General features: G+C 42.0%; 2 protein-coding genes and 4 long non-coding RNA genes across 13 annotated transcripts in view; 5 read left to right on the plus strand and 1 right to left on the minus strand.

The window, feature by feature from the left end:
* Positions 1-7,847: 7,847 nt before the first annotated feature.
* On the plus strand, positions 7,848-60,018 carry mogat3a (monoacylglycerol O-acyltransferase 3a). Of its 2 annotated transcripts, XM_078936928.1 has the most exons (9): positions 7,867-8,210; positions 41,437-41,615; positions 41,707-41,767; positions 52,872-53,015; positions 54,976-55,106; positions 57,781-57,824; positions 57,895-57,985; positions 59,212-59,320; positions 59,415-60,018. In XM_078936928.1, the coding sequence occupies exons 1-9, from the start codon at positions 8,117-8,119 to the stop codon at positions 59,567-59,569; spliced, it is 1,008 nt and encodes a 335-aa protein (XP_078793054.1). In that variant the 5' UTR covers positions 7,867-8,116; the 3' UTR covers positions 59,570-60,018. The 2 variants fall into 2 exon arrangements, with proteins under 2 accessions (XP_078793056.1, XP_078793054.1); XM_078936930.1 differs by lacking the exons at positions 59,212-59,320; positions 59,415-60,018 and adding an exon at positions 58,063-59,205 and having other exon boundaries at positions 7,848-8,210.
* On the plus strand, positions 14,090-22,949 carry LOC144987478 (uncharacterized). Of its 3 annotated transcripts, none has more exons than XR_013651368.1 (4): positions 14,090-15,622; positions 15,713-21,930; positions 22,205-22,264; positions 22,355-22,949. It is a non-coding gene; the product is annotated as an uncharacterized LOC144987478 (long non-coding RNA). The 3 variants fall into 3 exon arrangements; XR_013651369.1 differs by having other exon boundaries at positions 14,090-15,288; positions 15,563-15,622; positions 15,713-22,264; XR_013651367.1 differs by having other exon boundaries at positions 15,713-22,264.
* LOC144987480 (uncharacterized) lies at positions 25,158-29,630 on the plus strand. 2 transcript variants are annotated; one of them, XR_013651374.1, is made up of 3 exons: positions 27,448-28,611; positions 28,886-28,945; positions 29,036-29,630. It is a non-coding gene; the product is annotated as an uncharacterized LOC144987480 (long non-coding RNA). The 2 variants fall into 2 exon arrangements; XR_013651373.1 differs by having other exon boundaries at positions 25,158-28,945.
* On the minus strand, positions 33,664-38,379 carry LOC144987476 (uncharacterized). 2 transcript variants are annotated; one of them, XR_013651366.1, is made up of 3 exons: positions 38,100-38,379; positions 37,655-37,716; positions 33,664-33,859 (listed from the first exon to the last, which is right to left on the minus strand). XR_013651366.1 is itself a non-coding variant. In XM_078936927.1 (2 exons), the coding sequence occupies exon 2, from the start codon at positions 37,416-37,418 to the stop codon at positions 34,425-34,427; it is 2,994 nt and encodes a 997-aa protein (XP_078793053.1). In that variant the 5' UTR covers positions 37,419-37,716; positions 38,100-38,374; the 3' UTR covers positions 33,664-34,424. The 2 variants fall into 2 exon arrangements, 1 of the variants encoding a protein (XP_078793053.1); XM_078936927.1 differs by having other exon boundaries at positions 33,664-37,716; positions 38,100-38,374.
* On the plus strand, positions 53,053-54,875 carry LOC144987481 (uncharacterized). The gene is made up of 2 exons (XR_013651375.1): positions 53,053-54,228; positions 54,305-54,875. It is a non-coding gene; the product is annotated as an uncharacterized LOC144987481 (long non-coding RNA).
* A 5,663-nt stretch (positions 60,019-65,681) lies between the features above and the next one.
* Positions 65,682-71,350, plus strand: part of LOC144987479 (uncharacterized) — a 10,763-nt gene continuing 5,094 nt past the window's right edge. Inside the window, exons 1-2 of one of the 3 annotated variants that reach the window (XR_013651372.1) lie at positions 65,682-69,723; positions 69,838-71,350. The exon at positions 69,838-71,350 is cut by the window's right edge and continues 1,528 nt beyond it. This is a non-coding gene — a long non-coding RNA (uncharacterized LOC144987479). The other 2 variants (XR_013651371.1, XR_013651370.1) reach the window with 2 other exon arrangements.

A 71,350-nucleotide genomic window follows, 5' to 3' on the forward strand; every position in this document is an offset into this window, starting at 1 on the left:
TTTGGCTGTCAGTCATCAGACAAGACGAAAAGATTCTTCTGACAGATGATGGATGAAGACTTTCCAGTGTGTGTGTGTGTGTGTGTGTGTGTGTGTGTTTTCCAGCAAAGTACAAAACACAACAAGGATGATCAGCAGCAAAAATCAATGTCATCATTCCAAACTTTATCAACCACATCAAGTAATAAACGCAGCAGAAATATGTCAAAAGTAGAATTTGCTGATAAGAAAATAAAGTATCTTAAAATATATAAAGAGAATACAAAAAAATAATGTTTAAAATACAAAGGATTTAGAGAAGGATATTAAATGTCAAACAAAAAAGCACAAATTGTTTAAGTATTACTTGCTTTGGGTGTGTTAAATATTTTTATTGTATTCATAAAATTGAAGCATCTCTATCTTAAATACAGTAAATAATGGAGTTGTTTTTATAATTCTGGACTTATTTATATAAAATTTAGATTGGAGAAGTAACAAATTAATACTATTTCTACTTTTTTATCTTCAGAATTGAACTATGTGAGGATTTGTTTAAATGTGATGTTTACAAAGCGTTCTAAGTGTGTCTAAGGTGTAGAAGTGTTATGATCAGTGTGGAGCAGGGGGGCGTGGCTGGCCTTTTCCCAGGTGCCTCTCTACTCTGCACACCTGATTCTCATCACATCACCATGTCTTTAAAAACCTGCACCTTTCTCTTTCTCCCTGCGGATTATTACTATTCAGTGGCTCTTAGCATCTGTCCTGTTTATCGCTCTAGCTCTGTGAATTCAGCATCCTGTCTGATTTCGTTTTTGTTCCTGAGGAAGAAATTGTCAAACTGCCATCGGCTTCAGTCTCTGCTTTGGGATCCTTCCACTCAACCTAACAAGAAGAGATTCAGGGAAATCAATACAAAAACTACAAATATTTTCTATATTTGAGAATTTGGATATAAACATATTTGAGGGGTAAACGTTATGTAGAATTTTTTAAGCATTTCTTTAATTTTGTTATTTATACAAAATGTATCTGGCAGTAGACATGCTTTTTTTTCAATTTATATCATTTAAAGATTGTTCCAAAAGATTTCTCCTTTTGGTGTAATGTTTCTTTTTTCACTTAAAGTATTACTAATATATTTTTTCTTGCACTTTTTATTGAGAATATCAATGCCATTAATTATTAAAGGAGAGTCAATTTACAGGCGTCTTGATACTTAAGGTGAGCGGTCATCAGCTGAATTAACCCTAAAGGGGTTTAGCTTTCATTACATGTTAAATTCTTTGCTTGTTACTGGAAAACATGTTTTATTTAAATCGTATTTAAATCGTATTAAAATCGTTCCATTCTCATCAAAAAGATCCGAAACATAAATAATTTTTTTGTTAATACAGTTTTGTTTAAATAAAGATTTATTCTGTATTGTTATGTCTTCATTGTTCCAAATTATACTTCTGTGTGGTGAAAAATTGTGATTATAACATAACTTCCAAGCAAGAAGAGCCTGCTGATAAAAATGAGAGAGATTGACGGGAATCTTTTGATATTATAATTACATTTTAATAGAAATTGTTTTGGGTATTAAAGTAATTAAACCCTGTTTCATTGTAGATGAGATGAGATGATGAGATATTCTTTATTGATCCCATATTGGGGAAATTCAGTTGTTACAGCAGTTCAAAAAGAATGACAGCAATGTGCAAAAGAATGAGGGGTGTTCAAACTGTGCAAAAATAGGAAAAGTAAAAAAGTAAGTAATAACTTATGTGCACTGTTACGACATAACGTATGTTATGTCGTAATAGTAAAATTAAATAAATAAAGTAAAAACACAGAATATCCAGATGGGCTATGGATGTGTGATAACCGGTTTGTACATGCATATTCAAACTGTGGCATTGTTCAGTCTCACAGCTGTTGGGATGAATGACCTGCGGAACCGTTCCATACTGCATGGGGGGTGTAACAGTCTGCCACTGAAGGAGCTGTTCAGTGCCTCCACTGTCTGATGTAGTGGGTGAGAGGAGTGGTCCATGATGGAGGTTAATTTGGCCAACATCCTCCTTTCACCCACTTCCTCCACAGAGTCCAGTGGACAGCCCAGGACAGAACTGGCCCTCCTGACCAGCTTGTTAAGTCTCTTCCTGTCCCGGTCTGTGCTGCCTGATCCCCAACAGGCCACGGCGTGGTGGATAACAGAGGCTACCACAGAGTCATAAAATGTCCTTAAGAGAGGCCTGCACACTCCAAAGGACCTCAGTCTCCTCAGAAGGTGGAGGCCACTTTGGCCCTTCTTATACAGGGCATCGGTGTTGTGAGTCCAGTCCAGTTTCTTGTTGAGGTGAACACCCAGGTACTTAAAACTGTCCACTACCATGTCTGAGCCCTGGATGCTCACCGGTGTGTATTGTGGTGTTCTCCTCCGGAAGTCAATCACCATCTCCTTCGTTTTACTGGTGTTCAAGCACAGGTGATAACGCTCACACCAGTCCACAAAGTCCTTGATGACTGACCTGTACTCCAGCTCGTTCCCCCCCGAGCTGTCATTTCTTGTTGTACAATGCACTCTTTGTACATCTCCATGAAATGAGAGTTGATAAAATCCCAAAAGTGACAATAAAATTCTTTGGAAAGACCATCATTTCCTGGAGATTTCCCATTGTTCATCTTTTTTAAGTTACTAAGCAGCTCCTCTTTAGTTAAAGGATCGTCACAGATAGATTTGAATGTGTCTGAAATAGAATGGATGTGATCTTTTAGGTTATCTAAAATGTTTTGACTGTATTCTTCATTAAATTTGGATATATACAATTCTTCATACATTTTTTAAAAATGTTTCGTGATTTCTGGGGGGTCACTACAAATATTATTATTAAGTTTCAACTTAGTAATTGTATTTTTTTTATAATTTCGTTTTTCTAAAGCAAAAAGGTAGCTGGTATTTTTTTCTCCATTTTCTAGCCATTTTGCTCTAGATCTAATGAAGGTGCCTTTTGCATCTTCAGTGTATAATTTATCTATTTCATTTGGAAGTTGGGTTAAATGTGTCTTTTCATCCTCAGAAAGACACGTTTTGTGTAATAAAGACTGTATAGCTTCCATTATCGTATTTTCTTTGGCCTGTTTGTTTATTTTAAGAGTTTGACTACGTTCAATTGCTATTGATCTGACTTTAAATTTAAAGAACTCCCATTTCTGCTTAGCATTCATGTTTTTATTTCCAAATATATGTTTTGCTTCTTGTCTAATGGAATTTTCAAAATGTTCATCTTCAAGTAATTTGTTATTAAATTTCCAATGTCCTCTTTATTTGTTGTTGGCGTATGGCGTATACTTATATGGCGCTTTTCTACCTCCAAGCCCCAAAGCGCTTTACAGTAACACACACAGTCACACACACATTCACACACTCATTCACACACTGGTGGCGGCTCCGCTGCCAAACACAGGCGCCTGCCTACCACCAGAAGCAAGGTGGGGTTCAGTGTCTTGCCCAAGGACACTCATGGGCGTGCAAGGCGGGAATCGTCCCTACACTCCTATGATCATGGGTCGACCACTGCACCACGGCCGCCCCAAATATGTTAATTTGTAATTAATTTGTTGTTATTTTTGTGTTTTGAACTATTTAGTTGGATAGATATCATTTTGGGATTAGAAAAGGGGGCATAACAATGTGAAATATTAGTTATGTATTGTAGACAATTACAGGATGTTAACCATAAATCTATTCTTGATTGCAGAGTTTTACGAGTTACTCCAGGTAAACTCTTTGCTATTAGGATAGAAAAAACGCCATGTATCAATAAGGGAAAGTTTATCAATTAAGTAATCAGTCAATTTAAACAGAGTTTTGAGCTCTTACTGGAAATCTGTCCACATAATCATTGGGGGCATCGTTAAAGTCTCCCCCAATAATCAGATTTGCATCTTTATATTTATTCATAAAGGTCTGTATAATATTGTAAACTTCTGTAGCCAATTGTTTTGCTTGTGCTATTATATTGTGACCATGTATATTAAGGGTAATAAAAATGGAATTATCCAGCTTTGACACCATTACTATCCATCTACCATCTTCAGAACATTTATTTTCTAAAATATCCCAGTAAATTTGTTATTAAAACACCTGCAGAATGATGAGAGAGAAAAAATACTGATCACCCCACTGAGATCTCCAAAATGTTTCATCCGATTCTCAAGAGGGAGTTTCTGCAACAGAACAATATTTCTGCCAGCTCTTCTAAGAAAAAGAAATAATGCTTTTCTCTTGGTTGTATCACGTTGTCCCCTAACATTTAAAGAGTTAAACTTCAAATCCGTCATAGCTTGTAAAACACAGAACTTGAAAATGAGAAACTAAGAACAAATACCAATTCTATACCAACTTACCTAACTTTAGGGATAAGTTGGAAACAAAAACGTATCGAAAGTTTGACATGCCCTCCAAATTTTCTGCCTGAAGACGTACATTGTGAATTGAATGATGATGGTCCAGACCGTCTTTCATCTTTACGCTGTCCCACGCGATGCACTGTGTCAATGAGAAAACCACTTTCTGTCTTTCTTCTGGAGAAATCTGGGCAAAAACTTTTCCTCTTGTTTCCTCCGTCGTTTCATTTGTGGGTTCAGGAAGGTTGAACATCTTCAGATTCCACCTGCGACTGTAACGTTCCATCTCATCGGTCTCATCTCCAGATCTGAAAATCTGTCATTCACCTCTTGCATCCTTTTTGAGCCTCCCACCACTTCTTTGATAATAATAATAATCCACTTTATTTAAAGCGCCTTTCATGAAACCCAAGGACACTTTACAAAACAATGGTTAAAATAATCATTAAAAGCACAATTAATACAAAAGAAAAGAATCAAAAGTGAATCAGGATGGGAAGGCAGAAATAAACAGATGAGTTTTGAGTTTAGATCTGAAAGTTGGTGGAGAGTCTATGTTACGGAGATCAGGAGGGAAGTCCAGAGTTTGGGAGCAGAGCAGCTGAATGCTCTGTTTCCATGGTGACGAGTCGGGCTGGAGGAACAGAGAGCTGAACAGACGAGGAGGACCGAAGAGAACGAGAGGGGGTTTTGACATGGATGAGGTCGGAGAGATTAGGAGGGGCCAGGTTATGGAGGGCCTTAAAGGTGAACAGGAGGAGTTTGATTCTGGAGGTTCTGGTGCAGCTGGTGGAGAACCGAGGTGATGTGACTGAAGGAGGGGGTTCTGGAGACGATGCGGGCCGCTGAGTTCTGGACCCGTTTGGAGCTTATTGAGGGTTTTTGGGGGAGACCAAAGAGGAGGGAATTACAGTAATCTAGACAGGAAGTGACCAGACTGTGGACCAGGATAGAAGCAGAGGGGACAGTGAGGGAGGGGCGTAGACGATTAATGTTACGTAGATGGAAATGGGCTGACCGAGTAATGTTATTGATGTGGGACTGAAAAGATAGTGAGCTATCTAGGATGACACCCAGACTCTTCACCTGAGGGACCGCTGGATGGTTCACATGTTATACTATGCAGTGATGAAAGTCAGGCATGGAAAAAATCCCTGAACTTTTCTTTGAGCGATATGGCGGGCACAGAGCGAAATTTTGGAAAAATACGTGGTCTTAGATGCATTCTGGTGCATTCTAGCAGCTAGTTATTCACTTCTTCATCAAGAAACTAAGACTAATTAGAGCATCATGATTTGTCATTCAAACCCCTAGTTTGACTCTCCATTAAGGACTTGCTGGTCCTAAAAAAGAATTTGGAAAATTGCTCAAAGTAACACAATCCTACAATCTACGCTTTTCCTTAAAGCTGCAAAACATACAATTGCTAAAATATAGTAACATCAAAGCCCGAAATGGCAAAAAGAACACCAGTAACTATGATATTCTATGAAAATACCTCAGTTATTTATACATTATTTCTGCTTTAGAAATGACTGATGTACAACATCCACTTGCACTGTTTTCTCAAACTATAATTACATCAAAATATGGGATCTGCTTTAAACTATAATTCTATAACATAATACATCAATTCTTTAACACCAATACTAAGTAATCTGGGAAATATCAAAACAAACATACAAACTAAGCTAAACATTGTAAACATTATTTTTTAAGGGAGTGCGGGTCCAAACCATCAAATACTTATAATTAATGTCAACTATACTGAACTAAATCATGGTAATTAGGAAATACAAATAAATTAGATAAAGAAATGTATTCAAAATAAAAACTGAAACTCAAAACTAAAATTGAAATTATTTCAAAATGTGGTTTTGAGATTATTTTACACAAAAAAGTATTTGACCTACACTACCTTAAAAATCTTTTTTTTCCAGCCAAGACCACTTCAATTTGTTTTTTATCGTCTTCTCACAACTGAGGTCGTGACCACGCTCAATAATGACGATGCCCGCCATTATTTTAACACAAATTTGATCGCAAACTCTTCAGATGTGTTTGTGAAAGTTTAGCGTGGGTCCGCCAGTTTTGGTCTCTAGGGAAGCAAGTCACGCTGACCACGTGGGGCAGACAGAGCCAATCAGACCCGTCGACGCATCCGAAAGCAACTAAAACGTCCCGTCATTGGTCAATTAGGCCGGGAAGACGAGAGATGGCCACGACCATAGAGGAAGCGATCTGCGGAGAAATATAGAAAATAAAGCTAAAATTAGCTGATTTCAGACCATTTTTTAATCCGGAAAGCGATTTGTCCGTAGAGATCAGGTCTTTATTTCCCGGAAAGTACGTTCGGTTTGCTCAAAAACCCGGATTTCCGGGAATTCCCGGAAGACTTTCATCACTGACTATGACTATGAGGGAGCCTGAATTAGACTGTAATGACAATATCTGTAATATTGACCAGTCAATCTTCTTTAAACCTGCTGAGATGATCATGAACATCATTACCAACCATAATCCAGTGAAAGTTTTACATCACCTTCACTGAAGCAACTTTAAAGAGTTGACATGACCAGATGTTCCCTTTTACGTTTGATTCCATGTCAAGGTCAACAACACAAAACACTCTGTCAGTGTTAAATCTCACTTTTAGAATCTGTCTGATTGATTATATTTCAGACAAACATGTTATTTCTGGTAGTTTATGATAGAATGAACAGAAATGTAATCTAAATGAATACATTTTTACATCAAATAACAATATAGTGCTTCCAATAACTCATTGATTTCAGAGTATAGTCCATGTTCATTGATGATGGGTAACTGTGACATGATGGGTGATATTAGCACCTTATACGTCTATTCAGCTCGCTGGGCGTGTGGACCGTAAACTAGGATGTAAACGCGCACGCAGAAAGTCAGTGTCGGTTAGCGAGACCGCACTAACACAGATGTGGCTCACTGGACCGCGGTCCTGAGGGGAGACAGAAGACAAATCGATGGAAAGAGTGAGACTTGCTGCTCACTGTGTCTGCAGCGTTCCTGCAGATCTTCTCTTCAAGGGAAGCAAATCTGCACTTAATTCACGGATTGCGTGTAGAATTTCAGCGTTTGACACATGTTCTTCTTTTTTTCCTGAACACTGTTTCTTTGAAAGAGGACTTGAAACCAGAGATTCAAGCAGAACCGAACCCTCTTCATCCGTGTCCATTAACATGTTCCCTTTGGTCTTATGTCGTTAGCATGGCGTTAGCAATAGCTAGCTAGCTAGCAGTGGTTCTTCCTCAGCAGGAACTCCCAGATCAAGTAATGCAGAGTTCCTTTATTTTGGTATTATTATTATTTTAATTGAGCTCTATTACCAGCTGTCAGTCAGTGTTTCATTTGTTCTCTTGCTGTTTTTAGACAGGGTTTGGTGCGCAAACCTTTGCCGAACCCCCTATTGTGGTGTGTGTGTGTGTTTGAGAGAAGGTTGGGTTGTGGTGACGTCAGGAGCCTTCTGTGATTGGAGAGCAGGTGTGCGCACGCGCAGAGGCAGTGTATCTCCAGCAATGTTGAACTTTACTCAGTTTGTCTTCTGTCGCGGAGCTGCAGTTTGGTGAGAGCAGACAGTCAGTCAGTTCAATACGTTGATAGAGTCTGTGCCAACAACTAGTCAGTAAACCAGTCAGACAGACAGACAGCCGGTAAATCAGTCATTCAGCCCCGCCATCACATCAGCGGCGCTCCGTACGGCGGCATGAGGATCGAGTTCGCCCCGCTCAGCGTGCCTCTTCCCCGGCGGCTGCAGACCGCCGCTGTGCTGCAGTGGATCTTCTCCTTTCTGGCTCTCGGTAAGAACCCGAACCGGTGATATGCGTCCCGTCAGAACACCGGAACCTCCCGGGCTCGGGTTCGGCTGTGGACGAACTAAAGGGTCACGCGCAAAGTAGATGCTTGAAGTGCACGTGAGCAGCTGAATCCACAGTTCTGATTCTAGCGTGCGCGCGCATGCGGTGCTTCAGGGAACATTAGTGGGAGAATCCTGCTTCTGCAGGTCTGCTGGACCTCAGACCCAGATTCTGTTCCAGACCAGACCTGGATCCAGCGTCCTGAGTCCAGCAGGTTCTCCTCAGAGGTCCTCAGTTACATCTGAAGACCAGATTCCTGGACTGATCCAGACCCAACAGTCCCACCAGGACTGTCTGTCTTCTGTCAGTCCGTCTTCTACTCTCTGAGGATCACCTGGACAGGTGGGTTAATCAATCAATCAATCAATCAATCAATCAATCAATCAATCAATAGAACTATATTTATAAAGCCCTTCTCATATAAAAACATAACACACATTACTTTACATTAAAACACAACAAAATATAAAAACAAGCATGACAATTAAAATAAACTAGCAAGAAAATTAAAAAATAGGGCCCCCTCCCCGTACCTAGCCCCCCCACTCCTTTCACCCCCCCCCCCCCCCCCCTAACTGATGGGGGCAGACAATGAGAAACAGGCTGAGCACCAAAACAAGATGATAACTGGAACCTCCCTCTCTGTGAACCGCTGCATAACCAGCCAAATGCAGCATCACAGGTGAGGACCGCTCCACCACAGCTGAGTGGTGATGCAGGTTCCCATCCAGAGCCAGCGGCTGAACAGCAGCCGACCCAGAGGGGGGGTCCCGACTGAGGAAGCACCGGAAAATAAATAAATAAAAATGAGAATCAAAAAGTGAACAAATATATAAAAACAATAAGACATTGAAATAAGGTAAATTAAAATAATGCTTCAAAAATCACGTTTAAGTTAATAAAACAAGATAGAATGGATAAAAAACTAAATGAATAACTAAATAAATAATTAAAAGTAGTAACACATCAGCTAAAAGCCAGGTTAAATAGATGGGTCTTTGGCCTTTTCTTGAAAGCATTAATGCTCTCTGCGGCCCTCAGGTCCTCTGGCAGACTGTTCCACAAACGGGGGCCATAGTGCTGAAATGCAGCTTCTCCATAGGTTTTGGTTTTTACAGTCAGAGTGGTTAACAGACTAGAGCCAGAGGATCTCAGGGTCCGTCAGGGTTCATACTTCACTAAAAGATCTGATAGATAAGGAGGCGCAAGACCGTTAAGACATTTAAAAACAGTTGAAAGTATCTTAAAATCAATCCTGAAGCATACGGGGAGCCAATGCAGGGATTTTAAAGTGGGGGGATGTGACCCCCCCTCCTGGTCTTTGTAAGAACTCGTGCAGCAGAGTTCTGGAGAAGCTGAAGGTTCCTAATGTTGGATTTTGGAAGACCAGCAAGCAGGGCGTTACAGTAATCAATGTTACCCATGATGAAGCATTAGCCTCTCCATATTAGCAGCATGTATCCGATTAAGGGGCTTTAATGTCAGGTTAGTTAGAAAACGGGGAAGACGCTGACCCTCCAGTAAGCCTGACCCTCCAGTAAGCCTGACCCTCCAGTCCTAGAGTTTGACACAAGACCTAGAAGATGAAACTCTTCCATCACCGTTAACCAGCTTCTGACCTCAGTGACCCTCTTCAGGTGGACCATCATGGAGGTCAGGACTGTCCGTCTGTGGGAGGAGACTTAATGCAGGATCAGGTGTGTCAGAAACTGGAACACTGGGGTGAAGGTCGTCTGCAGATGAGATATTGCAGTCGTCTGCAGAGACGTCTGAGGTCAGGAGGACACATTTCCTCATCCAGTTTCATGACTGATGTCCCAACCAGAACCAGCAGATGAAGAACTTTCATCAGAACCGAGTTTAGCAAGTCCCTGCTCCATCGGGACCAGACCCTGCTGAGTCATGAGGCTCTGGTTCCTCTGAGAAGCTTGTTTCCATAGTGACAGCAGACTGGGAGGAGTGTGTGTGTGTGTGTGGGGGGGGGGGGGGGGGGGGGGGTTTACACCTGCAGAAGAACATGGTTCTGTCCAATCAGAGCAGCAGATTGAGTACAGAGGTTAGAACCTGCTGATGGATGGATCGATGATCTCTGACGTCAATCATTACGTCCAAAACGAAACCTGAAGTGAGACCAGAGTTTGCCCCATAATAATGAACAATTATAATAATTAAGTAACAATAACTGCATAATAATTGTGATTTATTCCAGTCTGCCATGTGAACTGTTCTTTACAGTAAAGATGATTTTCCACAGAACAGATGGATCTACAGCAGGAAGCAGCAACCTTTATGACATGAAGGACCAATTCTAATCGTTCTCTAACAACTGTGACGTCACCGACTAGAATGAACTCTGATACAAAATATAGAAACATTTCCAATAGAGATGAAATGTTATTAACAAACAGCAGGTCAAATCACTTTTTAAACATATTTTAGCAGTAACTCAAAAAAGTTCTTTCAGAACAAAATTGCACAAAAAAATCGGTCTAAGTTGAAATAGTCTTGAAACTGTTGAAATCAAAAGTCCTGCATTTGGGGTTTTTCATGCCAACAGCAAGAGGATCCATCAGAACAAAATACCATCAATATTTTAAGAACTTTACAACCATAACATGAAAACAATAAATATATTCTGGTTTATTCATCTTTAGTTCCATTATGAGGCAGGACCTGAGGAACTTCACTGCTTTATGGCATTTAGAATTCAATTTTAACTTTTTCCTTAGTTTGCTAATTACAATAAATACATTTTCCATACAATTGAACAGCATTATGCTTCATTTGTTCACCTCATTTAATTGTGGTGATCAGCTGTAGTTTTATTCAAAACTTGTTCAAACATCATATTAACATTTGTCAGAACAGAAAGTCTGAGTTTAATCCGACCTTGATTGGTTTTTACTCAATAAATTGATCTTATAACTTTCTGAATGTCAGCCGCTGTGACGCCAAAAACACGACAAACACCAGCTGTGCAGTCATACACGTGTGCAGCAGCTCATAGGTCAGCTTGGCGCTTTCCCTCTCAGCACGCCGTGCTGTGTTTCCGTCCACAGACACGCATTTCACCCCCGTCATCTCACCTGCAGCACTTTCAAAATATTCATTACTGCAACATTTTCATCTCAGCGTGACAAGCTACAGTCTTCTTCCTACGGCGCACGGTGACTTAAATCACCCGTTCATGAAGGCTGACGCAGAAAAGTGGTTGGCTTTAGGTGGGCGGGGTCACAGTAAGAGCGCTGCGTGAATGGCGGTCTAATCACGCTTTGACATGGAGAAGTCAGACAGAGCCCTTTTCACAGGCAGACACTTAACAGACATGCTGCCATCTTGGTCTTCTCAGGTGATGGAAGGAAGGAGTTCTGGTGATGATGCAGCAGCTGAATGCTGGACCAACTGAAGTTTATTCAGAGTTTTCTTAGGAAGACCAGAGAGAAGTGCATTGCAGTAGTCCAGTGTTTTTCAACCAGTGTGCCGTGGGAGATGGTCAAGTGTGCCGTGAGAAATTGCCCTCATTAACTGATCTAAAAACATTTTCCATCTCTAGGATCTCAGCTCTTTGTTCATCCAAACAGGCCCTGATAAAACACTGAGTAGTTAGGTATATAAAATGTCATAAAATACTTTTTCTTTGTGTTTATTTAATTCTATTAAAGACATTTTGATAAGAATGACGGTACCGTGATTTAGCTGCAGCTATAACTGTGTAAGGAAAAGTCCCGCCCCTTTAACCATCTCCGCCAATCATTCTTGAAGACTTAATCACACGTCATCAGTCTGACCAATCAGAAGTGCTTAAAGTCTTCACTTCTTTGTTCTTAATTCTGCTGATAAAGTCGCTCAGTTCTTACAAAAATAGCTAAAGCTCGTCTTTAGCTGGTGGTTCATCTCTTAGAAAAAAACAGCCGCAACTTCCTGCTTTTTCTGCAACAATTATCACAAAAATCCACGTGAGATTGCGCGGGGGGGGGGCCATGAACCAGACCATGAATTTCTGCTTCTTTTTTTGGATGCTGGTGTGCCGCGGGATTTTTGTCAGGGTTAAAGTGTGCGGTGGCTCAAAAAAGGTTGAAAAACTGCAGTAGTCAATGCGACAAGTGACCAGACTATGAACTAAAACAGAAGTGGAGTGGACGGTGAGGGAGGAGCGGAGACGATTAATATTGCGTAGATGAACATATGCAGACCGCGTTATGTTATTGATGTGAGACTGAAAGGATAATGCACTGATGACACCCAGACTCTTTACCTGAGGGGAGGGGAAAACTGGAGAAGAATCAATGGAAACTTTGGAAAGGGTGGATTTGGAACCAACAAGGAGTACTTCAGTTTATCACTGTTGATGAGGTGAACCAGGTTTTTATTTCAGACAGACAGGTGGAAGAGAAGAGTTGTGTTTACTGGACAGACAGAGCTTAATGTCATCCACAAAACAATAAATATCAATGTTGAATTTACGGAATATATTCCCAAGGGGTAGTAGGTAGGTTATGAAAAGGAGGGGACAGAGAACAGAACCTTGAGGAACACCAGAGAAAATGAGAGAGGGTTGAGATTTAAAAGAATTCAGTTGGATAAACTGAGTGCAGCTTGTGAAATATGAGTGAATCCAGTGGAGGGGGGTGGACTCGATACAGAGAGCTAAAAGTCTGTGGAGGAGGATGGAGTGAGATATGGTGTCAGATACTGCTCAACTCAAGGATGATGAGGATGGAGATGAGTCCAGAATCAGCTGCTAGGAGAAGGTCATTAGTGATTTTATTAGGACAGTTTCAGTGCTATGAAGGGAACGAAAACCAGATTTAAAGCGTTCAAAGAGATCATTTTGATTGAGATGATGGTAACGTTGGGAGGCGACTGTTTTTTAGAGAATTTTGGAGATGAAGGGGAGGTTAGAAATAGAACGGAGATTATGAAAGGAATTTTTTTATTATGCGTTTGTCAGCAGTGGCCTGAGGAGTGAGGGAACGATACCGGATGTCAATGAGGAGTGGATGATAGCAGAGATGAATGGGAGAAGAGAAGGAAGGCCGGATTTAAGCTGGGATGCTGGGAGTGGATCAAGCAGACATGTCGATGGTTTGGATTTATGAGTGAGGCAGGAAATTTCACTGGGATCGGGGAGCTGAAAGGAAGAAAATATATGAGAAATACATAAAAAAAAGAGTCCAAGGATGGGAGTAGAGGTGGAGGAGTGGAGATGCTGATGAATATCATGAATTTCCTGGTCAAAGAATGACTGAAGAGAATTACAGTTGTCAACTGAATAGAAATGAGGAGGAAAACTGTCACTGGGTTGAAAGATGTTATTCATCGGGGAAAAACAATTTTAGAATTTCCCTTATTTGCCTCATTAAGTTCAGTGAAGTAATTATTTTTAGTGTTAGAAACCAAGTCCTTGATTGTAGAATATGATCTTTGTAAATTTCCTTTGAATGGGAGAGCCAGTGCTCCTGCAAAGCCGTTCTAACATTTGGCTTTCATTTTGTGGAGGTCTGGAGTGAACCAAGAAGACTTAGTAAAGGAGACAGACCTTTGACAGGAGCAACATTGTTAAGAGCATCTAAAAGGCTGTTATTATAAAAAGTAACCAGTTCATCAGAGTTGGAAGAATTGGAGAGGGGAATGCGTTCTAAGTGAGAGGAAAAAATATCCACATTTACATTCTTAATGTTTCTGAAGGAGATGAGGTGAGTGGGTTTAATCCAGTTCTTCTCAATTATTTTTTGCCAGGCCCCCCCAGGAAAAAAAAAAGTTTTGCGCCCCCCCCTAACCCCCCACCATAACCCCCCCACCCCACACACACACTCGTGAGGTGACAATATATTAAGTTAGTATCTATACAAATTGTGTAAGTATACCTAAAATTGTATCTTTTAACATTAACAATAGATAACATCAAAATAAATCCACTTTCAACAAATATTAACTTTATTTAACCACAGAAACTGTTCTAGTCTAAAACAGAAAAGAAGCTGAAAGTCCCTGAAATAAAATAATCTGTCATTCCTTATTTAAACTAGAAACATTTTGACCAACTGAACCATTTGATGCTGAAAAAAATAATTCAATCAATAAATAATATTAAATCTAAATTGATCTGAAACATGAACACAGCAGCACCAATATATTTAACGTTTTTAGTCTGAAGAAATAGATAAAAAACATTGTTCTGATTTTTTTCTAAATGATGGATTGTTTATGTCTGATCTCATAAAGTGCAGCTGTTTTCCTGCATTACCTGCTGTCTTTATGTCTGTCTGACACCAACTAAACCACAGGCAGACAGAAAACATTATTGGAAAATAAAGACGTCATCGAAATGTCTACAATGGTTCATAAAGAATGACATTATTAGCATGAGCTGAGGAATTTAAAGGCAGCGGTGATCCTGGTGTTGGGCAACAGGCAGCGCCCCTCCGTGTGCCCCGTTTCACCTGGCAGTCAGAGCCCACACCACCCCTCCCCTTTCCTTCTCACACACGCACACGCGTGTGTCAGTAGACAGCAGCAGCTGCAGGGACGGGGATTCAAAGGTTTCAGGCTGTTACAAACTCTGTGATACAGAACAGACAATAGTACCAAAGAGGATTAGGGCCATGGACAAAGAAAAAAAAAGCGCATAGAAAATTCTGACTTTAATCTCAGAATTCTGACTTTAAACTCAGAATTCTGACTTTAAACTCAGAATTCTGACTTTAATCTCAGAATTCTGACTTTAAACTCAGAATTCTGACTTTAATCTCAGAATTCTGACTTTAAACTCAGAATTCTGACTTTAATCTCAGAATTCTGACTTTAAACTCAGAATTCTGACTTTAATCTAAGAATTCTGACTTTAATCTCAGAATTCTGACTTTAATCTCAGAACTACGGAGGCCTGTGAGCTACTTCCTTCAGTTAGGTTTAGCAGCACTGTGGAGTCAGACATGCTGAGTGGAACTAACGAAAATGTCCTCTTTAAGTTTCTCGTTGCGTGCTGAAGTTTACCAGGAGGCCAGTGTGTTAACAGAAGGTGAGTAAAAAGAGATTAATTTAGAATTGTTTAATGAAACGGCGACAGACTATGCTAGCATTTTGTAACTGTAAAACGTCTTTTAAAACTACGTATGCTGTTATCGACATCTGTGACAGTCTCATGGACGGAGTTTCAAGTTGTGCATTTCTGCACACTGCAGTTGTTTGCATTCACCTACCTTTTTGACTTTTTTACATTTTGACTTTATTACAATATTTAGCTCTCATGCCTCCCTCCACGTCATTTTATATCTTTTTTATCGTCTTATTAGCCGACATGCAGAAAGATGGAACTCCACATGCCAAGACTTAATTTGGAGAAAAAGAAGATGGTTATTTTCTTATATTTTTACTGTGACATCAAGTAAAACTCATACTTTTTTTTAAAATTATTATTATTAATTAATTTTTCTTTTGTGCAGATTGACCGTGATGTCATCGCTTTGGAGGATGATGCAGCTCTGGGACAGACACAACACACACAATCACCATTCACACACTTTACATTAATCAACTATAATGCTTTTTGGACTGATGGAAGAAGCTGCCAGAAGGTCATGTATGCAGGAGAACATGCTAACTCCACACAGGACGCTTTTGGGATTTGAAGCCCTCTTGCTATGAGGCACGCCTGCTGACCAGTACGTCATTGTGCAGCTGAGAGAAGTTTATTTTGAAAATAAGACCATTCTAAGTTGGAAGCAGTTATTAGAAACAACATTAATTTGAGTTTATTGTTTCAATCATGGTCAATTGGAACATACTTCCTTCAACACAGGAACAGCACATATATAAAGAAACAAAAATAAGTCACAATCTAAGTATACATCCTTGTATCTTACTTTTCATTATACAAACTAAACAGTTAATGCTTGAAATGGGAAGAGAAAAAGCAAATTTATTTAACACTTTTCCTATTATAATATGCATAACTTAATGAAAAATTGTTGCTATGTAATAAATTATAAACTGTAATGTTTCTATAAAAATGTATGAATAAAGGTCTTTCTTCTGAAATGTTTTTGTATGAATTTATAGGAACCATAACACCTTTTTTACCACGTGTGAGTTAAACAGGAGTTGCCAACATTATTTACAAGGTCAGAACAAACACATGTAATGCAAGTGGCTGAATATTTCAAAAGGAAACAAATAAATCATATAATGGAAATACAGTTGATTTAATACTTTTGATCTTAGGTTACTATTATTTGATGCATCTGTTATGGAAATACTGAAAATTAAAAGTAAATAATAAAATGAGAAAAAATGTGTTTAGTTATACATATTTCTTTAAATTTCACAGAAGAAATAAGAGGCCGGGATAGGCTCCAGCAGCCCCGTGATCCCAAAAGGGACAAAATGGGTTCAGAAAATGAATCAGAAATAAATTCAAATTAAAAGGAAAAGGTATGTCAGTTATCTGCAGGTATTCTCAGATATGTACTATCGCACATATAAATAAGAAAAAACGACAAAACAGTTAAATTACTTTGTTACCATAGCTCCATTAAAAACGACAGATAAATAAATAAATGTGCTTAAAAATAATAACAAGAACAAGTTTCCAGTGTCTAATGTAGAGTCTAGCATCTGATGGGAAGTAATCTCAGCAAAAGAACTTCTTTCTGCAATGACATGTTGCAGACTCCACAGGAAGGGATGTGAAGTGTCATTTCGGGATCCTCCACAGCAATGACATCACTGTCATTCTGCACAAAAGAAAAACATATTAGTTATAAAAGAAATGAGTTTTATTTGATGTCACAGGGAACATATAGGAAAAAAAACAAGTCCAGTAGTATTTTCAGAAGCATAAATAAAAAAGTGATAAATGGAGCTTTTTTTTTTCTTGCTGTGTGCAAACATTTGACATAAATGTACTTGTTGGCCATTTATATGGCCACTAAAACTGGACAAATGTGGTTAATCAGATGAATCCGAACGGACTATGAAAATGCAGCTGAGAGAAAATAGTAGACTACAGAAGAGTCAATCATCAGATTCTGCAGAACTACGTACATAATGACGTAACGATCAAGCTTCCCGGTGTTTAAAAACCCCCCGCCCAATAAAAATAAAATAAAAAAAGCCCGCCCTGTAAAAAAAATAGTAAACTGTACCCTGTGAAGTTTGCAGCGGTGCCGATAGCTTAATGTGGGTGCTAATGTGCTAAATAGTAAACACATTGCTACGGTTCAACGAAGAAGAAACGGCGGTTGCCGTGGATACGCAACGCTACTCTGAGGTGTCACGTGACTTCCACCACCTGAACTTTATTTAAACTTGTGCAGATACAGAATAACAAAAACTATAATATTGTATTAAGTGTTATGAAAGGGTATGATTCTGTGACGGGGGACCGTCGTTTGCAGAGTGTTTGTTTAACAATGAGATAATAAAACGAGAGAACGTGTCTGTCACGTGAAGAGAAGGCTGAAAACCGAACGTTAAAGTTATTGTGTTGGACATGTAAACTAAAAGATCAGTGGGCATGCTGCATAGTAAAACACGACAATCTGTTAGACATACGCAGAGAGTATTTTCTGAAGGGTATAAAAAACGAAATTATAAGGTAGTTGTTGATATAAACGGGCACGACAATGGGTGCTATCACAAAGCATTTTTTGCACCAGGTATGTAAAGCCCTGCATGACCGATGCAAAATGCTAGCATAGCCTGCTGCCCGTTCATACAAGATTCAGTTTAAAACGATTTCTTTTTACTTACCCTCTGTTCTTCCATTAGCGAAATGACCTCCTCTGGTCAACCCTCAGCGTGCAAAAAGACACGTACAGACGTCAATTTTGTTGGTACTCCGGCAGCTCCTTGGACTCTGCAGTGCTGAAGAATGTGGCTCACATGCGACTGTAGCGCACTATTCTGACTTTAAAGTCAGAATTCTGAGAATAAAGTCAGAATTCTGAGATTAAAGTCAGAATTCTGAGAATAAAGTCAGAATTCTGAGATTAAAGTCAGAATTCTGAGATTAAAGTCAGAATTCTGAGTTTAAAGTCAGAATTCTGAGAATAAAGTCAGAATTCTGAGATTAAAGTCAGAATTCTGAGAATAAAGTCAAAATTCTTAGATTAAAGTAAGAATTCTGAGATTAAAGTCAGAATTCTGAGTTTAAAGTCAGAATTCTGAGAATAAAGTCAGAATTCTGAGATTAAAGTCAGAATTCTGAGATTAAAGTCAGAATTTTGACTTTAAAGTCAGAATTCTGAGATTAAAGTCAGAATTCTGAGATTAAAGTCAGAATTTTGACTTTAAAGTCAGAATTGTCTATGACCTTTTTTTTTATTTCTCCATGGCCCTAATCCTCTTCCGTACAATAGGAACCCAATAGTGGACCAGATATTTTTCTGGGGGGCCTGAACTAGAACATCAATGGGGACCTTTCTGTGTGGAGTTAGCATGTTCTCCCTGTGTATGCGTGGGTTCTCTCCGGGTTCTCCGGCTTCCTCCCGCTGTTCAAAAGCATGCTTCATAGGTTCATTGGTCAATCTAAATCGTCCCTAGGTGTGAGTGAGAGAGTGAATGGGTGTGTGATTGAGGACATTCTACCCTGAGACAGACTGGCAACCTGTCCAGGTTGTCCCCTGCCTTCACTCACAAGTGCCCGGGATAGGCTCCAGCAGCCCCGTGACCCCGAAAGGGAAAAAACGGAATAGAAAATGAATGAAATTTAGCCTTTAACACCTTGTTGAATCAGATCCACGTGTTACTAGTTGTGTGTGGTGTTCCAACCACTGAAAATTTGTGTTCATTCTGGTCTAGGTTCTGTTTGAGTGACTGACTTTGGGCCAGAGTAGAGAAATATAGCAAATTTGCAGGAAGATCCAGTCAGTCAGTCTGACACTGAACACTCACACCTTTCTGAAGATAAGGAAGAAAATCTCCACATCTGGAGCTTAGGTTGTCTCTTTTTGTGTTCAAAATCTTTTTATTTGACTTTCCTTGGACATAAAGACACACATAGTGCAAAGTCACAATAGCAAACAGCAGGACTTGACAGAACTAAAACTAATAAAAATAAAAAATAGGAATAAAAATGTAAGAAAATTAAAAATACAGCCAACAGCACCAAAACAAAAACATGAAACAACCCTTACCCTCGCCCTCCCATTCTGACACTGCCAGCTCTTTCTGGCTGCACACTGGCAGTTTGAAGCCGGTCTATGTTGGACACGGTAATGCACCCTGGTTTGGCTCGTTCCCAAATCTTCTGAAATGTCTCCAGAAAAGGGCCCCACATCTCTTAAAAGTTCCGGTAATGCTTTCTTTTACAGTACAGTACTTACAGTGTACTTAAGTGGTATTTACATGGTACTTATAGTGTAACTACTGGGTACTTTCAGGGTACTTACATGGTACTTTTTATGGAATTTACCGGGTACTTAAAGTGTGTTTACATGGTACTTTCTATGGGACTTTACTGGGTACTTACATGGTACTTTTTGTGTCTACTCTGTACTTACATGGTACTTACTGTATATTTATATGGTACTATTATGTTCATACCTATGTGGTACATACTGGGTATTTATAATATTCTTACTGGGTATTTACATGTTGTGCAAAGGTGTCTTTTATGGTACTTACCACATGTAAGAACAAGGTAATACAAATAAAGTACCTTGACCTTTAGGTCTGCACTCCCTGCATGTTTCATGGTATTTACCACCAATTTACCACAGAAACTACCCCTTAAGTACACTGAAACTGTAACTGTAAAAGAAAGTCAGCCCTATTTCCACTCAACTACATGGTACTTTCATTACTAAATACCGGGTATGTTCACTTGAATAGTACTTGGTACTTACCCCTTAAGTACACTGAAACTGTAACTGTAAAAGAAAGTCAGCCCTATTTCCACTCTATTACATGGTACTTTCAGTAGTAAATGCTGGGTATGTACACGTATTACCTTCCCGTACAGTGTACATGAACACACTTGGTCTTCTGACCTCATCACATGAGACAATGCTAACCTGTTGGTAAGGGTAAAGTAACTACATTGTAAAAAACCAAGTCCTTGATTGTAGAATAGGATCTTTGTAAATTTCCTTTGAATGGGAGAGCCAGTTCTTCTGCAAAGCCGTTCTAACTAACATTTGGCTTTCATTTTGTGGAGGTCTGGAGTGAACCAAGGAGAAGATTTAGTAAAGGAGACAGACCTTTGACAGGAGCAACATTGTTAAGAGCATCTAAAAGGCTGTTATTATAAAAAGTAACCAGTTCATCAGAGTTGGAAGAGTTGGAGAGGGGAATGCGTTCTAAGTGAGAGGAAAACATCTCCACATTTACATTCTTAATGTTTCTGAAGGAGATGAGGTGAGTGGGTTTAATCCAGTTCTTCTCAATTATTTTTTGCCAGGCCCCCCCAGGAAAAAAAAAAGTTTTGCGCCCCCCTAACCCCCCACCATAACCCCCCCACCCCACACACACACTCGTGAGGTGACAATATATTAGGTTAGTATCTATACAAATTGTGTAAGTATACCTAAAATTGTATCTTTTAACATTAACAATAGATAACATCAAAATAAATCCACTTTCAACAAATATTAACTTTATTTAACCACAGAAACTGTTCTAGTCTAAAACAGAAAAGAAGCTGAAAGTCCCTGAAATAAAATAATCTGTCATTCCTTATTTAAACTAGAAACATTTTGACCAACTGAACCATTTGATGCTGAAAAAAATAATTCAATCAATAAATAATATTAAATCTAAATAGATCTGAAACATGAACACAGCAGCACCAATATATTTAACGTTTTTAGTCTGAAGAAATAGATAAAAAACATTGTTCTGATTTTTTTCTAAATGATGGATTGTTTATGTCTGATCTCATAAAGTGCAGCTGTTTTCCTGCATTACCTGCTGTCTTTATGTCTGTCTGACACCAACTAAACCACAGGCAGACAGAAAACATTATTGGAAAATAAAGACGTCATCGAAATGTCTACAATGGTTCATAAAGAATGACATTATTAGCATGAGCTGAGGAATTTAAAGGCAGCGGTGATCCTGGTGTTGGGCAACAGGCAGCGCCCCTCCGTGTGCCCCGTTTCACCTGGCAGTCAGAGCCCACACCACCCCTCCCCTTTCCTTCTCACACACGCACACGCGTGTGTCAGTAGACAGCAGCAGCTGCAGGGACGGGGATTCAAAGGTTTCAGGCTGTTACAAACTCTGTGATACAGAACAGACAATAGTACCAAAGAGGATTAGGGCCATGGACAAAGAAAAAAAAAGCGCATAGAAAATTCTGACTTTAATCTCAGAATTCTGACTTTAAACTCAGAATTCTGACTTTAATCTCAGAATTCTGACTTTAAACTCAGAATTCTGACTTTAATCTCAGAATTCTGACTTTAAACTCAGAATTCTGACTTTAATCTCAGAATTCTGACTTTAAACTCAGAATTCTGACTTTAATCTAAGAATTCTGACTTTAATCTCAGAATTCTGACTTTAATCTCAGAACTACGGAGGCCTGTGAGCTACTTCCTTCAGTTAGGTTTAGCAGCACTGTGGAGTCAGACATGCTGAGTGGAACTAACGAAAATGTCCTCTTTAAGTTTCTCGTTGCGTGCTGAAGTTTACCAGGAGGCCAGTGTGTTAACAGAAGGTGAGTAAAAAGAGATTAATTTAGAATTGTTTAATGAAACGGCGACAGACTATGCTAGCATTTTGTAACTGTAAAACGTCTTTTAAAACTACGTATGCTGTTATCGACATCTGTGACAGTCTCATGGACGGAGTTTCAAGTTGTGCATTTCTGCACACTGCAGTTGTTTGCATTCACCTACCTTTTTGACTTTTTTACATTTTGACTTTATTACAATATTTAGCTCTCATGCCTCCCTCCACGTCATTTTATATCTTTTTTATCGTCTTATTAGCCGACATGCAGAAAGATGGAACTCCACATGCCAAGACTTAATTTGGAGAAAAAGAAGATGGTTATTTTCTTATATTTTTACTGTGACATCAAGTAAAACTCATACTTTTTTTTAAAATTATTATTATTAATTAATTTTTCTTTTGTGCAGATTGACCGTGATGTCATCGCTTTGGAGGATGATGCAGCTCTGGGACAGACACAACACACACAATCACCATTCACACACTTTACATTAATCAACTATAATGCTTTTTGGACTGATGGAAGAAGCTGCCAGAAGGTCATGTATGCAGGAGAACATGCTAACTCCACACAGGACGCTTTTGGGATTTGAAGCCCTCTTGCTATGAGGCACGCCTGCTGACCAGTACGTCATTGTGCAGCTGAGAGAAGTTTATTTTGAAAATAAGACCATTCTAAGTTGGAAGCAGTTATTAGAAACAACATTAATTTGAGTTTATTGTTTCAATCATGGTCAATTGGAACATACTTCCTTCAACACAGGAACAGCACATATATAAAGAAACAAAAATAAGTCACAATCTAAGTATACATCCTTGTATCTTACTTTTCATTATACAAACTAAACAGTTAATGCTTGAAATGGGAAGAGAAAAAGCAAATTTATTTAACACTTTTCCTATTATAATATGCATAACTTAATGAAAAATTGTTGCTATGTAATAAATTATAAACTGTAATGTTTCTATAAAAATGTATGAATAAAGGTCTTTCTTCTGAAATGTTTTTGTATGAATTTATAGGAACCATAACACCTTTTTTACCACGTGTGAGTTAAACAGGAGTTGCCAACATTATTTACAAGGTCAGAACAAACACATGTAATGCAAGTGGCTGAATATTTCAAAAGGAAACAAATAAATCATATAATGGAAATTCAGTTTATTTAATACTTTTGATCTTAGGTTACTATTATTTGATGCATCTGTTATGGAAATACTGAAAATTAAAAGTAAATAATAAAATGAGAAAAAATGTGTTTAGTTATACATATTTCTTTAAATTTCACAGAAGAAATAAGAGGCCGGGATAGGCTCCAGCAGCCCCGTGATCCCAAAAGGGACAAAATGGGTTCAGAAAATGAATCAGAAATAAATTCAAATTAAAAGGAAAAGGTATGTCAGTTATCTGCAGGTATTCTCAGATATGTACTATCGCACATATAAATAAGAAAAAACGACAAAACAGTTAAATTACTTTGTTACCATAGCTCCATTAAAAACGACAGATAAATAAATAAATGTGCTTAAAAATAATAACAAGAACAAGTTTCCAGTGTCTAATGTAGAGTCTAGCATCTGATGGGAAGTAATCTCAGCAAAAGAACTTCTTTCTGCAATGACATGTTGCAGACTCCACAGGAAGGGATGTGAAGTGTCATTTCGGGATCCTCCACAGCAATGACATCACTGTCATTCTGCACAAAAGAAAAACATATTAGTTATAAAAGAAATGAGTTTTATTTGATGTCACAGGGAACATATAGGAAAAAAAACAAGTCCAGTAGTATTTTCAGAAGCATAAATAAAAAAGTGATAAATGGAGCTTTTTTTTTCTTGCTGTGTGCAAACATTTGACATAAATGTACTTGTTGGCCATTTATATGGCCACTAAAACTGGACAAATGTGGTTAATCAGATGAATCCGAACGGACTATGAAAATGCAGCTGAGAGAAAATAGTAGACTACAGAAGAGTCAATCATCAGATTCTGCAGAACTACGTACATAATGACGTAACGATCAAGCTTCCCGGTGTTTAAAAACCCCCCGCCCAATAAAAATAAAATAAAAAAAGCCCGCCCTGTAAAAAAAATAGTAAACTGTACCCTGTGAAGTTTGCAGCGGTGCCGATAGCTTAATGTGGGTGCTAATGTGCTAAATAGTAAACACATTGCTACGGTTCAACGAAGAAGAAACGGCGGTTGCCGTGGATACGCAACGCTACTCTGAGGTGTCACGTGACTTCCACCACCTGAACTTTATTTAAACTTGTGCAGATACAGAATAACAAAAACTATAATATTGTATTAAGTGTTATGAAAGGGTATGATTCTGTGACGGGGGACCGTCGTTTGCAGAGTGTTTGTTTAACAATGAGATAATAAAACGAGAGAACGTGTCTGTCACGTGAAGAGAAGGCTGAAAACCGAACGTTAAAGTTATTGTGTTGGACATGTAAACTAAAAGATCAGTGGGCATGCTGCATAGTAAAACACGACAATCTGTTAGACATACGCAGAGAGTATTTTCTGAAGGGTATAAAAAACGAAATTATAAGGTAGTTGTTGATATAAACGGGCACGACAATGGGTGCTATCACAAAGCATTTTTTGCACCAGGTATGTAAAGCCCTGCATGACCGATGCAAAATGCTAGCATAGCCTGCTGCCCGTTCATACAAGATTCAGTTTAAAACGATTTCTTTTTACTTACCCTCTGTTCTTCCATTAGCGAAATGACCTCCTCTGGTCAACCCTCAGCGTGCAAAAAGACACGTACAGACGTCAATTTTGTTGGTACTCCGGCAGCTCCTTGGACTCTGCAGTGCTGAAGAATGTGGCTCACATGCGACTGTAGCGCACTATTCTGACTTTAAAGTCAGAATTCTGAGAATAAAGTCAGAATTCTGAGATTAAAGTCAGAATTCTGAGATTAAAGTCAGAATTCTGAGATTAAAGTCAGAATTCTGAGAATAAAGTCAGAATTCTGAGATTAAAGTCAGAATTCTGAGATTAAAGTCAGAATTCTGAGTTTAAAGTCAGAATTCTGAGAATAAAGTCAGAATTCTGAGATTAAAGTCAGAATTCTGAGAATAAAGTCAAAATTCTTAGATTAAAGTAAGAATTCTGAGATTAAAGTCAGAATTCTGAGTTTAAAGTCAGAATTCTGAGAATAAAGTCAGAATTCTGAGATTAAAGTCAGAATTCTGAGATTAAAGTCAGAATTTTGACTTTAAAGTCAGAATTCTGAGATTAAAGTCAGAATTCTGAGATTAAAGTCAGAATTTTGACTTTAAAGTCAGAATTGTCTATGACCTTTTTTTTTATTTCTCCATGGCCCTAATCCTCTTCCGTACAATAGGAACCCAATAGTGGACCAGATATTTTTCTGGGGGGCCTGAACTAGAACATCAATGGGGACCTTTCTGTGTGGAGTTAGCATGTTCTCCCTGTGTATGCGTGGGTTCTCTCCGGGTTCTCCGGCTTCCTCCCGCTGTTCAAAAGCATGCTTCATAGGTTCATTGGTCAATCTAAATCGTCCCTAGGTGTGAGTGAGAGAGTGAATGGGTGTGTGATTGAGGACATTCTACCCTGAGACAGACTGGCAACCTGTCCAGGTTGTCCCCTGCCTTCACTCACAAGTGCCCGGGATAGGCTCCAGCAGCCCCGTGACCCCGAAAGGGAAAAAACGGAATAGAAAATGAATGAAATTTAGCCTTTAACACCTTGTTGAATCAGATCCACGTGTTACTAGTTGTGTGTGGTGTTCCAACCACTGAAAATTTGTGTTCATTCTGGTCTAGGTTCTGTTTGAGTGACTGACTTTGGGCCAGAGTAGAGAAATATAGCAAATTTGCAGGAAGATCCAGTCAGTCAGTCTGACACTGAACACTCACACCTTTCTGAAGATAAGGAAGAAAATCTCCACATCTGGAGCTTAGGTTGTCTCTTTTTGTGTTCAAAATCTTTTTATTTGACTTTCCTTGGACATAAAGACACACATAGTGCAAAGTCACAATAGCAAACAGCAGGACTTGACAGAACTAAAACTAATAAAAATAAAAAATAGGAATAAAAATGTAAGAAAATTAAAAATACAGCCAACAGCACCAAAACAAAAACATGAAACAACCCTTACCCTCGCCCTCCCATTCTGACACTGCCAGCTCTTTCTGGCTGCACACTGGCAGTTTGAAGCCGGTCTATGTTGGACACGGTAATGCACCCTGGTTTGGCTCGTTCCCAAATCTTCTGAAATGTCTCCAGAAAAGGGCCCCACATCTCTTAAAAGTTCCGGTAATGCTTTCTTTTACAGTACAGTACTTACAGTGTACTTAAGTGGTATTTACATGGTACTTATAGTGTAACTACTGGGTACTTTCAGGGTACTTACATGGTACTTTTTATGGAATTTACCGGGTACTTAAAGTGTGTTTACATGGTACTTTCTATGGGACTTTACTGGGTACTTACATGGTACTTTTTGTGTCTACTCTGTACTTACATGGTACTTACTGTATATTTATATGGTACTATTATGTTCATACCTATGTGGTACATACTGGGTATTTATAATATTCTTACTGGGTATTTACATGTTGTGCAAAGGTGTCTTTTATGGTACTTACCACATGTAAGAACAAGGTAATACAAATAAAGTACCTTGACCTTTAGGTCTGCACTCCCTGCATGTTTCATGGTATTTACCACCAATTTACCACAGAAACTACCCCTTAAGTACACTGAAACTGTAACTGTAAAAGAAAGTCAGCCCTATTTCCACTCAACTACATGGTACTTTCATTACTAAATACCGGGTATGTTCACTTGAATAGTACTTGGTACTTACCCCTTAAGTACACTGAAACTGTAACTGTAAAAGAAAGTCAGCCCTATTTCCACTCTATTACATGGTACTTTCAGTAGTAAATGCTGGGTATGTACACGTATTACCTTCCCGTACAGTGTACATGAACACACTTGGTCTTCTGACCTCATCACATGAGACAATGCTAACCTGTTGGTAAGGGTAAAGTAACTACATTGTAAAAAACCAAGTCCTTGATTGTAGAATAGGATCTTTGTAAATTTCCTTTGAATGGGAGAGCCAGTTCTTCTGCAAAGCCGTTCTAACTAACATTTGGCTTTCATTTTGTGGAGGTCTGGAGTGAACCAAGGAGAAGATTTAGTAAAGGAGACAGACCTTTGACAGGAGCAACATTGTTAAGAGCATCTAAAAGGCTGTTATTATAAAAAGTAACCAGTTCATCAGAGTTGGAAGAGTTGGAGAGGGGAATGCGTTCTAAGTGAGAGGAAAACATCTCCACATTTACATTCTTAATGTTTCTGAAGGAGATGAGGTGAGTGGGTTTAATCCAGTTCTTCTCAATTATTTTTTGCCAGGCCCCCCCAGGAAAAAAAAAAGTTTTGCGCCCCCCTAACCCCCCACCATAACCCCCCCACCCCACACACACACTCGTGAGGTGACAATATATTAAGTTAGTATCTATACAAATTGTGTAAGTATACCTAAAATTGTATCTTTTAACATTAACAATAGATAACATCAAAATAAATCCACTTTCAACAAATATTAACTTTATTTAACCACAGAAACTGTTCTAGTCTAAAACAGAAAAGAAGCTGAAAGTCCCTGAAATAAAATAATCTGTCATTCCTTATTTAAACTAGAAACATTTTGACCAACTGAACCATTTGATGCTGAAAAAAATAATTCAATCAATAAATAATATTAAATCTAAATTGATCTGAAACATGAACACAGCAGCACCAATATATTTAACGTTTTTAGTCTGAAGAAATAGATAAAAAACATTGTTCTGATTTTTTTCTAAATGATGGATTGTTTATGTCTGATCTCATAAAGTGCAGCTGTTTTCCTGCATTACCTGCTGTCTTTATGTCTGTCTGACACCAACTAAACCACAGGCAGACAGAAAACATTATTGGAAAATAAAGACGTCATCGAAATGTCTACAATGGTTCATAAAGAATGACATTATTAGCATGAGCTGAGGAATTTAAAGGCAGCGGTGATCCTGGTGTTGGGCAACAGGCAGCGCCCCTCCGTGTGCCCCGTTTCACCTGGCAGTCAGAGCCCACACCACCCCTCCCCTTTCCTTCTCACACACGCACACGCGTGTGTCAGTAGACAGCAGCAGCTGCAGGGACGGGGATTCAAAGGTTTCAGGCTGTTACAAACTCTGTGATACAGAACAGACAATAGTACCAAAGAGGATTAGGGCCATGGACAAAGAAAAAAAAAGCGCATAGAAAATTCTGACTTTAATCTCAGAATTCTGACTTTAAACTCAGAATTCTGACTTTAATCTCAGAATTCTGACTTTAAACTCAGAATTCTGACTTTAATCTCAGAATTCTGACTTTAAACTCAGAATTCTGACTTTAATCTCAGAATTCTGACTTTAAACTCAGAATTCTGACTTTAATCTAAGAATTCTGACTTTAATCTCAGAATTCTGACTTTAATCTCAGAACTACGGAGGCCTGTGAGCTACTTCCTTCAGTTAGGTTTAGCAGCACTGTGGAGTCAGACATGCTGAGTGGAACTAACGAAAATGTCCTCTTTAAGTTTCTCGTTGCGTGCTGAAGTTTACCAGGAGGCCAGTGTGTTAACAGAAGGTGAGTAAAAAGAGATTAATTTAGAATTGTTTAATGAAACGGCGACAGACTATGCTAGCATTTTGTAACTGTAAAACGTCTTTTAAAACTACGTATGCTGTTATCGACATCTGTGACAGTCTCATGGACGGAGTTTCAAGTTGTGCATTTCTGCACACTGCAGTTGTTTGCATTCACCTACCTTTTTGACTTTTTTACATTTTGACTTTATTACAATATTTAGCTCTCATGCCTCCCTCCACGTCATTTTATATCTTTTTTATCGTCTTATTAGCCGACATGCAGAAAGATGGAACTCCACATGCCAAGACTTAATTTGGAGAAAAAGAAGATGGTTATTTTCTTATATTTTTACTGTGACATCAAGTAAAACTCATACTTTTTTTTAAAATTATTATTATTAATTAATTTTTCTTTTGTGCAGATTGACCGTGATGTCATCGCTTTGGAGGATGATGCAGCTCTGGGACAGACACAACACACACAATCACCATTCACACACTTTACATTAATCAACTATAATGCTTTTTGGACTGATGGAAGAAGCTGCCAGAAGGTCATGTATGCAGGAGAACATGCTAACTCCACACAGGACGCTTTTGGGATTTGAAGCCCTCTTGCTATGAGGCACGCCTGCTGACCAGTACGTCATTGTGCAGCTGAGAGAAGTTTATTTTGAAAATAAGACCATTCTAAGTTGGAAGCAGTTATTAGAAACAACATTAATTTGAGTTTATTGTTTCAATCATGGTCAATTGGAACATACTTCCTTCAACACAGGAACAGCACATATATAAAGAAACAAAAATAAGTCACAATCTAAGTATACATCCTTGTATCTTACTTTTCATTATACAAACTAAACAGTTAATGCTTGAAATGGGAAGAGAAAAAGCAAATTTATTTAACACTTTTCCTATTATAATATGCATAACTTAATGAAAAATTGTTGCTATGTAATAAATTATAAACTGTAATGTTTCTATAAAAATGTATGAATAAAGGTCTTTCTTCTGAAATGTTTTTGTATGAATTTATAGGAACCATAACACCTTTTTTACCACGTGTGAGTTAAACAGGAGTTGCCAACATTATTTACAAGGTCAGAACAAACACATGTAATGCAAGTGGCTGAATATTTCAAAAGGAAACAAATAAATCATATAATGGAAATTCAGTTTATTTAATACTTTTGATCTTAGGTTACTATTATTTGATGCATCTGTTATGGAAATACTGAAAATTAAAAGTAAATAATAAAATGAGAAAAAATGTGTTTAGTTATACATATTTCTTTAAATTTCACAGAAGAAATAAGAGGCCGGGATAGGCTCCAGCAGCCCCGTGATCCCAAAAGGGACAAAATGGGTTCAGAAAATGAATCAGAAATAAATTCAAATTAAAAGGAAAAGGTATGTCAGTTATCTGCAGGTATTCTCAGATATGTACTATCGCACATATAAATAAGAAAAAACGACAAAACAGTTAAATTACTTTGTTACCATAGCTCCATTAAAAACGACAGATAAATAAATAAATGTGCTTAAAAATAATAACAAGAACAAGTTTCCAGTGTCTAATGTAGAGTCTAGCATCTGATGGGAAGTAATCTCAGCAAAAGAACTTCTTTCTGCAATGACATGTTGCAGACTCCACAGGAAGGGATGTGAAGTGTCATTTCGGGATCCTCCACAGCAATGACATCACTGTCATTCTGCACAAAAGAAAAACATATTAGTTATAAAAGAAATGAGTTTTATTTGATGTCACAGGGAACATATAGGAAAAAAAACAAGTCCAGTAGTATTTTCAGAAGCATAAATAAAAAAGTGATAAATGGAGCTTTTTTTTTCTTGCTGTGTGCAAACATTTGACATAAATGTACTTGTTGGCCATTTATATGGCCACTAAAACTGGACAAATGTGGTTAATCAGATGAATCCGAACGGACTATGAAAATGCAGCTGAGAGAAAATAGTAGACTACAGAAGAGTCAATCATCAGATTCTGCAGAACTACGTACATAATGACGTAACGATCAAGCTTCCCGGTGTTTAAAAACCCCCCGCCCAATAAAAATAAAATAAAAAAAGCCCGCCCTGTAAAAAAAATAGTAAACTGTACCCTGTGAAGTTTGCAGCGGTGCCGATAGCTTAATGTGGGTGCTAATGTGCTAAATAGTAAACACATTGCTACGGTTCAACGAAGAAGAAACGGCGGTTGCCGTGGATACGCAACGCTACTCTGAGGTGTCACGTGACTTCCACCACCTGAACTTTATTTAAACTTGTGCAGATACAGAATAACAAAAACTATAATATTGTATTAAGTGTTATGAAAGGGTATGATTCTGTGACGGGGGACCGTCATTTGCAGAGTGTTTGTTTAACAATGAGATAATAAAACGAGAGAACGTGTCTGTCACGTGAAGAGAAGGCTGAAAACCGAACGTTAAAGTTATTGTGTTGGACATGTAAACTAAAAGATCAGTGGGCATGCTGCATAGTAAAACACGACAATCTGTTAGACATACGCAGAGAGTATTTTCTGAAGGGTATAAAAAACGAAATTATAAGGTAGTTGTTGATATAAACGGGCACGACAATGGGTGCTATCACAAAGCATTTTTTGCACCAGGTATGTAAAGCCCTGCATGACCGATGCAAAATGCTAGCATAGCCTGCTGCCCGTTCATACAAGATTCAGTTTAAAACGATTTCTTTTTACTTACCCTCTGTTCTTCCATTAGCGAAATGACCTCCTCTGGTCAACCCTCAGCGTGCAAAAAGACACGTACAGACGTCAATTTTGTTGGTACTCCGGCAGCTCCTTGGACTCTGCAGTGCTGAAGAATGTGGCTCACATGCGACTGTAGCGCACTATTCTGACTTTAAAGTCAGAATTCTGAGAATAAAGTCAGAATTCTGAGATTAAAGTCAGAATTCTGAGATTAAAGTCAGAATTCTGAGTTTAAAGTCAGAATTCTGAGAATAAAGTCAGAATTCTGAGATTAAAGTCAGAATTCTGAGAATAAAGTCAAAATTCTTAGATTAAAGTAAGAATTCTGAGATTAAAGTCAGAATTCTGAGTTTAAAGTCAGAATTCTGAGAATAAAGTCAGAATTCTGAGATTAAAGTCAGAATTCTGAGATTAAAGTCAGAATTTTGACTTTAAAGTCAGAATTCTGAGATTAAAGTCAGAATTCTGAGATTAAAGTCAGAATTTTGACTTTAAAGTCAGAATTGTCTATGACCTTTTTTTTTATTTCTCCATGGCCCTAATCCTCTTCCGTACAATAGGAACCCAATAGTGGACCAGATATTTTTCTGGGGGGCCTGAACTAGAACATCAATGGGGACCTTTCTGTGTGGAGTTAGCATGTTCTCCCTGTGTATGCGTGGGTTCTCTCCGGGTTCTCCGGCTTCCTCCCGCTGTTCAAAAGCATGCTTCATAGGTTCATTGGTCAATCTAAATCGTCCCTAGGTGTGAGTGAGAGAGTGAATGGGTGTGTGATTGAGGACATTCTACCCTGAGACAGACTGGCAACCTGTCCAGGTTGTCCCCTGCCTTCACTCACAAGTGCCCGGGATAGGCTCCAGCAGCCCCGTGACCCCGAAAGGGAAAAAACGGAATAGAAAATGAATGAAATTTAGCCTTTAACACCTTGTTGAATCAGATCCACGTGTTACTAGTTGTGTGTGGTGTTCCAACCACTGAAAATTTGTGTTCATTCTGGTCTAGGTTCTGTTTGAGTGACTGACTTTGGGCCAGAGTAGAGAAATATAGCAAATTTGCAGGAAGATCCAGTCAGTCAGTCTGACACTGAACACTCACACCTTTCTGAAGATAAGGAAGAAAATCTCCACATCTGGAGCTTAGGTTGTCTCTTTTTGTGTTCAAAATCTTTTTATTTGACTTTCCTTGGACATAAAGACACACATAGTGCAAAGTCACAATAGCAAACAGCAGGACTTGACAGAACTAAAACTAATAAAAATAAAAAATAGGAATAAAAATGTAAGAAAATTAAAAATACAGCCAACAGCACCAAAACAAAAACATGAAACAACCCTTACCCTCGCCCTCCCATTCTGACACTGCCAGCTCTTTCTGGCTGCACACTGGCAGTTTGAAGCCGGTCTATGTTGGACACGGTAATGCACCCTGGTTTGGCTCGTTCCCAAATCTTCTGAAATGTCTCCAGAAAAGGGCCCCACATCTCTTAAAAGTTCCGGTAATGCTTTCTTTTACAGTACAGTACTTACAGTGTACTTAAGTGGTATTTACATGGTACTTATAGTGTAACTACTGGGTACTTTCAGGGTACTTACATGGTACTTTTTATGGAATTTACCGGGTACTTAAAGTGTGTTTACATGGTACTTTCTATGGGACTTTACTGGGTACTTACATGGTACTTTTTGTGTCTACTCTGTACTTACATGGTACTTACTGTATATTTATATGGTACTATTATGTTCATACCTATGTGGTACATACTGGGTATTTATAATATTCTTACTGGGTATTTACATGTTGTGCAAAGGTGTCTTTTATGGTACTTACCACATGTAAGAACAAGGTAATACAAATAAAGTACCTTGACCTTTAGGTCTGCACTCCCTGCATGTTTCATGGTATTTACCACCAATTTACCACAGAAACTACCCCTTAAGTACACTGAAACTGTAACTGTAAAAGAAAGTCAGCCCTATTTCCACTCAACTACATGGTACTTTCATTACTAAATACCGGGTATGTTCACTTGAATAGTACTTGGTACTTACCCCTTAAGTACACTGAAACTGTAACTGTAAAAGAAAGTCAGCCCTATTTCCACTCTATTACATGGTACTTTCAGTAGTAAATGCTGGGTATGTACACGTATTACCTTCCCGTACAGTGTACATGAACACACTTGGTCTTCTGACCTCATCACATGAGACAATGCTAACCTGTTGGTAAGGGTAAAGTAACTACATTGTAAAAAAATATACTGGCCTGATTACTTCTTGTAACATGAGGCAAGTTTAAAGAGAAACAAGACAGCAGTGAAATCAACAATCTTTAATATGATACATGTCTGCAGCATACAAAGTGTCATCACAATGAAATAGGTTTTACGTACAAAACAGTACAAAGGAGCATTCCAAAAAACACATTATTGGCCTGAAGGTCGTGCTTTTTGTCCATCCAAATTCCTTCAGCAGAGTTTGGTAACGGTGCAGGACTTCTTCAGGGTTTGTAACTGCAAGAAAATTCACAATATGAGCTCAAGTGAACATAAAAAGCATAAAGACTTTGATGAAGTACAAAATATATTTTACTTATTTGATCATTTCTGTAATGAGTTTGATAAATCTCTATGAATTTTTTTATCGCTTTGACTGTAATGCTTGAAATTAATCAATTATCCTCATTTATGAACATGACAATAAATTATTCACAACTTTATATTTTAGTTACATAAACAAGAACAACAAAAAAGAAATCAAAGAAAAAAAAATCAAAATTGCCATAAAAAATCTAATTTGTTTAGACAAAGAATGACAAAAGCAATGTTTTAATTGGCAATTACTGTGTGTATTTCTTCTTTATAAATATTATTCGCACCTACAATTTGCATTAGCATGAAAAACATTGCAGTGTAAAAGAAAAGGAAAAAATAAATAAATAGGCAATTTCAAATTCAACACAGTTATTCACAAAAATATGTTTTAATTTTCAAACAGTTACATTCACTGTTGGGTGGTATTATTGTCTCTATCATATTTGAAAATAAATAAATCTTCTTTCTCTTTCGGCTTTTCCCATCAGGGGTCGCCACAGCGAATCATCCTTTTCCACCTCACTCTATCATGAACATCTTCTACCCTAACGTTAGCCAACTTCATGTCCTCTGTTAAGACATCCATATATCTCCTCTTTGGCCGTCCTCTTGCCCTCCTGCCAGGCAGCTCCATCTCCAACATCCTTCTACCAATATATCCACTATCCCTCCTCTGAACATGTCCAAACCATCTCAGTCTGGCTTCTCTGACTTTGTCGCTAACACAGGCAACATGGGCCGTCCCTCTGATGTACTCGTTCCTTATCCTGTCTAACCTGGTCACTCCTAAGGAGAACCTCAACATCTTCATCTCTGCTACCTCCATCTCAGCCTCTTGTCTTTGTCTCACTGCTACCGTCTCTAACCCATAGAGCAGAGCTGGTCTCACCACTGTCTTGTACACCTTTCCTTTGAGTCTTGCTGGCACTTTTCTGTCACACAACACTCCTGACACTTTCCTCCAACCGCTCCAACCTGCCTGCACTCGCCTCTTCACCTCTTTTCCACAATCCCCATCACACTGAACTGTTGACCCCAAGTACTTAAACTCCTGCACCTTCTTCACCTCAGTCCCCTGTAACCTAACGCTTCTACCTTGATCCCTCTCGTTCAGACACATGTATTCTGTCTTACTACGACTGACCTTCATACCTCTTCTTTCCAGAGCAAACCTCCACCTCTCTAGCTGTTCCTCCACCTGCTCTCTACTCTCACTGCAAATTACAATGTCATCCGCAAACATCATTGTCCAGGGAGATTCCTGTCTTACCTCGTCTGCCAGCCTGTCCATCAGCATAGCAAACAAAAAAGGACTCAAAGCTGATCCTTGGTGTAGTCCCACTTCCACCTTGAACTCCTCTGTCTGACCTACAGCACATCTCACCACCGTCATACTTCTCTCATACATGTCCTGAACTACTCTGACATACTTCTCTGCCACTCCAGACGACCTCATACAGTACCACAGCTCCTCCCTCGGCACCCTGTCATACGCCTTCTCTAAATCTACGAACACACAATGCAGCTCCTTCTGACCTTCTCTGTACTTTTCCATCAACATTCTCAAAGCAAAAATGGCATCAGTGGTGCTCTTACGGGGCATGAAACCATACTGCTGCTCACAGATCTCCACCTTCTTCCTAAGCCTGGCTTCCACTACTCTTTCCCACAGCTTCATTGTGTGGCTCATCAACTTTATTCCTCTATAGTTGCTGCAGTTCTGCATGTCACCCTTGTTCTTAAAGATCGGGACCAGAACGCTTCTCCTCCATTCCTCAGGCATCTTCTCACTCTCTAAAATCCTATTGAACAACCTTGTTAGAAATTCCACTGCTGCCTCTCCTAAGCACTTCCATACCTCCACAGGTAGGTCATCAGGACCGACGGCCTTTCCGCTCTTCATCCTTTTCAGAGCCTTCCTAACCTCATCCTTTCCAATCTCTGCTACTTCCTGCTCCACAACAACCACATCTTCCTCCCTTCTTTCCCTGTCATTTTCTTCGTTCATCAGCTCCTCAAAATACTCCTTCCATCTTTTCTGTACACTCTCCTGGGTTGTTAGCACCTTTCCATCTCTGTCCTTAATCACCCTTATCTGTTGCACGTCCTTCCCATCTCTGTCTCTCTGTCTGGCTAGCCTGTACAAGTCCTTCTCTCCTTCCTTTGTGTCTAACCTGTCATAAAGCTCATCGTAAGCTTTCTGTTTGGCCTTTGCCACCTCTCTCTTCACTCTACGCTGCGCTTCCTTGTACTCCTGTCTACCTTCCTCAGTCCTTTCTACATCCCACTTCCTTTTAGCCAACCTCTTCCTCTGGACGCATTCCTGTACTTCCTCATTCCACCACCAAGTCTCTTTACCGTCTTTCCTCTTTCCAGATGACACACCTAGCACCTTCCTACCTGTTTCCCTGATAATCTCTGCTGTAGTTTCCCAGTCCTCTGGAAGCTCATCCTGACCACCCAGGACCTGTCTCAACTTCTGCCTAAATTCCTCACAAGTTTCTTCATTCTGTAGCTTCCACCACTTGGTCTTCTTTTCTGTTTTCCCTCTCTTCTTCTTCCTGACCTCCAGAGTCATCTTACACACCACCATGCGGTGCTGTCTGGCTACACTCTCTCCTACCACCACTTTGCAGTCATTAACCTCTCTCAAATGACCTCGTCTACACAGGATGTAGTCCACCTGAGTACTCCTACCTCCACTTCTGTATGTCACTCTATGTTCCTCTCTCTTCTGGAAGTAAGTGTTGACTACAGCCATTTCCATCCTCTTTGCAAAGTCCACCACCATCTGTCCCTCCAGATTCCTTTCCTTCACACCAAACCTGCCCATCACCTCCTCATCACCTCTATTGCCCTCACCAACATGCCCATTAAAGTCTGCTCCAATAACAACTCTCTCTCCTCTGGGAAAACTCTCTATGACCTCATCCAGCTCACTCCAGAATCTCTCCTTCACTTCTAACTCACAGCCAACCTGTGGCGCATACCCACTGACTACATTCACCATCACCCCTTCAATTTCTAACTTTAAGCTCATCATCCTGTCTGAGACTCTTTTCACCTCTAGAACACTGTTTACAAACTCCCCCTTCAGAATCACACCTACCCCATTTCTCTTCCTATCAACACCATGATAGAACAGTTTGTATCCTCCTCCAATACTACGTGCCTTGCTGCCCTTCCACCTTGTCTCCTGCACACACAGTACATCTACCTTCCTTCTCTCCATCATGTCTGCCAGCTCTCTGCCTTTCCCTGTCATTGTGCCAACGTTAAGAGTCCCTATTCTCAAACCTATGTTCCTGCCTTTTCCCTTCTCTCTCTGGCCAAGGACCCTTCTGCCTCCCCTCTTTCTTCCACCAACAGTAGTCAAATTTCCACCGACACCCTGTTGGTTAACAGCATCGGTGGCGGTCGTTGTTAACCCGGGCCTCGACCGATCCGGTATGTCTAAAGTGTTGTGGATGATTCGCATGGTTATTTTGGCAATTTTTACGCCGGATGCCCTTCCTGACGCAACCCTCTCTATTTATCCGGGCTTGGGACCGGCACAGAAGTTACTGGCTTGCAACCCCTGTGGCTAGATTTGAAAATAAATAAATAAATAAAAATAAAATAAAATAAAAACGGCGAAAGAAAAGAAAATGGGGAAAAGGCAGTTAAACTCTTCATTAATGTAAATAATATGTCCACTTGGATGATTTAACTTACTTTAGCTTACTCTCCTGTGGCTTCACAGATTCGTCTGGAATGTCTTCTTCACCATAGCTGATCTAAAGCGGTAAAAAGACGGAAGTACGTCATCATTATTTTAAATAAACAAACGCCTTTCTTTGATTTTCCCAGAAAGACGTGCGCTCAGTCAAACGAGCACAGAAGAACAGACTTTATCATTTAGTCTACGTGCTTGTTTTACAGGTGCCACTCTCCTGGTAAGTAAAAACAATGTTTGTAGATTTTCATTACAAACTTTGAAAATGTATACATGAAATAACTGAAATTATTGCAGTAAGGTAGACATGCTCTTACGTCACGTTTCAAACACAGAGATAGTGGCTTGAAATCACGATGTTAGCTTCTTTATAAAGTTTGATCAGTTTAAATATTTACATTTAATTTATCCAATATTTAAAAAAAAACAAAAACACTGGCTTACCTGCCAGATGAAGAGAAATTCAAACTGTTGCCCGCGCCTCGAGGCTCTCCGGATTAATCTGCACGTTCACTTTGGGGGTAGTTGTGCTGCATTCAAGTGCGCTGGGAATTTGCAACTTTACTTGCCCCGACCTACTTAACAAAAACACACACTCGGGGTGTTTTTAGTATTAAAAGTAAATATTTAGCCTTGTTGTTTTACATATTTTCCTGACATTATATAATATATATTAAAACAAGTTCATTTTTAGAACAATATTTAAAAAAAGTTAAGTTTGGAATAATTTATTATCTTTTTTTTAAATGAGAATAGTACTTGATTAATTTCAAGCATTACAGTCAAAGCGATAAAAAAATTCATAGAGATTTATCAAAATCATTACAGAAATGATTAAATAAGTAAAATTTATTTTGTATTTCATCAAAGTCGTTATGCTTTTTATGTTCACTTGAGCTCATATTGTGAATTTTCTTGCAGTTACAAACCCTGAAGAAGTCCTGCACCGTTACCAAACTCTGCTGAAAGAATTTTGATGGACAAAAAGCACGACTCTCAGGCCAATAATGTGTTTTTTAGAATTCTCCTTTGTACTGTTTTGTACGTAAAACCTATTTCATTGTGATGACACTTTGTATGCTGCAGACATGTATCATATTAAAGATTGTTGTTTTCACTGCTGTCTTGTTTCTCTTTAAACTTGCCTCATGTTACAAGAAGTAATCAGGCCAGTATATTTTTTTACAATGTAGTTACTTTACCCTTACCAACAGGTTAGCATTGTCTCATGTGGTGAGGTCAGAAGACCAAGTGTGTTCATGTACACTGTACGGGAAGGTAATACGTGTACATACCCAGCATTTACTACTGAAAGTACCATGTAATAGAGTGGAAATAGGGCTGACTTTCTTTTACAGTTACAGTTTCATTGTACTTAAGGGGTAAGTACCAAGTACTATTCAAGTGAACATACCCGGTATTTAGTAATGAAAGTACCATGTAATAGAGTGGAAATAGGGCTGACTTTCTTTTACAGTTACAGTTTCAGTGTACTTAAGGGGTAGTTTCTGTGGTAAATTGGTGGTAAATACCATGAAACATGCAGGGAGTGCAGACCTAAAGGTCAAGGTACTTTATTTGTACTTACCTTGTTCTTACATGTGGTAAGTACCATAAAAGACACCTTTGCACAACATGTAAATACCCAGTAAGAATATTATAAATACCCAGTATGTACCACATAGGTATGAACATAATAGTACCATATAAATATACAGTAAGTACCATGTAAGTACAGAGTAGACACAAAAAGTACCATGTAAGTACCCAGTAAAGTCCCATAGAAAGTACCATGTAAACACACTGTAAGTACCCGGTAAATTCCATAAAAAGTACCATGTAAGTACCCTGAAAGTACCCAGTAGTTACACTATAAGTACCATGTATATACCACTTAAGTACACTGTAAGTACTGTACTGTAAAAGAAAGCGTTACCAAAGTTCCTGCTCTGATGATTGAGTGAGAACCTGATCTTCTCGAGTTGCAAACTAGACATGGGATCCGCCAACTATTGCTTGTGAGTTGGGGGGCAGCATCCTTCCACCTAACTAGGACTGCACGTCCGGCCAAGAGGGAGGCAAAAGACAGAGTTTGTCGTTTTTCTCGGGTTAGAGTCACCCCCCCCCCCCCCCCTCCAGTGATCCCAAACAGAGCAGTCAGAGGGTTTGGCTGCAGCGAGACTTTGAGTATCCAGGATAAAGTTTGAAACACCTCCACCCAGAACCCGCTGAGGGATGGACAAGACCAGTACATGTGAATGAGTGTGGCTACCCCAGTTTTGCATTTATCACAGTAGGGACTGATATTTGGGTAGATGTGAGATAGTTCAGACTTAGAGATGTGTGACCTGTGTACAACTTTAAATTGGATTAGACAGTGGCGACCACAGAGAGACGAAGAGTTCACTTGTCTTAGTATTAAATTCCAGGTTTCTGGATATATGGACATGTTCAGATCCCCTCCCACGCTGTTCTAAACTGGGCCACACAATGAATTTTTAGGTTTGCCAGCCAGTTGTATAGAACTGAAATGAGTCTTTTGTGGGACCGGTTCAACGAAAGGACGGTTTCAACACCTGTTTCATCTGGGACAGTGGCGATGCCAAGCCTGATAGAGAGAAGATGCTGTCTAATTTGCAGGTACCAGACCAAATGTTCTGCTTAGCTGCTCAAATGAGGGCAGGGTGTTATCCAAAAACAGATCTTTAAATCTTCTAATGCCCTTCTTGTGCCACTCCCGAAAACCCCTGTCATGAAGGGAAGGTATGAAAAGAGGATTTGAAGTAATAGGGCTCAAGAGTGAGAAATCACAGAGACCATAATGATTCCTAAACTGAACCCATATCCTTAAAGATAATTTAACCACTGGGTTGTAAATATCTGTAATGGAGGGGAGAGGGCGAGAAGAACCCATCAATGCAGGAAGAGAGGTGTTTCCACTCAAGTGTAGTTCCAACTCCACCCAGTCGGGGAGGTCAGATCGGTCAATTCAATTCGATTTAATTTTATTTGTATAGCCCAAAATCACAACAACAGTCGTCTCGATGGGCTTCGAAGTAAAACATGAACTCAAAAGGATCACGAATACAAAGAGTTCAATAGAAAAATACTAAAATGAACTAACAAACTGACTAAGCTATACTGGCATCTCTGCCCTTAGACCCCCCTTCAGCGTAAAATGACCAGAATGCCATAGGTTGTCTCTTTTTGACTTAGTCTTTGAAAGAAGCAGATGTCATTGGCAGGATCAGGTATCCCCGGATCTACAGAGCACGTAGGATTCAGGCTTTCCACATGGGTAATATGGGCTGTAAATACTCAAACGCTGGCAGAACACAGGCAGGTCTTTGGGCTGGGCTGGAGAAGTGCGTGCTTCAGGACCCCCCAGTTGGGAATTGCACCGCGGCAGGGCTGGGTCAGACGGGGCGTCTGTCTCACTTTTGCCAGCCCGGGCTCCCATAACCGCTCCTGGGGGCCGGAGTGACCCTCCCCTGGGAACCTGACCCACAGCCGGGCGTATAGAGAATTGCAGGCAGATATAGTTAGATGTTGTAGTTTAACAATCAGTGACGGATGTCCCACAGGATGTTTGATTGGCCGTTCTGCTTGTCAATCAAGTGACATACTTCAAGGCAAGGATGGTTATTTATTTATTTATTGTTGATAGATCATGATTTACCGTCACATCCTGTCAGTCGTGATTGCCGTTATGAGCCCCCCTGGTTTAAGACAAAGTCTTTCTCCGTGGAGTCTGAAACTGTTTTACCTGTCTGTCTCTCAGCTCAGTTCTGTCTGGCTGCCTTCATTCTGCTGTTGGTCTCTGATTGGTGGATGGTGTCCTTGCTCTATGCTGGTTGGCTGTGGCTGGACTGGGACACGCCCTCCAATGGGGGCAGGAGGTCTCAATGGGTCAGGAGCTGGGCCGTTTGGGGGCATTTCAGGGACTACTTCCCCCTGAAGGTGAGACAAACAATAGTCACTCCATTTATTGATAATTGGTGAATAAATAATTGATTGATTGATAATCAATAACCACCAATTGTGTCTACAGCTCATCAAAACTGTTGATCTGGATCCAACCAAAAATTATATCTTTGGTTTCCATCCACACGGTGAGAAACTCCTGTCTATTAACCTGTCAGACAGGTGTGTTTCTGTCTTTAGCCTGTCGCACAGGTGTGTTACTGTCTGTCTTTAACCTGTTCCACAGGTGTGTTACTTTCTGTCTTTAACCTGTCCTACAGGTGTGTTACTGTCTGTCTTTAACCTGTTCCACAGGTGTGTTACTGTCTGTCTTTAACCTGTTCCACAGGTGTGTTATTGTCTGTCTTTAACCTGTCGCACAGGTGTGTTTCTGTCTTTAACCTGTCGCACAGGTGTGTTTCTGTCTTTAACCTGTCACACAGGTGTGTTTCTGTCTTTAACCTGTCCTACAGGTGTGTTACTGCCTGTCTTTAACCTGTTCCACAGGTGTGTTACTGTCTGTCTTTAACCTGTTCCACAAGTGTGTTACTGTCTGTCTTTAACCTGTTCCACAGGTGTGTTACTGTCTTTAACCTGTCGCACAGGTGTGTTTCTGTCTTTAACCTGTCGCACAGGTGTGTTTCTGTCTTTAACCTGTCACACAGGTGTGTTTCTGTCTTTAACCTGTCGCACAGGGGTGTTACTGCCTGTCTTTAATCTGTCCTACAGGTGTGTTACTGCCTGTCTTTAACCTGTCCTACAGGTGTGTTACTGTCTGTCTTTAACCTGTCCTACAGGTGTGTTACTGTCTGTCTTTAACCTGTCCTACAGGTGTGTTACTGTCTGTCTTTAACCTGTCCTACAGGTGTGTTACTGTCTGTCTTTAACCTGTTCCACAGGTGTGTTACTGTCTGTCTTTAACCTGTCCTACAGGTGTGTTACTGTCTGTCTTTAACCTGTTCCACAGGTGTGTTACTGTCTGTCTTTAACCTGTCCTACAGGCGTGTTACTGTCTGTCTTTAACCTGTCCTACAGGTGTCTTACTGCCTGTCTTTAACCTGTCCTACAGGTGTGTTTCTGCCTGTCTTTAACCTGTTCCACAGGTGTGTTATTGTCTGTCTTTAACCTGTCGCACAGGTGTGTTTCTGTCTTTAACCTGTCGCACAGGTGTGTTTCTGTCTTTAACCTGTCACACAGGTGTGTTTCTGTCTTTAACCTGTCGCACAGGGGTGTTACTGCCTGTCTTTAACCTGTCCTACAGGTGTGTTACTGTCTGTCTTTAACCTGTCCTACAGGTGTGTTACTGTCTGTCTTTAACCTGTCCTACAGGTGTGTTACTGTCTGTCTTTAACCTGTTCCACAGGTGTGTTACTGTCTGTCTTTAACCTGTCCTACAGGTGTGTTACTGTCTGTCTTTAACCTGTCCTACAGGTGTCTTACTGCCTGTCTTTAACCTGTCCTACAGGTGTGTTTCTGCCTGTCTTTAACCTGTCCTACAGGTGTGTTTCTGCCTGTCTTTAACCTGTCCTACAGGTGTGTTTCTGCCTGTCTTTAACCTGTCCTACAGGTGTGTTTCTGCCTGTCTTTAACCTGTCCTACAGGTGTGTTTCTGCCTGTCTTTAACCTGTCCTACAGGTGTGTTACTGTCTGTCTTTAACCTGTTCCACAGGTGTGTTACTGTCTGTCTTTAACCTGTCCTACAGGTGTGTTACTGTCTGTCTTTAACCTGTTCCACAGGTGTGTTACTGTCTGTCTTTAACCTGTCCTACAGGTGTGTTACTGTCTGTCTTTAACCTGTCCTACAGGTGTCTTACTGCCTGTCTTTAACCTGTCCTACAGGTGTGTTTCTGCCTGTCTTTAACCTGTCCTACAGGTGTGTTTCTGCCTGTCTTTAACCTGTCCCACCGGTGTGTTACTTTCTGTCTTTAACCTGTCCTACAGGTGTGTTACTGTCTGTCTTTAACCTGTTCCACAGGTGTGTTACTGTCTAGGGTTGGGCGATGTCCCCTAATTTGGCCGTTGACGATGTTTGCTGTCAACCATCGGGATGGACGATGACATCGTCGGGGGGGGGGGGGGGGGGGGGGTATTTTTACATTTTTCGTTCTTATATAACTGCTATTTGTTATTTTGCTTTTTTCATTTTATTTCCCAACTAATGGTTAATCCGCGATGATCCAGTATAAACTGAGGGAAGTGACTTTAACAGAAAAAGTAACAAGCAAAATAGAAAAGAAGTAGTCCACTCCCGCACTTAACTAGTGAAGTGGACCGGCGGAGCGCGGACTTACAGCTTTGTGTTTGAGGGGAAGGGGGGGGTGCTTTGTTACATGAGCGCTATGTGTGGGAGATTTAAGACTGCGATCCGTCCCGCAGCTCTAGGGGTACAAGCAACCGAACTCAGAACCGGGTCTAGACGTGTGTCTGAGCACAGTTCGGATCGTCAGCACACACAGCGGTTTGAGCTTCAAAGCAGAAATGTCGCTCAGTTCTTAGAAAACATTCAATCAATCACGTGGATTTGTGTTTCCAGTCGTGTCCCGACTAAATAAAGGCTGATGTTATTCACAGGATGCAGCGCCACCCAAAGCTAATGTTGTTAGCCCGTGTTAGCATACTGCTAATCCTGGCTTCGTTCAGAAAAAGCACTGACCACACGGATTAAAATTCAAATGATGAGCGAACAGGTGTTTCATAATAACCGTAACATTATTAAAAGCACGTTTAGAAGATCGTCTCGTATTTTACCGAGCTGACATGTCAATGCATATAGCCGCTCGGCGCTGTTATCGTTTTGTATTGAATTGTTACCTTCAATAAAGTTTGGAAAAAAAGCAGCTCGGCGGAAGTTGTATCCTCTTCCGGTTTTCAAACTGCGCATGTGCGAATACTGCGCGTGTGCGAATGATTTATTCCGACCGAAAGTGTGACCTTAGTGAACGTTTTTATATTCTGAAAACATTTTTCTGGGCCCATGTACACGGTTGGATTCTAATCCGACCATTGATCCCATCAGGATATTTTGTACATGTAACCGCGGCTTATGGTGTCGACGCGCAACGTGGTGGGGGCGTGGCATCACGATGGTGGTCTCTCCATCGGGATGTCAGTCACCCATCACGATGGACGATGATATCGTCCATCGTCACAACCCTATTACTGTCTGTTTTTAACCTGTCCTACAGGTGTGTTACTGTCTGTCTTTAACCTGTCCTACAGGTGTCTTACTGCCTGTCTTTAACCTGTCCTACAGGTGTGTTTCTGCCTGTCTTTAACCTGTCCTACAGGTGTGTTTCTGCCTGTCTTTAACCTGTCCTACAGGTGTCTTACTGCCTGTCTTTAACCTGTCCTACAGGCGTGTTACTGTCTGTCTTTAACCTGTCCTACAGGTTTGTTACTGTCTGTCTTTAACCTGTCCTACAGGTGTGTTTCTGCCTGTCTTTAACCTGTTCCACAGGTGTGTTATTGTCTGTCTTTAACCTGTCGCACAGGTGTGTTTCTGTCTTTAACCTGTCACACAGGTGTTTTACTGCCTGTCTTTAACCTGTCCTACAGGTGTGTTACTGTCTGTATTTAACCTGTCCTACAGGTGTGTTACTGTCTGTCTTTAACCTGTCCTACAGGTGTGTTACTGTCTGTCTTTAACCTGTTCCACAGGTGTGTTACTGTCTGTCTTTAACCTGTCCTACAGGCGTGTTACTGTCTGTCTTTAACCTGTCCTACAGGTGTCTTACTGCCTGTCTTTAACCTGTCCTACAGGTGTGTTTCTGCCTGTCTTTAACCTGTCCTACAGGTGTGTTTCTGCCTGTCTTTAACCTGTCCTACAGGTGTGTTACTGTCTGTCTTTAACCTGTCCTACAGGTGTGTTACTGTCTGTCTTTAACCTGTTCCACAGGTGTGTTACTGTCTGTCTTTAACCTGTCCTACAGGTGTGTTACTGTCTGTCTTTAACCTGTTCCACAGGTGTGTTACTGTCTTTAACCTGTCCCACCGGTGTGTTACTTTCTGTCTTTAACATGTCCTACAGGTGTGTTACTGTCTGTCTTTAACCTGTTCCACAGGTGTGTTACTGTCTAGGGTTGGGCGATGTCCCCTAATTTGGCCGTTGACGATGTTTGCTGTCAACCATCGGGATGGACGATGACATCGTCGGGGGGGGGGGTATTTTTACATTTTTCGTTCTTATATAACTGCTATTCGTTATTTTGCTTTTTTCATTTTATTTCCCAACTAATGGTTAATCCGCGATGATCCAGTATAAACTGAGGGAAGTGACTTTAACAGAAAAAGTAACAAGCAAAATAGAAAAGAAGTAGTCCACTCCCGCACTTAACTGGTGAAGTGGACCGGCGGAGCGCGGACTTACAGCTTTGTGTTTGAGGGGAAGGGGGGGGTGCTTTGTTACATGAGCGCTATGCGTGGGAGATTTAAGACTGCGATCCGTCCCGCAGCTCTAGGGGTACAAGCAACCGAACTCAGAACCGGGTCTAGACGTGTGTCTGAGCACAGTTCGGATCGTCAGCACACACAGCGGTTTGAGCTTCAAAGCAGAAATGTCGCTCAGTTCTTAGAAAACATTCAATCAATCACGTGGATTTGTGTTTCCAGTCGTGTCCCGACTAAATAAAGGCTGATGTTATTCACAGGAAGCAGCGCCACCCAAAGCTAATGTTGTTAGCCCGTGTTAGCATACTGCTAATCCTGGCTTCGTTCAGAAAAAGCACTGACCACACGGATTAAAATTCAAATGATGAGCGAACAGGTGTTTCATAATAACCGTAACATTATTAAAAGCACGTTTAGAAGATCGTCTCGTATTTTACCGAGCTGACATGTCAATGCATATAGCCGCTCGGCGCTGTTATCGTTTTGTATTGAATTGTTACCTTCAATAAAGTTTGGAAAAAAAGCAGCTCGGCGGAAGTTGTATCCTCTTCCGGTTTTCAAACTGCGCATGTGCGAATACTGCGCGTGTGCGAATGATTTATTCCGACCGAAAGTGTGACCTTAGTGAACGTTTTTATATTCTGAAAACATTTTTCTGGGCCCATGTACACGGTTGGATTCTAATCCGACCATTGATCCCATCAGGATATTTTGTACATGTAACCGCGGCTTATGGTGTCGACGCGCAACGTGGTGGGGGCGTGGCATCACGATGGTGGTCTCTCCATCGGGATGTCAGTCACCCATCACGATGGACGATGATATCGTCCATCGGCACAACCCTATTACTGTCTGTCTTTAACCTGTCCTACAGGTGTCTTACTGCCTGTCTTTAACCTGTCCTACAGGTGTGTTTCTGCCTGTCTTTAACCTGTCCTACAGGTGTGTTTCTGCCTGTCTTTAACCTGTCCTACAGGTGTGTTTCTGCCTGTCTTTAACCTGTCCTACAGGTGTGTTTCTGCCTGTCTTTAACCTGTCCTACAGGTTTGTTACTGTCTGTCTTTAACCTGTCCTACAGGTGTGTTACTGTCTGTCTTTAACCTGTCCTACAGGTGAGTTACTGTCTGTCTATTAACCTGTTCCACAGGTGTGTTACTGTCTGTCTTTAACCTGTCCTACAGGTGTGTTACTGTCTGTCTTTAACCTGTTCCACAGGTGTGTTACTGTCTGTCTTTAACCTGTCCTACAGGTGTGTTACTGTCTGTCTTTAACCTGTCCTACAGGTGTCTTACTGCCTGTCTTTAACCTGTCCTACAGGTGTGTTTCTGCCTGTCTTTAACCTGTCCTACAGGTGTGTTTCTGCCTGTCTTTAACCTGTCCTACAGGTGTGTTACTGTCTGTCTTTAACCTGTCCTACAGGCGTGTTACTGTCTGTCTTTAACCTGTCCTACAGGTATGTTACTGTCTGTCTTTAACCTGTTCCACAGGTGTGTTACTGTCTTTAACCTGTCCCACCGGTGTGTTACTTTCTGTCTTTAACCTGTCCTACAGGTGTGTTACTGTCTGTCTTTAACCTGTCCTACAGGTGTCTTACTGCCTGTCTTTAACCTGTCCTACAGGTGTGTTTCTGCCTGTCTTTAACCTGTCCTACAGGTGTGTTTCTGCCTGTCTTTAACCTGTCCTACAGGTGTCTTACTGCCTGTCTTTAACCTGTCCTACAGGCGTGTTACTGTCTGTCTTTAACCTGTCCTACAGGTTTGTTACTGTCTGTCTTTAACCTGTCCTACAGGTGTGTTTCTGCCTGTCTTTAACCTGTTCCACAGGTGTGTTATTGTCTGTCTTTAACCTGTCGCACAGGTGTGTTTCTGTCTTTAACCTGTCGCACAGGTGTGTTTCTGTCTTTAACCTGTCACACAGGTGTTTTACTGCCTGTCTTTAACCTGTCCTACAGGTGTGTTACTGTCTGTATTTAACCTGTCCTACAGGTGTGTTACTGTCTGTCTTTAACCTGTCCTACAGGTGTGTTACTGTCTGTCTTTAACCTGTTCCACAGGTGTGTTACTGTCTGTCTTTAACCTGTCCTACAGGCGTGTTACTGTCTGTCTTTAACCTGTCCTACAGGTGTCCTACTGCCTGTCTTTAACCTGTCCTACAGGTGTGTTTCTGCCTGTCTTTAACCTGTCCTACAGGTGTGTTTCTGCCTGTCTTTAACCTGTCCTACAGGTGTGTTACTGTCTGTCTTTAACCTGTCCTACAGGTGTGTTACTGTCTGTCTTTAACCTGTTCCACAGGTGTGTTACTGTCTGTCTTTAACCTGTCCTACAGGTGTGTTACTGTCTGTCTTTAACCTGTTCCACAGGTGTGTTACTGTCTTTAACCTGTCCCACCGGTGTGTTACTTTCTGTCTTTAACATGTCCTACAGGTGTGTTACTGTCTGTCTTTAACCTGTTCCACAGGTGTGTTACTGTCTAGGGTTGGGCGATGTCCCCTAATTTGGCCGTTGACGATGTTTGCTGTCAACCATCGGGATGGACGATGACATCGTCGGGGGGGGGGGGGGGTATTTTTACATTTTTCGTTCTTATATAACTGCTATTCGTTATTTTGCTTTTTTCATTTTATTTCCCAACTAATGGTTAATCCGCGATGATCCAGTATAAACTGAGGGAAGTGACTTTAACAGAAAAAGTAACAAGCAAAATAGAAAAGAAGTAGTCCACTCCCGCACTTAACTAGTGAAGTGGACCGGCGGAGCGCGGACTTACAGCTTTGTGTTTGAGGGGAAGGGGGGGGGTGCTTTGTTACATGAGCGCTATGCGTGGGAGATTTAAGACTGCGATCCGTCCCGCAGCTCTAGGGGTACAAGCAACCGAACTCAGAACCGGGTCTAAACGTGTGTCTGAGCACAGTTCGGATCGTCAGCACACACAGCGGTTTGAGCTTCAAAGCAGAAATGTCGCTCAGTTCTTAGAAAACATTCAATCAATCACGTGGATTTGTGTTTCCAGTCGTGTCCCGACTAAATAAAGGCTGATGTTATTCACAGGAAGCAGCGCCACCCAAAGCTAATGTTGTTAGCCCGTGTTAGCATACTGCTAATCCTGGCTTCGTTCAGAAAAAGCACTGACCACACGGATTAAAATTCAAATGATGAGCGAACAGGTGTTTCATAATAACCGTAACATTATTAAAAGCACGTTTAGAAGATCGTCTCGTATTTTACCGAGCTGACATGTCAATGCATATAGCCGCTCGGCGCTGTTATCGTTTTGTATTGAATTGTTACCTTCAATAAAGTTTGGAAAAAAAGCAGCTCGGCGGAAGTTGTATCCTCTTCCGGTTTTCAAACTGCGCATGTGCGAATACTGCGCGTGTGCGAATGATTTATTCCGACCGAAAGTGTGACCTTAGTGAACGTTTTTATATTCTGAAAACATTTTTCTGGGCCCATGTACACGGTTGGATTCTAATCCGACCATTGATCCCATCAGGATATTTTGTACATGTAACCGCGGCTTATGGTGTCGACGCGCAACGTGGTGGGGGCGTGGCATCACGATGGTGGTCTCTCCATCGGGATGTCAGTCACCCATCACGATGGACGATGATATCGTCCATCGGCACAACCCTATTACTGTCTGTCTTTAACCTGTCCTACAGGTGTCTTACTGCCTGTCTTTAACCTGTCCTACAGGTGTGTTTCTGCCTGTCTTTAACCTGTTCCACAGGTGTGTTATTGTCTGTCTTTAACCTGTCGCACAGGTGTGTTTCTGTCTTTAACCTGTCGCACAGGTGTGTTTCTGTCTTTAACCTGTCACACAGGTGTGTTTCTGTCTTTAACCTGTCGCACAGGGGTGTTACTGCCTGTCTTTAACCTGTCCTACAGGTGTGTTACTGTCTGTCTTTAACCTGTCCTACAGGTGTGTTACTGTCTGTCTTTAACCTGTCCTACAGGTGTGTTACTGTCTGTCTTTAACCTGTCCTACAGGTGTCTTACTGCCTGTCTTTAACCTGTCCTACAGGTGTGTTTCTGCCTGTCTTTAACCTGTCCTACAGGTGTGTTTCTGCCTGTCTTTAACCTGTCCTACAGGTGTGTTTCTGCCTGTCTTTAACCTGTCCTACAGGTGTGTTTCTGCCTGTCTTTAACCTGTCCTACAGGTGTGTTTCTGCCTGTCTTTAACCTGTCCTACAGGTGTGTTACTGTCTGTCTTTAACCTGTTCCACAGGTGTGTTACTGTCTGTCTTTAACCTGTCCTACAGGTGTGTTACTGTCTGTCTTTAACCTGTTCCACAGGTGTGTTACTGTCTGTCTTTAACCTGTCCTACAGGTGTGTTACTGTCTGTCTTTAACCTGTCCTACAGGTGTCTTACTGCCTGTCTTTAACCTGTCCTACAGGTGTGTTTCTGCCTGTCTTTAACCTGTCCTACAGGTGTGTTTCTGCCTGTCTTTAACCTGTCCCACCGGTGTGTTACTTTCTGTCTTTAACCTGTCCTACAGGTGTGTTACTGTCTGTCTTTAACCTGTTCCACAGGTGTGTTACTGTCTAGGGTTGGGCGATGTCCCCTAATTTGGCCGTTGACGATGTTTGCTGTCAACCATCGGGATGGACGATGACATCGTCGGGGGGGGGGGGGGGGGGGGGGGGTATTTTTACATTTTTCGTTCTTATATAACTGCTATTTGTTATTTTGCTTTTTTCATTTTATTTCCCAACTAATGGTTAATCCGCGATGATCCAGTATAAACTGAGGGAAGTGACTTTAACAGAAAAAGTAACAAGCAAAATAGAAAAGAAGTAGTCCACTCCCGCACTTAACTAGTGAAGTGGACCGGCGGAGCGCGGACTTACAGCTTTGTGTTTGAGGGGAAGGGGGGGGTGCTTTGTTACATGAGCGCTATGTGTGGGAGATTTAAGACTGCGATCCGTCCCGCAGCTCTAGGGGTACAAGCAACCGAACTCAGAACCGGGTCTAGACGTGTGTCTGAGCACAGTTCGGATCGTCAGCACACACAGCGGTTTGAGCTTCAAAGCAGAAATGTCGCTCAGTTCTTAGAAAACATTCAATCAATCACGTGGATTTGTGTTTCCAGTCGTGTCCCGACTAAATAAAGGCTGATGTTATTCACAGGATGCAGCGCCACCCAAAGCTAATGTTGTTAGCCCGTGTTAGCATACTGCTAATCCTGGCTTCGTTCAGAAAAAGCACTGACCACACGGATTAAAATTCAAATGATGAGCGAACAGGTGTTTCATAATAACCGTAACATTATTAAAAGCACGTTTAGAAGATCGTCTCGTATTTTACCGAGCTGACATGTCAATGCATATAGCCGCTCGGCGCTGTTATCGTTTTGTATTGAATTGTTACCTTCAATAAAGTTTGGAAAAAAAGCAGCTCGGCGGAAGTTGTATCCTCTTCCGGTTTTCAAACTGCGCATGTGCGAATACTGCGCGTGTGCGAATGATTTATTCCGACCGAAAGTGTGACCTTAGTGAACGTTTTTATATTCTGAAAACATTTTTCTGGGCCCATGTACACGGTTGGATTCTAATCCGACCATTGATCCCATCAGGATATTTTGTACATGTAACCGCGGCTTATGGTGTCGACGCGCAACGTGGTGGGGGCGTGGCATCACGATGGTGGTCTCTCCATCGGGATGTCAGTCACCCATCACGATGGACGATGATATCGTCCATCGGCACAACCCTATTACTGTCTGTCTTTAACCTGTCCTACAGGTGTCTTACTGCCTGTCTTTAACCTGTCCTACAGGTGTGTTTCTGCCTGTCTTTAACCTGTCCTACAGGTGTGTTTCTGCCTGTCTTTAACCTGTCCTACAGGTTTGTTACTGTCTGTCTTTAACCTGTCCTACAGGTTTGTTACTGTCTGTCTTTAACCTGTCCTACAGGTGTGTTACTGTCTGTCTTTAACCTGTCCTACAGGTGAGTTACTGTCTGTCTATTAACCTGTTCCACAGGTGTGTTACTGTCTGTCTTTAACCTGTCCTACAGGTGTGTTACTGTCTGTCTTTAACCTGTTCCACAGGTGTGTTACTGTCTGTCTTTAACCTGTCCTACAGGTGTGTTACTGTCTGTCTTTAACCTGTCCTACAGGTGTCTTACTGCCTGTCTTTAACCTGTCCTACAGGTGTGTTTCTGCCTGTCTTTAACCTGTCCTACAGGTGTGTTTCTGCCTGTCTTTAACCTGTCCTACAGGTGTGTTACTGTCTGTCTTTAACCTGTCCTACAGGCGTGTTACTGTCTGTCTTTAACCTGTCCTACAGGTATGTTACTGTCTGTCTTTAACCTGTTCCACAGGTGTGTTACTGTCTTTAACCTGTCCTACAGGTGTGTTTCTGCCTGTCTTTAACCTGTCCTACAGGTGTGTTACTGTCTGTCTTTAACCTGTCCTACAGGTATGTTACTGTCTGTCTTTAACCTGTTCCACAGGTGTGTTACTGTCTTTAACCTGTCCCACAGGTGTGTTACTGTCTGTCTTTAACCTGTCCTACAGGTGTGTTACTGTCTGTCTTTAATCTGTCCTACAGGTGTGTTACTGTCTGTCTTTAACCTGTCCCACAGGTGTGTTACTGTCTGTCTTCTAACCTTTCCCACAGGTGTGTTACTGTCTGTCTTTAACCTGTCCCACAGGTGTGTGTCTGTCTTTAACCTGTCGCACAGGTGTGTTATTGTCTGTCCAAGTCAGGGTTGTTGTACCTGTCTTTCTCGTCACCGGTGTCACATAAGTGCGTAACCTGTCAAAGGTCAGTTGTTGTACTCATCTGCTTAAGTCTTACAGGGGTTGTTTCCTGCCCTTTGACCTCAGCATGTTGTACCTGTCTATCTCTTTCTCCCTCACAGGTGTGCTGGTGGCAGGTGCTTTCGGGAACTTCTGCACCGAGGCCACTGGTTTTTCCGGTTTGTTTCCTGGTCTCAGACCCCACCTGCTCATGCTGCCGTTCTGGTTCAGAGTGCCGTTTTTCAGAGACTACATCATGTGTGGAGGTACTCTCTTCTACAACTGCCCTTACTGTGGTGTGACCCCATGTGCCCTTTGTACCCTCTGAGGCAGATAGAGACCCGCATTACCCCCCCCCCCCCCCCCCATGTGTGTGTGTCCATGTGCTTATGTTTATGTGTGTCGGTAACAGACATCATTTTAGTTGTTGTGTGCAGCATCATGTGACCATGCACTATTTCCGTCCGTTTACCGTCATTCGTAATGACGTCATAAGTGGGCGGAGCCACAGATGGTGGTCCGGCTGCTGGATCATGTTCTCCAAAGATCTTCTGTAGCTAGAACTCCTCTGGAGTTTTTAACCTTCGTCCCCTGAACTCTGCTCCAGTTCATGTTGTGTCTCTCATGGACAAACAGACATGTGGGACCCCCCCCCCTCTGTTTGTTTTGGGGGTGGGGTCAAAATGACTGATGTGGTCAGAGTTCTGGATCAGAGTTCAGGTCTCTGTCTCAATGACTGGGCTGCAGGTCAGAGCGGGAGGGATTGAGCGTCTCCTCCGATTGGCTGCTGGAGCATGCTAGGTCACATGGTCCAAAGAAGAATTTGAGATGAAGAGACAGACATGAGCCTTTTGGAGATCGATCAATCCAAATTGATCTATCAAAGGAGTCTGTCTGCTGTTTCCGACTTAAGTTCCTTAGTTTTGCTGAGGTTCAGCTGGAGTTTGTCGTCCTGGCTCCAGCTCTCCAGGTGGAGGATCTCTGTGAGATGTGATGACTCATCATTGTTGGAGACAAGACCCACCACTGCGGTGCCGTCGTTGTACTTGACCCACAGGGATGAGTGCTGAGTCCTCTGCTGTTCACACTCTACACTGCAGACCAGCCCACAGCAGCAACACCATAGTGAAATTTGCAGACGATACTACTGTGGGGGGGCTGATCTATGGGGGTGATTAGACGGCCTACAGAGACGAAGTCCTGCAACTGTCCAGGTGGTGTCAGGCTAATAACCTCATCCTGAACACCACCAAGACCAAGGAGATCATCCTGGACTTCAGGAAGAACAGAGCAGATCCACCCCCACTCTACATCAATGGAAACTGTGTGGAGAGGGTCCACAGCTTCACCCTCCTGGGCACCACCATCTCTGCTGACCTCACATGGTCCATCAACTCCATGACTGTCATCAGGAAGGCCCAGCAACGCCTGCACTTCCTGAGAAAACTTAGGAGGAACGATGTCAGCCAGGAGCTGCTGGTAACGTTCTACCGCTCAACCATTGAGAGCATTCTGTCCTACTGCATCACAGTGTGGTTCTCCCACTGCACTGAAGCAGAACGGCAGAGCCTCCGGAGAGGGGTAAAGACAGCGCAGAGGATCATCGTCTGCCCCCTCCCCTCACTGAAGGACCAGTCACGCTGCCTCAGCAGAGTGACTAGCATCATCACTGACTCCACCCATCCTGCTCTCCCTGTTTGAACTGCTGCCCTCTGGAAGGAGGTACAGGTCCATCCGAACCAGGACAAACAGACTAAGAAACAGCTTTTTTCCACAGGCAATTACCATACGGAATACACAGACCTCCACCAACTACACCCCTATCTGACTTTTTACAAATACTAAATCACTGACTACTACACATGTGTGCAATATCTTGACTTAAGTGCCATAACTCACAATATTTATTATGCTGCGCTCACAGCAACTCAAATCATTCCATTCTATTTTTTCCATACATATTTAATATTTAACCGTTCTGTACATATTGTACTTTTTTTGTTAGGGTTGTAAATACAGTATTTCTATTTCTGTTTTATTTTATTTTATTTAACTCCATCACTTCAAGGCTGCTGCAATTTCATTGTATGCCCATGTACAATGACAATAAAGAATTCTGATTCTGATTATGTCATCTGATGTTCTTGGACAGAATAGCTGGCTCTTACTCTTTTGCCCCGCCCACTGTCCCTGACAGCCCCCCTGTGTCCTCTGCTGTTCCGTCAGGTCTGGTGTCCAGCTCTAAGGCCAGTCTGTCTCATCTGATCAGTCGACCAGACGGAGGAAATGTTGCTGTCATTGCTGTGGGCGGAGCCTCTGAAGCTCTGGACGCTCGACCGGGATCGCTGACTCTGCAGGTACAGACTATGTTTGATTATCAGCAGAGCGTCTGGAAATGTGATGATCATGTTTGGAACCTGCAACATAAGAAATGGTTCTGCCCCAAAACATTTCACACTGCAGATGTGAAACCGGTTCTGGAAATGTGTGTAGTAGTCCTGGTCTCTCCCCCATGTCCCCCTGATGGAAACATGGACGGTAGATCAATCAGTAGATCAATCTAGAGACCAAATACTGAATGAGATTCTGATGGAAGAACAGTAGAGTTTGATACTGCTTGTCTGATTTAAGAGGAAACATCTGGAGATGAAAGAAACCGGTAGCTTCAACCAGACAGACCCGGCCGAGCCAACCTTAGTCCAAAGAACTGAATAGAAGTAGGCTGGATTCAGACACATTTGCTTCTCTTAAAGTGAACCAGAGTTTGTTTCACCGATAATCCAGAACAAATCTTCAGTCATAATTCACCCAAGAGGACCCTGGCCTGGGACAGGAACCGCTCCCTGACCCGTATAACGAGGCGGTCTCAGTTTAATCGGACTGAGCTTCGGTTCACTCTGAGGTTCCTCAGACTGAGTAGGTTCTGTGCTCGTTGGCGGAACAACTGGACCAGAACCTCCACCGTAGCCGGTCAGAGAAGGAAGGCAGCACCTATGACGAAGAGACGCAGCAACTCGAAATGAATTCAAGCTCATTGAAACGTCTTTTAATGTGATCCAGATTTCTGCTCAACGTTTTGCTGACAATCCATATTTAATGAACACTTATGTGTTGGAAGTGTTGGACCTGACTGTTGCGACTGACTCCAGACCGGAACAAACGAGGAGATGAGACAGGTTTTACTACTCCAAGTACTTCATATGGCAGCATTTCTGTAGCATAATTAAAAATCAAAGTCAAAACCAGAAATGCTTTTTCATTTTCTTCTTCAACCCATCTTATTCTGTCACTTAATTAAAATGATAATAGAAATGGTATTTGACATTTCATTTTCAAAAAGTTCTCTGGTAAATGTGTAGCAAAAGTCATTTACAAATGTCTAATTTGACAATTAAAATGGAATCACAGAAATGCTTTTTCATTTTCAAAATGTAACTGCATCAAATGACTCAAAATTAAATGAAAAATCAATACTTCAAAATGCTTTTTCATGTTATACTTAGAAACCGCTTGTTCTGTTTCATAATTAAGAGGAAAATGCAAAGAGGGGATTGAATTTTCATTTTCACACCCACCCTGCAAATAGTGTCGCATAATTCAATTTCCAGAGGGGAGGCGGGGCGATGACGTCAGCGCGTGTTGGTCCAACCAGCAAACGTTTAGCATGGTGAAATCTGCTATACTGTTGATGGGGCTGCAGCTGTCATCCAACAGCAAAGTCAGTAACATGCTGCAGGAGACTGTCTTCTAGTGCTTTTATTACTGTTATTATTAAGGGCCTGCTCGCTCATATCTTTTTCAAATCCGTGCGGCCAGTGCTTTTTTCTTGGTTTAGGCTAATGCGTGCTAAAAACATTAGCCGTGAAGGTACTTAAAACTCTGTGCGTTCAATGCCGCCATGAGCATCTTGGGTGTAAATATGTGGGAATGACATCAGCCTTTCTGTTGTCTGGACACCACTGGAAACAGAAATTCATATGACGGTTTAGTTTCTCAGATCTGCTTAGCAGCACTTCTGCCCTCGGCGAACAGGAGTTTTGGATCGCGGGACTTCGTGAGCGTGCTTGCCTGAGGTGGCTGCCGGTCCAAAGACAAAGCTAGTGCGGAGGGAGTTTCAGCGAACCGTGGTGCGTCTGATGGAGAACCGCAGAAGACGAAAATGCTGCTAGGTAGTCCTGAGAAGCTGTGTACAATCATCAGGAGTTCACAACCATCACAAAGCCCTCTCCTCTGCCGCTAACACAAAGCTACAAGCCTGGCTGCACTGCTCCTAGACACGTCTTTCTTTCTTTGTTCTTTGCTCCGAGCATGTCTGTGTCGGTTAGCAGCCAGACACAGAGAGATGGCACTGACGTCATCGCCCCGCCTCCCTCCTGGAAATGCTGAGTGGAACTGAGTTTTACTAAAGTCTTTGCAGGGTGGATGTGAAAATGAAAATGCAATTTTAGTTTAATTCTGACACAGAAGAAGCGGTTTTTGAGTAGAAAATGAAAAAGCATTTTGAAGGATTGCTTTTTCATTTTAATTTTGAGTCAAAAATGCAGCTCCATTAAGATATTAAAAAGCTCTGTTCTGGTTTTGACTTTTATTTTTAATCATGCTACTCAAATGCTTCCATACTTTTAATAAATATAAAGAATAATAAGCAGCCAAAACAACAGAAAGCATGAAGGGGTGCTGTTGCATGAGTGGATATTAGTGAAATGGATCCAAACAGACGAGTGCATGCAGGCGTAGAGCAGACGTAGAGCAGACACAGAGCAGACGCAGAGCAGGCGTAGAGCAGACGCAGAGCTGCAGCCACGGGGCTGGACGAGGCAGGAAGACCAGCAGAGCAACACCTCTACGGCGGATCTTTTATCTCTGTCCTTCCATTGTCCAACACCTGCACCTGTGTGTCATTACTTACAACAATAAAAGCTGAATACATAGACTGCAGAAAATTGTACACATTAAAAAGAGTTGAAACAATAGACACAAGGTTTCCTGACCCTTCATCAGGATCAGCTGACCTGGATTTCTGTTTTCCAGGTCCAAAGCAGGAAAGGCTTCATCAAGTTGGCCCTCAAACACGGGTGGGTGGAGCCTGTCATGAAGGTGGACCCAACCCTTTGGTTCAGCGTCTGACTCTGTCTCTGTGCTCAGGGCTCAGCTGGTTCCCGTCTTTTCCTTTGGTGAGAACGAGCTGTTTGATCAGATGGAGAATCCAGCCGGATCTTCTCTGAGGAGACTGCAGGTCAGCTGAAAGGAACCGTTTCAGCATCAGAGAAGAATTCAGTCAAACTTGATTGATTACCGGATTGGTTTCTGCAGAATGTCACAGCTGACGGATTAGGACCAGAGGAGTGTTTAGTAGGGAGGATTTGGAAAGGTGACGTCATGAACATGAATGTTAAAAGGCAGGAAGTTCCAGTCCTTTACAAGCTGAAAACTATAAGACAAAAATGAACATTCATGAACAAACAGTAAGTTTTTGGAATCCGATCTTAAATGAACTAAGAAAAACTGAAAACAGAAGTGAAATTACTCACCAATCGAGAACATTTAAGCACTTTGGAGCAGCTTCAGACCCAGAATGTTTCAGAGTCCATCAGAATTTCTGCTGACAGATCCTCCAAACTTCTGAAGGATTTGACTAAAACGCAAAAAACATTAGGAATCTGTTTGATGTGTTTGTGGACCTTCAGCTGCTCAGTTTTCTCCTGAAATGATGAGAACTGTAGACGACAACAGCATCAGTTTGACCCACGTTTACTATCAGTTTAGTGAAGGAACCTCTGAGAACCACTGCCTGATGTTCTGCAGTCATCAGAGACTCAGACAAACCCAGACCTGATCTAGATCCAGCAGCTGAACCAGAACCTCAGTCTTTGAGCAGCAGGGACCCAGAGCTGTGTTCATCTGAAACCAGAACTCCTTTAAGTAATTGATGCAGTAGAGTTAGGGTTAAGCTTCACGTTAATGTCAAATAGAAATGATGGAGACGCTAACCCTAACCCTAACCCTAACCCTGTAGACAATATCAGTCCACACATGATATGTTTCTACTGTGGACCATGTCAGTCCACACAGCAGAAACGTCTCATCTCTGATGGAGACGCAGATGAATTTTGGGTTAATTCTTCCTAGAGGATGAAAGGATGAAACTCCGATTCTGAGCCTCTATCAATCTTTTGATACCCTAAGACATTAAATGAGTCCAACAGGAAAGAGGCGTGTCTCATGAGATCATGTGACCACAGATTCAAGGTTGAACCGTCTCTCACTGACAGAACAAACACATCAGCACCAGAATCGGGAGACAGAGGGACCCCATCTTGGATCCAGATGAATGACAGACGAATGTTTTCATTACAAACATGATGGCTCGCATCATGAATATCTGGGGGAGGAGTTTGTACCCTAAATAATTAAAGGGATGAAAACAGGGAAATTATGGGATGCCTAATGCTTTGTCTACAGAACCGGCTGCAGGGCATCATGGGAGTTGCAGTGCCTCTGTTTCATGCTAGAGGAGTCTTCCAATACAGCTTTGGACTAATACCCTACAGGAGGCCCGTGCACACTGTGGGTAGGTTCCTCTGACAAACCAGAACCTGGACCCAGCTGGGACCAGTAAGACACAACTATAGCAGATCCATCATTTGGGTTATTTGTTCTTTCAGTGGGGAAGCCCATTCCGGTGGTTCAGAATCCCTCTCCCAGTTCAGAGGACATCAATGGTCTGCACCAGGTCTACTTGGAAAACCTCACAAAGCTCTTTGAGCATCACAAGCTGGCCTTTGGTCTGGATGAGAACCAGCACCTTACCTTCACATGAGTCCTGGTTCCAGACCCGCCACAACAGCTGACCTCCTTCTGACCGTCATGTGACAGTCATATGACGGTCATGTGATCATCATGTGACTGTCAGGACTCTTTTAGATGTATGACTGTATGGCTGCCTTTAATGATTCAGGGACTTCAGAAAAGTTAACATGTCCAATACAAAGACTGAACAGCAGGGGGCGTCCCCCACCAGGACAACAGAACAGCAGGGGGCGTCCCCCACCAGGACAACAGAACAGCAGGGGGCGTCCTCTGTCAGAACAATAACCCTCAGGCTTTCCAAAGGTTTAGCTGGGACTCAACCTGCTGTGATGATGATGATGACGATGATTATGATGATAATTGTGATGGCAGTAGCCATGGTGATGAGAGTGAGGATGATGGTGATCAGGACGAAGATGTTGGAAAGGATCCTTAATTAAACGCTGGTCCTGCTGCTCACTTTTTTCCTGTTTCTCTGTTTTCATTGAGTTCTACTGAAGATCTCTTCCTGGAGGAACTGTCTACTTTGTCCATTTTTGCTTCCTGTTTTTCTCTCCATATCTACCTGATTCCCATCATGCCTCTTTGTCTGAAGTTCATATTAAAACAAGTAAACAAAGGTGTAGATCTACAGACGGTGGTAGAGAATGAGAGGACAAAGATCCTGATGGACAGTCCCTGTCTCAGACTAAAAACAACAGATGGATTGATGGTGTTACATTCTGGCCAATCAGTGGTCCTTTAGTGAAGCACCATTTCAACCAGAGGAAAATTGAGCATGGAGCAAAGGTTAATGGGACTCGAGTTTAAAACTTGAGTAAAGATCCTTCACTCTGGAGGATTGGGTTGATTATTTATCACCAGAAGGTCTCTGCGGGTCATCATGAGAAAGGTTTTCTCTTTAACAACTCCTGTTTATCACTAAGCTACTGTAAGTTGACTGACGGGACTTAATTTTTGAATGTTTTTGCCAAGACGTATAAAAGCAAACTGACCTGCTGCGGTTCAAAACCCCACTACTATTCAGAACCGCTTTTGCTTTAGTAATAATAATTATAATGCATGTTGTTTAAAAGTGCCTTTCAAAACACCCAAGGACGCTGGAAATATTCAAAAGTAAAACACAATAAAATAACATGTTAAAAACAATAAATAAGTTAAAATCATTAATAAAATCAGATTGCAGATGATAAAAAATTGTGATCAGGAAAAGCAAATTTAAACATGTAGGTTTTGAGTCTGGATTTGAAAATTGTAAAGGGGTCAATGTTACGGAGGTCAGAGGTCAGGGGGGAGAGAGTTCTAGAATTGGGGAACAGCTGAAGGCAAGACTACCCATGGTGACCAAACGGGCCAGAGGGACGGAAAGCTGGAGGGAGGAAGAAGACCATGGAGAGCAAGAGGGAGTGTTTATTGGAGCAGATTAGAAAGGCAAGAAGGAGCAGGTTATGGAGGGCTCTGAACGTGTAGAGAAGGAGTTTGAATTGAATCCTGAAAGCTGCTGGAGAACGGGAGTGATGTGATGGAAGGAAGGAGTTCTGGTGATGATGCAGCAGCTGAATGAGCTGCTGCATTTATCATTTAAGGCTCACATATCTCAGGCGTGTAGAACTGCCTTTTTTCACCTGTGGAATATTGCTAAGATCAGAAATCTACTTTCTAAGAGTGATGCTGAAAAACTCATCCATGCATTTGTTACGTGGAGGCTGGATTACTGTAACTCCTTGTTAGCAGCGTGTCCTAAGAGTTCCTTAAGAAGTCTCCAGCTTGTTCAGAACGCAGCAGCTAGATTGTTAGCTGGAACTAGCAGAAGAGATCACATCACTCCGGTGTTAGTTTCGCTCCATTGGCTCCCAGTTGATTCTAGAATCAAGTTCAAGATCCTCCTGTTAACCTATAAGGCCTTACATGGAATGGCCCCGTCCTATATTAAAGACCTCATAGTCCCTTACCATCCAATGAGAACACTTCCCTCACTAAATGCAGGACTGCTTGTGGTTCCTAGAATTGGTAAAAGTACGGTTGGAGGTAGAGCGTTTAGCCACCAAGCCCCTGTTTTATGGAATAAACTCCCAGCTCATGTAAGAGAGGCCGACTCAGTTTCTACATTCAAAGCTAGACTGAAAACATTCCTCTGTGGACAGGATTATTGTCAGACTAGTTAGTATTCAGAGATTATTTAACTTAATGTTAGTTTGTTTAAATTAAACTTAATAATAACTATTTCTTTTAAAAGACTGCTAGAAGTTGAAGCTGGGGTAACTATGGTGCTCTGGGGTTCTGTCCTCTTTCCTTTTTTACTTCTACCCTTCCTCTCTCCTCTATTCTTGATCATTATTCATCATTTAGTTCTCCATGCCTCTGTTTGGTGCAGTGCGATTCATGTATTGTCCCTCTTTTCCTCTCCCCTCCTGGGGAGTGGGAGTGCCTCCAGACTCCAGTTGGCTCATCCGTGCTCCAGTTCCTGACCGAGTACCTCGTCTCTGCTCCTGCTCCTACACCTGGCTGTGGTTCCTGTCTCCGGCTCGACTCGCGCCTTTGACTGTCCCCACAACCACGGCTGGATGAAGCTCGTCTGCTGGACTTTTATATATGTAGTTGTAGATTTAGATAAGTTAATTCTTCTCTAAGAGTTCTGGTAAATCGCCTGTCCGTCCTGGGGGAGGATCCCTCCTTCATGTGGGCACCCCTGAGGTTTCTTCGTTTTTTCCGGAATCCGTTTTTTTTGGGAGTTTTTCCTTACCGCGAAGGGGGGTCTAAGGGCAGGGATGCCAGTATAGCTTAGTCAGTTTGTTAGTTCATTTTAGTATTTTCCTATTGAACTCTTTTTATTCGTGATCCTTTTGAGTTCATGTTTTACTTTGAAGCCCATCGAGACAACTGTTGTTGTGATTTTGGGCTATACAAATAAAATTGAATTGAATTGAATTGAATGCTGGACCAACTGAAGTTTATTCAGAAGTTTTCTTGGGAAGACCAGAGAGAAGAGCATTGCAGTAGTCAATGCAAGATGTGACCAGACTATGAACTAAAACAGAAGTGGAGTGGACGGTGAGGGAGGAGCGGTTAGGGTTAGGGTTTACCCTTGTGCTATCCTAGACACTTTAACGTTGGGAGTTGGGTCATCTAGACCCACTAGACAGTGCTCTGAACCTTTTTTCTTCAATGATTTGTGATCTTCACTGGTGTCCATGGATTACATGAAATCTTTCCACCTTTATCCACCTTTGTGATGGTAGGGAGAACACGTCCATGGAAGGGGGGGGGGGGTCATCTAAGATAGCACAAGGGTTAACCCTAACCCGATTAATATTGCGTAGATGAACATATGCAGACCGAGTTATGTTATTGATGTGAGACTGAAAGGATAATGTACTGATGACACCCAGACTCTTTACCTGAGGGGAGGGGAAAACTGGAGAAGAATCAATGGAAACTTTGGAAAGGGTGGATTTGGAACCAACAAGGAGTAATTCAGTTTTATCACTGTTAATGAGGTGAACCAGGTTTTTATTTCAGACAGACAGGAGGAAAGGGAAGCAGGTGGAAGAGAAGAATTGTGTTTACTGGACAGATAGAGCTTAATGTCATCCACAAAACAATGAAAATGAATGTTGAATTTACAGAATATATTCCCAAGGGGTAGTAGGTAGGTTATGAAAAGGAGGGGACAGAGAACAGAACCTTGAGGAACACCAGAGAAAATGAGAGAGGGTTGAGATTTAAAAGTCAAATGCTGCTCAAGTCAAGGAGGATGAGGATGGAGATGAGTCCAGAATCAGCTGCTAGGAGAAGGTCATTAGTGATTTTTATTAGGACAGTTTCAGTGCTATGAAGGGAACGAAAACCAGATTGACAGGATTCAAAGAGATCATTTGGATTGAGATGATGGTGACGTTGGGAGGGGACTGTTTTGGAGAGAGTTTTATTCATTGAAAAATTAATCAAAGAGGTAACTGCTTCTGGTAGCTTTAAATCAATGTCTTTGTATTTAAACCTTTTAGTAATACTAGATTTAAGTTGCTGACATTCCAGGAAGTTATTTATTCCATTTTTGTCTTGACGTTCCAGGGGAGCTATGAATCTTCCATCAATAATTAAGTGCTCTAGTAGTGTTACGCCCCCTGCTGGCCAAGATGGGAAGTGTATCTTTTTTTTTTTTTTTTTTTATGAGGATGTCCGGGATGTTCCAGATGGGTGTCATTTTGCACGGTTGAATTGATGATTTTGATATTTTGAGAAATTCCCACCAGGCTGTTAAAGTGGGGTTTATATTAATACTTTGAAAACAATACTGTTTTTTAACTGTTTCAGAATCAGAATTACTTTATTGATCCCACACGTGGGAAAGTTGTCTGTTACCATGGCAACTCACAGCAGAGTGAAAAAAAGACTAAGAATAATATAAGAAACATGATCAAAGAACATGTAGCATAAATGCAAACAACAAAGTGGTATAATTTAAAAAGCTATTTACAGAACAGTGCAGGTAAAAAGATGTGCAAAAGAAATGTGCAAAAAAGAAAAAAATGTGCAAAGGTTATCTTTTGCATTGTGAGTTTTTGTACAGGTTTATTGTATTGGGTATGAAGGATTTCTGTTAATGGGCAGGTTTGGAGCGGAGCTGTCTGAGTCTATAGAGAAGGAGCTCCGCTGTTTGTCCAGAACCGGGTGGAGAGGATGTTTTGGTTGTCCATGATGGATAAGATCTTCTTCAGTGACCTCCTCTCCATCACTGCTTCAAATGTTTGCAGCCAATGACAGAACCCGCCTTCCTGATCAGCTGTTCAGTCTGTTGGCGTCACTGACTGCAATGCTGCCCCCCCAGCAGACCACAGAGGAGAACAAGGTGCTGGCCCCCACAGACTGGTAGAAGATCCCCAGGATCTTGCTGCACACATTGAAAGACCTCAGCGTCCCGAGGAAGTACAGTCTGCTTTCTGTACACAGTAGTACTGCTGATCCTCCAGCTCAGTCTCTGTCCATAGTCCCTCCAGGTATTTATACTCCTCCACCACCTCCACATCCCTGTCCAGGATGCAGCGAGGCTGCAGGACTGTCCCTTTCCTTCTGAAGTCCATCACCATCTCCCTGGTCTTGTCCACATTGAGCAGCAGGTGATTCTCTCCAGCCCACTCCACAAATCCGTCCACCAGCCTCCTGTATTCTTCCTCCCGTCCACCGCTTATACACCCCACAGCCACAGAGTCATCAGAGAGTTTCTGTTGGTGACATGACTCTGAGTTGTGCTGAAAATCTGAGGTGTATAAGGTGAACAGAAATGGAGAGAGCACAGTGCCCTGTGGGGCCCCCACACCACTCAGCACCACGTCAGACAGGACGCCGCCCAGTTGGACAAACTGTGGCCTGTCTGTCATGTAGTCAGTGATCCAGGAGACTGTGGACGCACCAGCACCCATCAGCCGCAGCTTATCACCCAGTAAAGAAGGCTGGATGGTGTTAAAGGCACTGGAGAAGTCAAAGAAGGTGATTCTCACCATGCCTCCACCACCATCCAGGTGTGAGTGAGTTCGCTGCAGCAGATGGATGACAGCATCATCCACCCCCAGACGCGGCCGGTAGGCAAACTGTAGGGGGTCCAGAGAAGAGCTCACCACCGGTCTCACCTGAGCCAACACCAGCCTCTCCAACACCTTCATCACATGAGAAGTGAGGGCAACTGGAAGGAAATCGCCGGGGTGAGATGGAGAGGTCTTCTTAGGAACGGGGACCAGGCAGGAGGTCTTCCAGTCTGAGGCTCAGGTTGAAGAGATGCTGGAGAACCGCAGACAGCTGGTGGGCACAGGTCCTCAAGGTACGAGGGCTGACGCCATCCGGGCCGGCTGCTTTGTGCTGGTTAAGTTTCTCCAGCTGCCTCTTCACCTGGCAGGCTGTTACAGTCAAACAGGGAGGGAGGGGGTGGTGGTTGGACTGGGGGGAGGGGTGATGGACTCTGGGCCCTGTAGGTGTGGTGTATTAGAGGGGGGAGGAAGGTGAGGAGGTGTGGGGGGGTTCATGAGGGGGGAGGTCAGATAGTCAAGAGGCAGCAGGAGTGGGGGGGTTGGCGTGGTGGAGGTGGGGGGGGGGGGAGGCTGAGGCATTCAGAGAGCTAAACCTGTTGAAAAAGGTGTTAAACTGGTCAGCTCTCTCTTTGCTGCCTGTGATGGGTCTGCTTCTCCCCCCACATCCTGTCATCTTCTTCATTCCAGACCACACCGCCCTCATGTTGTCCTGCTGGACTTTGGATTCCAGCTTCCTCCTGTAGGAATCTCTCCCGTTCCTCAGCTGATCCCTAAGTTGGTGCTGCACCCTCTTCAGCTCCTCCCGGTCTCCAGACCTGAAGGCTCTCTTCTTCCTGTTCAGGAGGTTCTTCAGGTCACAGCTGATCCAGGGTTTGTTGTTGGGGTAGCATCGAACGGTTTGAGTAGGCACAACGGACTCATCACAGAACTTAATGTATTCTGTAATGCAGTCCGTAATGCCGTCAATGTCCTCCCCATGAGGCGTGCATAAAGCGTCCCAGTCCGTGGACCCAAGACAGTCCTGCAGGGCCTGCTCCGTTCCTGGGGTCCACCTCCTCACAGCCTTTTTGTGAACACGTTCCCGCAGGGCAATGGGGACATAGTTCAGGATAAGGTGAACCAGGTTATGGTCAGACCTGCCGAGGGGGGGGGGGGGGGGGGGGGGCTCTGTATGCATTCTTTGCATTTGCATACAGCAGATCCAGAGTTTTATTTTCCCGGGTGGGACAGTTCACATACTGAGTGAAGTCCCCAAGCGTTCTGTCCATGTTGATGTGGTTGAAGTCCCCAGTGATGATGCAGAAAGAGTTAGGCTGCTGTGTCTGCAGGCGGGAAACGGTGGTAGTGATGACGTCAGCGGCGGCCTCAGCATCGGCGGATGGAGGAACATAAACATTCACCACCATAACCGATGTGAACTCCCTCGGCAGATAATAAGGCCGGACTCCCACCGCCAGCAGCTCCAAATGCGGCGTGCAGAGGCGCTCCTTCACGCTGACGGGATCATTGAGAATTTCATAGATATCATAACTTCCTCTGTAGACACACACACTGCATTCTAGCAGCACACACACAGCAAATACACATCACTCACAGAGGGACCTGGGGGCTGGCTCGCTGGGACCCTCTGGGGCTTTCCCTCCCCATCACAGAGAGGGGAGGGCACTGAGAGGGTTGGGGAAGGGGGCTCAGATATTATGGCGGCGGGGGGGGGTTGTAATGTGTAGGGTTGTAGGGTTATGGGGGGTGGCTGTGGGTGCGTGGCGATCCCTGGGTTGCTCAGGTTGCGTGCCTGGGCTGGCTTGCGGAGACGGGGCGCCGGTCGGGTGGTGGCCGGCTCATGGGTTCCGGGGGCCCTGGCTTCGTCCTTGGCCTTTGTCTCGGTGTCCGGCGCCCGGTGGCCCCCATGGCTGCCGCCTGGTACGGCTAAGCGCTCCTGTCTTGTGGCCTGGGGGCCGGACACTGGGTTCGCCTATGCCTCTGGGCGTTGGGGGGCGCCCTGTAGGGGGGCTTTCTCTGTGCCTAGCTGGTTGGGTGGGCGGTCCCCTCCTCCCCCCCTCCCCGGCTGCCTGGGCCTGGATGCTGGGGGGGCTCCTGGCCTGGGGGGCTCTCCTCCCCTCTCCTGGTCTGGCTGGTCTGGCTGGGTAGGATCTGGCTCCCTTTATGAACACATGGTTCACGTCGGCAGCATGCATGTATCACCACCCCCACGTGCACGTGCACACTGCCACACTGCTCCCTGTCTGCTTCATCCCTCCTCCTTACCCACAGTGTATTGATGGACAGATGTCTTCCGCTCATCTTCGTGTCAGATTTTCTCCTTTGATGTAACAGTTGTCTTTCCAGCAGATCTGGTATAATTGTTACAGCTTAAAATAATAACTTATTCAAATCAGTGCTTGTATCCCCCACCTTTTCACCTTTCTTCCTTTTACTCTCTTCCACCCCCCCCCCCCCCCCCCCCACACACACACATTCTTTCCCTCTCCCTCCCCACAGACACTAAATATAACAAATAAATAAAAAAATTAAAAAAATACAACAAAAAGGGGTTAATACAAATCTACACTCTGGCTTCTAAAGTTCAATAACCTCTTTGTGTGATAGTAAAACCTGTCCAACACTTAAGGCTTTCAGCTCTAATCTGTTTGCTCAGCTGTTGGACAGAACAAGTTAAAAAAAAAAAGAGAATAGATAATTAACTTTAGGTAAGATTTTCATTTTAACCGTGGCTACCTTGCCCATAAGGGACAGAGGCAGGTTGGTCCAGCGGGTTAGATCGTCCTGTATGCTTTTCAATAATGGGGTGTAGTTTAGCTGCACCAGTTCTGATAATTTGGGGGAAAAATAAATACCTAGATATTTGATATTGCCTGATTTGACTGGTATCGAGAATCTTTGCTCCGCATTACTGTTCAGTGGTAATAAAACACATTTATTCCAATTAATGGAGTAGTCTGATATGGAGGAGAATTCATTAATGATTGTTGCTGTTTCATTTACAGAATGTGAATTATTTATAAACAGTAATATGTCATCTGCATAGAGACTAATTTTATGATGGATGTGTTTGGTTTTTATTCCTTTAATGCTATCATGCTCTCTTATTGCTGCAGCTAGAGGCTCAATAAATATAGCAAAAAGAGAGGGAGAGAGTGGGCAACCCTGTCTGGTTCCTCTTCCAAGAAAAACCTGTTGGAAGTCTGTTTATTAGTTCTGACTGATGCAAGTCTGCATCAAGATGGCGCCACGGACGGCTGCCTCAGTGTTTTGGTGCGCTCTACTTTGTTTTGCTTTATGTTTTAATTCGGTCTCCTGCCACAGTTCTGGAGGCTCTTTCTCCAGGGACGAGCTCATGAACATCAGAGCTACAACCCCGGTGGACCTCTTCCCAACATTTCTCTCTTCTACCGTGGATTTACTGGCTATTTTGACCCAGCAGGCACGTAATAAGGTGAAGTGCCGCAGGAGAGGCGCGCGCTCAGGTGCGCTGGTGCGTCTGTGCCGACATGGATTTCGCACTGCGATGCCCGGGATATTCCTCTCCAACGTGTGCTCACTTTGCAATAAAACGGACGAACTGAGCGTGCTGCTCAACAAAAACAGAGACTTTTCCACTTCCTGTGCGACCTCATACCAGACGCTGCATTACAGCTTTGGGGATTCCAACTTCCCCAACGAACAGATGCGCGGAGCTTTCCGGCAAAACGAAAGGAGGTAGAATATGTTTCTACATCAACAGTGGCTGGTGCAGCGATGTTTCAGAAGTTTCTCAACTCTGTTCTCCGGACCTAGAGACCTTCATCATCAACTGCAAGCCATTCTACTCCCCCCGTGAGTTCTCCTCATTCTTCCTCGTCGCCGTTTACATCCCACCGCAGGGCGACGTGCCCAGCGAGCGCTGGCTGAGGAGATTCTGAGCGTAGAACGGACAAACCCCTTTACCCCAAACGCCTTAGTCATCATCCTGGGAGACTTTAATAAAGCCAACCTCTCATCTGAACTCCCCAAATATAAACAGTTCATCAAATGTCACGGCCAGAGGAAAGCCGTCAGGCCCTGGTGCTTTACCATTAGGCATAAGTAACAGAGCTTCATGGAGTTCAGACAATGAGAGCGGAGAGTTTAAGTTTGTCATCTGGTCTTCATTTAATCTAAGTAGGTTTATTTTATCAAGAAAGGAGTTGATGCTTTGCTCTGATGGATTGATTTATGATGTGTATAAATTTTGATAAAAGTTTTTAAATGCATTATTAATTTTGACCGGGTCACGGGTGACATTTCCTGTTTGCTCCATAATAGATGTGATTGTTGATTTTTCTTAATCAATTTTAAGATGATTAGCAACAAAATTTGCCAGATTATTATTTCCAAATTTTTCAAGTCAAAGTCTTTGCATTTGAAATTGTGTTTGGATAATGTCAATTTAAATGAAGCTTTACTTTTTTCAGATCTCCTAGAATGTGTTCCTGTGAAGAAGCAGCACAAGCAGCCTCCAGAGTTAACCTTAACCCTACAACTACATGGTTAAATAGTCCAGCAGATGAGCTTTATCAACATGGAGTTGGGGGGACAGTCAGGGGTGCGAGACGAGCCAGAGACAGGATCCACAGCCAGGTGTAGGAGCAGGAGCAGAGACGAGGTACACGGTCAGGAACAGGAACACAGACAAGCCAACTGGAATCACTCCCGCTCTACTGGACGGAAGTGGGATAGAGGGACAACGCATTAATTGGACTGTTGAATCCCTTTCAAGGTCGCTGGTTGCTGGAGCCTATCCCACTGTTAGGCATACCCAAGGTTCACTTTGGGCCAGTTGGTAGTCTGCCAAAGAACACAGATTCACACCTATGAGTTTAGAGACACCAACTAACCCATGGATGATGCATCTGGACTTTGGGAGGAGCCAGGAGAACATGCCAACTCTACACAGAAGGAACCCAGCAGGGATTTGAACCAGGACCTTCTTGGAGTGTGGTGAGAAAAGGGAAAAACTTTTCTTTGTATTTTACCTCAAGTCTATTCATGTCATGAAGAAAGAAAGAAAAACTAATCTTTTTGTGAAATTATAACAAAATGACCTCGTATTTCTGAGAGGACCCCTTTATACTTTGAATGGAGTACTTTGTTAAGTATTGAGTATTGAGTCCAGGTGTTCCTGCTGCAGGTCAGTGCAGGTGTGAAGTTAAAGGCTAAAACAGAATAATTGTGACTGCAAAAAAAATGAAACCCGTAAGCTGCGTTGTACGGCCCGCAGACGCAACCCGCCTTCCACGCCCAACTCTACGCACCCTGCCGCCCTCACCATCCTCACTGCCCTCACAGCCCTCACCGCCCACCTTTGATCAAGGCTAGTCAAAGCTGCATTTGCTGATAATGCTAACTATGCTAACTATGCTAATGTGGATAAAAGTGCAAGCATTGCGATCAACATCATCAACTCTCTCAGAAAAACACATCGCTCAAAATGCTAATTATGCTAACTATGCTAGTTATGCTAATGTGGCTAAAAGTGCTAGCATTGCGATTAGCATCATCAACTCTCTCAGAAAAACACATTACCTAAAATGCTAATTATGATAACTATGCTAGCTATGCTAATGTGGCTAAAAGTGCTAGCTTAGCGATAAGCATCATCAACTGACTCAGAAACACACATTGCTTTATTGGTGAGAGCTATATGTCATGAGTTAGTAAAAAACCCACTTTTTTTCAAAATGGCAGCTTTTCTGTTGTTTTCATCTCCATAGCAACCAATCTACGTCAGTTTCAGAGGATACGGAAAAAGTAAACTTTTTTTTGCCCTTAGCAACATTGGTTTTATGGTAACCACGCCCACATTCCTTATTTGTCTATATTTGGTTTTTCAATGTATTCAGTTTAAGGCATCAATGCATGCATTACAATTTCACAGTATTCCATTCAAAATCATAAGAGTTATAAGAGTGCGCCACTTTGCTAGCTTGCCACGTGCGCACTGTTCAAAATCTACAACTTCTAATTCCAGGATCTTTTCCACAGTAGCTTGCCATTGATGCCCAAAAGGTTTCGCGGACAAGGGTATAATGGTTTCGATAGTAAATTCTAAAAAAAAAGTTCTGAATTTTGTCGTTTTTGCCGAGTCAGCGCATTTTTTTGCAACGGTTTTTTGCTTACCACGCCCACATTCCTTTATCGATCTTGGCGTGCGTAACATCGTTTTGTTCAGTGTGGGCCAGGGAATTGCATATTTCCTCTTCACGACATTCCGATAAAAAATGTGCGAGCTA

This window comes from Oryzias latipes, chromosome 18 (genome assembly GCF_053564925.1).
Source record: "Oryzias latipes strain Hd-rR chromosome 18, Olatipes_Hd-rR_3.1".
NCBI classification, from domain to species: domain Eukaryota; kingdom Metazoa; phylum Chordata; class Actinopteri; order Beloniformes; family Adrianichthyidae; genus Oryzias; species Oryzias latipes.

Bases quoted from the DNA above. Each gene is read 5' to 3' on its own strand.
- mogat3a (XM_078936928.1), top strand. From the start codon at position 8,117: ATGAGGATCGAGTTCGCCCCGCTCAGCGTGCCTCTTCCCCGGCGGCTG. The intron at 41,616-41,706 runs GTGAGACAAACA...TTGTGTCTACAG, and splicing joins GGGACTACTTCCCCCTGAAG to CTCATCAAAACTGTTGATCT. The intron at 41,768-52,871 runs GTGAGAAACTCC...TCTCCCTCACAG, and splicing joins CTTTGGTTTCCATCCACACG to GTGTGCTGGTGGCAGGTGCT.
- LOC144987476 (XM_078936927.1), bottom strand. From the start codon at position 37,418: ATGCGAATCATCCACAACACTTTAGACATACCGGATCGGTCGAGGCCC.